General features: G+C 38.7%; 1 protein-coding gene across 1 annotated transcript; it reads left to right on the top strand.

The window, feature by feature from the left end:
• Positions 1-57,304: 57,304 nt before the first annotated feature.
• Positions 57,305-59,101, top strand: LOC104220776 (uncharacterized protein At5g48480-like). The gene is made up of 2 exons (XM_009771710.2): positions 57,305-57,700; positions 58,668-59,101. The coding sequence occupies exons 1-2, from the start codon at positions 57,411-57,413 to the stop codon at positions 58,876-58,878; spliced, it is 501 nt and encodes a 166-aa protein (XP_009770012.1). The 5' UTR covers positions 57,305-57,410; the 3' UTR covers positions 58,879-59,101.
• The last annotated feature ends 12,988 nt before the right edge of the window (positions 59,102-72,089 follow it).

Here is a 72,089-nt window from a genome sequence, read left to right as displayed (position 1 = left end):
AAGATCACAAGATTAAAATACTGTCAACACCTTACATCCTAGTGGAAACGGACAAGCAAAATCTATGAACAAGACCATACCTTAAAACCTGAAAAAGATGTTTATCGATGCCAAAGGCAAATGGAAGGAAATCTTGCCCGAAGTCCTATGGACATACCGTATGACCTTGAAGTCTAGTACCGGGGCCACCTTATTTTCATTGGTCTGCGATGCCGAAGCCTTTATCCCAGTCTAAGTGGGAGAACCGAGCCTCAACTTCCAATATGCAATAGAAGAGTCGAACAACAAGGCCATGATTATGAGCCTAGAACTATAGGCAGGAGGTCGCCCTTGTCCGGTTGGCCGCATAGAAACAACGGATAGAAAGATATTATAACCGAAGAGCCAACCTCGAACACTTCCAAAATGAGGACTTAGTGTTGAGAAAAGTAACATTACAGACCTAAAACCCGAACGAGGAAAAGCTGGGACCGAATTGGGAAGGACCAATTCGAGTTGGCGGAATTATCAGTAAAGGTTCGTACAAACTCGAATCAGGAAATAGTATGCAATTACCGAAGAACTTGAATGTGACACACTTAAAGCATTACTACTACTAAGGTTCAGACCCAATTATTCTTTAATCATATTATGAATCGGACTAAAATTTGCAAGTAAATGACCAAGAACGGATATGGATGTTAGGTCTAAAAGTACGTGTTGCACTCTTTTTACCTTGAACCATTTTTGTCCCAAAATGGGGGTTTTGGCAAGGTTTTTAATGTGGAAACAGTAAAACATGCTAAATTAGATTTGAAGGCTAGTCCCAAATCGGAGTCAATGGACGTTCACTTCGCATCCAAAGTATTTGAGCCCTCTCAAGCTCGATCTCAAATACTGGGGGCCATTACCCTCGGATTGAGGTTCTTAGAAAGGGATAATTTATCAAGGAAAAAAACCCTTGTATGTTAGAATCTAAGGCTCGGTGATTAAACCCAAAAAAAACCGCACCTCGCATCTTAGGAGCTCTGGTGATTGGCGAAAGAAGACGACACGAAGGTCTTGTGAAACCATTAATGACTTCTCCAGCCACTAGCCAGCCCCTTCTTGAGTCTAGTCAGTTGTCCCAACCATCCCCACAGCCCTTCCAAACATCTACGAGCCCAAAAATAATCCAAAACTATGCGCAATTAGTTAAACCTACTGTATTAAATGCGGCCATGCAAACTCCAACCCACGTAACCCTAAAACCAGTTGAATATCTTCATAGAGAGCCCATCATTAAATGGAAGAAGTAGGAAGTTCGATAATCCATTGCTCAACAAGGACTGCAGTTGGCAGTGCTAGGCAAATTTTTATATGGTAAGCCTGTTATTCAAAAGTTATGTAAGTCTATTCCTATACAGTATAAATTAAAGGACCCTTGCTCTATTGGATTGATTGAAGACAACCATGTCTTTATTAAGATTTCTTTAATGGAGGATTACATTCATTAATTATCAAAGCCCGGATTTTATTTAAAGATACAAGGTGAGATGTGGCAGATGCGATATACAATGTAGAATCCCTGGTGGAAACCTGATGAAGAAACGCCTGTTGCTAGAGCTTGGATTTTTTTTAGGAACTGCCACCTAGTTTTTTTGGTAAGGAATTTGCATTCTCGTTGGTAAGTGCTGTTGGGAGACATTTACATGTTCAATTAGCTACTCAGAATGGTACAAGACCTAGTTGTGCAAAGGTTAAAGTTGAGGTGAATTTGCTCTCATATTTCCCTCAAAGGATCAAAATTGTAGAAGATGAGGATGAATCTGGGCCAGAAGAGTATAAATGGATCAAGATTAGGTATGATTATATGCTTAAGTATTGCAAAACTTGCAAGAAACAAGGCCATAAGGAAGCTGAATGTTGGGTAATTATTCCTGAGCTTAGGAAATTTGAAGATCAAGGCAATCACAAAGTAAAGGAGAAAGAGCTTGTTAGAACTGCAACTGCTTCAACTAAAGTGCTTTTAAGTGGTAAAGTTTTGGGTAAACTAATTGCAAATCCTACTAGGCAGGAGTGGATGCAAGTAAGAAGGAGCAAGTATCAACGTGATAACAGAGGCCATATCATTGGCACTACAAAGGAGAAGGAGACTGATAATGGAAAGGGGAAGAACAAAGTTAAGGCAGTGTCAACAAGGAACAAATTTGATGCATTGAAAGTAGAGGAAATTGATCCACCAATGGTGAGGATTACTGATGGCAAGGGAGATAATAATAGCAAGGCACAACAGCAAAAGTAACAAGGAATTGATGCTAAGAAGGTTCAGGAGAAGGAGAAAGTGAAGACTAAGGAAAATACCATCTCCAATCCTAAAGATGTTGGGATTACTACAGCGGCTAAGGAAGGAACCATTAGTCCTAGTAATACAGGGATTAGGGTTGAGGAACATGGAAATCCGGTAGGTTCAAAAATCCCTAATCCTAAGCGTAATGGGATTGGAGATGCAGATAATAAGGAAAGGATTGTTAACTGGGTTCAAAGAATGTTTGGTCCTCTTAAGGAAGTTCTCAATGTCACCTTAAATCATTCCTACCAAGAGGTGCCTTCACAAACTTTTGTCGAACCACCTAAGTCAACTAGAGAAACTAGAGGTGATAGATCATTATTGAGTGATGAAATAGAAGGGTTAGCGGACAATTCAAAGGCAAATACAAGTACAAGAGTCGATGAATAAGAGGGCAATACACAACTGAAACAAGCAGTACATGTAGACAGCATGTCTATAGTAAACCCTACTTCGCAGGAAATTAGGGTTGAAATTTTGGAGAAGACCAATGAGCAGGAACCTCTGAAACCAATTGGAGGTACTACAGGAGCTCAGGAAGAACATGGAATAACTAATGGATCAACTGTAGAATCAGCTGGGAAGAAGAAATCCAATGGAACAGTAAACCCTAAGGGAACTGTTCAGGTTTTTCTAGTTCTAGTGGGGTTCCGGTGGAGATTTTGGAGGAGGAAAACATTGGCAATGTTAATGCTAGTGTCTTAGAGGATACAGTAAGGGAAAACCAAATGGCAACTGATGGAAAGACCTCTGATCATAATGAAACATTAAATCATGGGCAAGTTGCTATAGTGAATCCTAATATGGGCAATGTCTATGAACTTCAATTCAAGATGATACAAGAAGTTGTAAGCAACTTAGAGCATAATGCTAAGGTAACTGAGGAGTAGGCTATTGTACCAAGGACATCTGGAGATTTAGAGGCAATGCCAATGGCATGTGAATTAGGCACTGATCAAATTATGCAACTACAATTCAATGTTCCATTGAAGACACCCTAGCAGACATTACATGATCTAGTTACATATAATATGAAACCTATAGAGAGAGAGAGATAGAGAGATTTAATGGAGCAACAACAACTGTAGGAGGAAGGAGGTGATGAGTCAACTGTTGGGAAATTTAAACAAATGGCAAGTGATGCAGATTTATCACCTAGAACTAGTATAAAAGGAGGTAAGAAGACAAAGAAGCAGACCCAGAACAAAGAACCACTTCAACCTTTAAGAATCATGCCTAGGAGGGCAACCTCACAAACAAAATGATGATCAATACCTTAATTTGGAACATAAGGTATGTGAACACTCAACAAGCCTTCCCTAGGGTGATCAATATGCAAAAGGAGCATAATTTCTTTGTCATTGCATTAATGGAGCATTTTCAAAAAGGCATGGCATATACAAAGGTATAGAAGAAGACTAAACATGTAGTTTGCCTTTCCAAATTTGAATGGGAAGATATGGTTGTTCTTTGATGTTGTGGTGGAGTGGGATTGATTGTGGAGACTAATCAATAGGTGATTGTCAAAGTCTTTCACTATGACATTGGTCAGCATATCATGATGACTTTTGTGTATGTAAAGTGTTCATTTTTAGAGAGATTGGAATTGTGAAATAATCTATACTAGATGGCAAGTGATATGGAGCTTCCTTGGTTAGTAGGAAGACACATTAATGTGATGTTACATGAAGATGAGAAGATAGGGGGCTTACCAATTCATCCTCCTGAATATGAGGATTTTGCATTCTGTGTCAATTCTTGTGGGCTGTTTGATCAAGGCTATAAAGGAAGCCCATTTACTTGGAGGAATGGAAGACATAATGCTAATGTATATTTAAGAAATTGGATATGATTTTTGTGAATTTACCATTTCAGAATATGCTACCCTCAAATAAAGTGGAATATTTGATTAGAACTGGCTCAGATCATGCATCATTACTTATGACTTGTGGAGAGTAGACTACCCGTTTTGTCAAGCCTTTCAGATTATTGAACTTTTGGACAAAACATGCTACATTTAAGGAGGTGATGAGACAAAATTGGGATGCTGATTTCATGGGAGATCCATTTCTAATGTTCAAACACATGCTGAAGAAGGTTAAGGCAACACTATCTAAATGGAGGAAGGACATCTTTAAATAATTAGCAATTATGGAAGACATTGTTAAGGTTAAGGAGATGTTGTTTGAGGAGGAACCTACAATTGAGAATAGAATTGTTCTCCAAAAAGCTCAGGCAGAACTGAAGAAATACTTGAGTATACATGAGCAGTACTGGAAACAAAAGGCTGGGATGATATGGTTTGCTGAGGGAGATAGAAATACTAGCTTCTTTCACAATCATGTCAATGGCAAAAGGAAGAAGATGTAATTGAAACGGATTCATAATGGAGATGGTAATTGGTTAGAAGATCAAGAACAAATGGCCAATACTGCAGTTGAATTTTATCAAGAATAGTTCATTAAGGAAAGGGATCCTACAGATTTCTTTATGCTGGAGAATGTACCTACTATGGTTACTTTGGAGCAGAATTTGGAGTTGTGTAGATTTCCAACCTTAAAAGAGGTTAAGGCTGTAATTTTTGAGCTAAGTAAGGATAGTGCCAATGGTCTTGATGGATTACTTGATTATTTTATCAAGAATGTTGGGATATTATTTGCTATGACATACACAATATGGTGGTGCTGCATTGCCTAAGCCTATCACTCATGCAAACTTGGTATTGTTGCTAAAGAAACCAAGAGTGTGGACATTCTCAAACGTAAGACCAATAAGTTTGAGCAATTTCATCAATAAAGTGTTGTCTAGAATTCTACATGATAGATTGGAGAAGTTTCTACCTTCCCTAATCTCATCTAGTCAGTCTGGATTTGTGAAAAGGAGAAGTTTATTTGAGAATATTCTCCTAACTCAGAAAATTATCACTAATATATTGTTGAGAGGTAAGCCTGCCAATGTTGTCATTGAGCTTGATATGGCAAAGACTCATGACAGGGTTTCATGGAAGTACTTACTACATATTTTGAAGAGAATGAGATTTGCTGAATACTTTATTAACATGGTATGGAATCTATTATCTAACAATTGGTATTCAGTTTTTGGTGAATAGGAAGACCTTAGTTTTTTTCAAATCTGTAAGGGGAGTTAAGCAAGGTGATCCACTGTCTCCATCCTTATTTATATTGTCAGCTGAGGTGTTATCTAGATCTCCGAACAAGCTATTTGAAGACAAACCATTTGTTGAATTTGGTATGCCCAAGTGGTATGATCCCTTAAACCACTTGGCATATGTTGATGATACAATAATATTTGCCTCAGCACACCGTCCTTAAACCACTTGGCATGATCCCTTAAACCACTTGGCATATGTTCTTATTATATGCATGCCAATGCTGCACATGCTTTGTTCCAGGCAGTAGGTGACATAATAGGTTTTGCTATAGGAGAGTTCCCCTTTACATATTTAGGTTGTTTAATATTCTACACTAGAAGTATAAAGGATTACTATGATGACATTATGAAGAAAGTGAAGGCTAATTTGCATTCTTGGAAAGGAAAACTTCTGTCATTTAGAGGAAAGGAAACACTAATTACCAGTGTGTTACAAGGTATGCCAGTGCACCTATTATCAGTTTTGGATCCCCCTGATAACATTTTTGAGCACTTGCATAAGATCTTTGCACGTTTCTTTTGGAGCACCAAAGAGGAAGGTAGGAGCAGGCATTGGGCTCCTGGCAGAATCTATGTCTACCTAAAGAAGAAGGTAGTTTAGGGTTTAGGTCTCTCCATGATGTATCAAAGGCTTTGTTTGCTAAACTTTGGTGGAGGTTTAGAACTACTAAATTATTGTGGGCTAACTTCATGTGGAATAAGTACTGCAAAAAGGAACTACCAATAGTGGTGCAATTTAGAGAAGGCTCTAATGTTTGGAAAGAAATGTTGAATGCTAGGGAAGATGCGGAATATGAGTTTTGAGAAATGAAGAGTGGAACTACAAACATATGGCACGAAAATTGGACTGGATTAAGAGTATTATATCATGTGTTACCTCCAGATTTTCCAATTGATGAGGAATTACAGGAGGTGGCAGAATTGAGGCAAGAAGGAACATGGAATGAGAAGTTGATTGATCAAAATTTTCCAGAAGACATTGCTGAGCATATTAAATATAATGTTCAGTATAGATGCAGTAAAGAGTTCTAGGATAAGCCATACTGGATGCCAACATCATCCGGTAAGTTCACTATTGGAAGTACTCGGCAGATCCTTAGGCATAGAGCAAACCCTCATCAGGAGTTCAGAAACATGTGGATTAAGGGTTTACCATTCAAGATATCCTTCTTTTTGTGGAGGCTATGAAGGCACAAGTTTGCTACTAATGATTTATGGAAAAGGCAATGGTATATATTCATGTCCAGATATTGGTGTTGTCAGCATCCTCGGGAGGAGAAATTTGAGCACATATTCTTAACTAGTCCTACAACTAATAAGGTTTGGAAGACATTTTTGGGGGCAGTTGGGATTAATATATCATTGATACATGTGAAACAAGTGATAAGGGCACGGCGGCATGCTAAGTGTTGTCCAAAATTAAAATCACTCTTTCAGGCAACACCAGCTATAATTACATGAGAGTTGTGGAATAGAAGGAACACAAGTAGGAATGGAGGGACAGTGTCAACCAGTAGAGTGATCCATGAAGTTAAAAAACACTGCATTACTTGGTAAAGGTTATATATCCATGGCTATCAAACATGCCATTGCTTTGGCCAGATATGATAAGCTACCTAGAAGGATACAAGCCTATTCTTGTTACTAGAACAGTCACATGGCATGCCCCTTACACAGGATGGTTCAAATGAAACACGGATGGTGCCTCTTGGACCTAGTTCATTTGGGTTTTGTGTAAGAAATGATGCAGGAGACTTAGTGTATGCAAGGGATGTGGATTTGGGGATAACTAATAATGTAGTAGATGAGGCTAAGGCCATTATGCAAGGGTTGGAATATTGTATTGAGCAGGATCTTCATCCTCTAATATTTGAGACTGATTCATTGGTGTTGAAGAAGGTTATTGAAGGGGAATGGGATCCACATTGGAGAATAGTAGAAGAAGTGCAGAAAATGAAGGAGATGGGAGATCATTTTAATGTGATCTTCCAACACATGTTCAGAGAGGGCAACACAGTAGTAAATTTTATAGCTAACATTATTTTTCTTTTGTAGGTATAACTAAATTTTATTTCTTTTCTGAACTGCCTAGTGTAGGGAGGACACTAATCAATCTTGACAAGTCACATACTCCTAATCTTAGGGTTAGGATTGCCAAAAGAAGAGCTCTAGATTGATGATGTTACTAGATTTGTTATTATATCTGCTTGCTTGGTACATTGTTAAGATTAGAGTCTGTACATTGTTAGAGTACTTTCCAGTGGTGTTAGCATATTATCATGTTCCTTATGGAGGTGCTCTAACAGTGTATGGAGGTTTAGATATATGCAGGCTGTGGAAAGGTCAGTCTATATGGTTTCTGGATATTCTAATGTAAAAACTATAAGTCTCATTGCATTAGCTTATGGTTATTTGTCAATTACCATATGTTTGAAGATATACTTGATCAATGGTTCATGATATTCCAAACCTGGGTTCCAATGGTAGTAATAGAATTGATAGGTGCTTATATGTATATGTGTATTGCTAGGATATTAGCCAGCGGTATCGGTATGAATTCATGCCTAATCTGGCAATGTAATAGCAGTATGCATAGCTTCTTTGTATGGTCTATGTGTATTGGTTACTACTGGCATCTTTTGTTACATTACACAATCATACATTGGGAGATTGTATGCAGGATATGCTTTGCATATAGGAGCTTCATGTCTAATGATCCTAATAGCTCAGTACTACATGATCTTCTAAGGTTTATGTAATGTTATTAGAAGACATGATGTATCAGATTAGTATGCTTTGTAATGTCATGACATTATTCAGTGGTATTGACATGTATACATGTCTAATCTGGAGGTGTCACTCATGGCAGTGTAGGCATGTGGTTTATATTGCGGGATATGCCTCTATCACTACCTATCTTTGGCTATTATCATCTTATATAGGTGACTCTTGGACTACACTACATTCATCTTATGCAGGGAAGAAAGAAGTGATGCCTACATTGCTCATTGAGTTGTCACTCTACATGGATTCTTGGTCATCTCCAATTGGTGGTGTTGCTTGGATATTCACATTTGCCTTGTTCTTTGGGACGCAAAACTTAGCGCCTGGTGAGAGCGTTAGAGGTGCTAAATTGAGGTTTTTTACTTGGCTTATGGATAAACACACCATCATATGTTGGGAGTTGGCTGTGAGACTATTTGTAATAGCTAGCATTTCATATGTTATTATCTTTAGCTTTAGTTTAGCATATTTGAGATTTGGTTGGACAATTGGATCCTTGTTTTGGTTTGTTATATATACACTAGCCACTAGACAGACTGCCTAGTGCTATATTTGCTATTAAAAAAAAGGCTCGATGGTTAGCATTCATTGTAAGGGCCAAACAGTCATGTGAATTGTGTCCACATAGTCCACTTTATCCATGATACAAGCTTTTACGTGCTTTTGATCGTGTACTTTACACACTGAAATGAAAGAAAGTTCCACCTTGCTATTACGCACTTTCTTGTTCCTTCAATTTTGGATTCTAAAATCCCATGGGCTACCCCTACTAGAGGACTATCGAGTCCATGAACTAACCCTATTTGGGGACTGCTACCCCAAGAAAGTTCGGACAACCCGAGCTATCGAATCCTAGAGGCACCAAAACTATTAAGTGGTGCCTAAATATAAAGAGCTACAGCCACCCTAAAAGCGGCTCAGAGACGTCCAAAGCATGTAATCAGAAAGTAAGGCCTTTATAAAAACTCAAAACCTGGAAAAAGGTTACCCTCGACAAAAGTATCGTCTAAAATCACTTAAGCATCTTGAAAGATTTCGGTTACACCGAGATCTCAAAACTTGGAACAAATAAAGTTGTAATGATGTTGGGATCCGTTCGGACCCTCGGAAAATGAACGACCTATAACTACATTTGATTCTATGCTAAGGCATCAAAAATATCACATGAATAGAAATCATAAAAAGATGCTGGAAAAGTAAATACACAATATTGCCAGAAAGGGAAAATTTCATATATATATATATATATTTTTTTTTTTTTTGAAATATATTTACAAAGGCTCGACATAATGGCCTAAAAACAAATGTACATAACGAAAGACAAAAACTAGAAAGATGCTAAGCCATCTACGCCTGGTTTTCACCACAGGAATCATCAGAGTCCCCGGATCCTTCAAAGTCCTTGGTATACTCGGGCTCTTAGAGCTCCTTCGCCTCACCCTCGAATCTCTTCGCTTCCTCGATCTCGGCCGATAAGTCAAAGTCTCGGGCATGGACCTCTTCAAAGGTCTCCCTTCGGGACAGCCGCTTTATGTATTCGGCCTTTGTCCTTAGGCAAATCTCGGCTGCCTCCATGTAAGCCTTTTACTGGGCCACCATTTTTTTGACATCAGTAGAGGTTATGTCCAACTTGGTCTTCAGCGCCTCATATTCCCTACCGAGGGCATCCCGCTCTGCGATAGCTGAGCTCAACTGTGCTCGAAGACTATTATTCAGCTGAAACCATTTGTCTGCCTTGTCTTTCACCACCCAGAGTTGGTTCTCCACCGATACCAACTCCGCCTTGGCAGATTCCTTCTCCGAGGCTAGTCGGTGCATCCTGCCCTTTCACACTTCAATTTGGGCCTTGACCTCGTCATTCTCGATCCGTAGTTGGTCAATCAGATCCATATTCCATTGAACCTGCAAAGTCGTGTTGTTAGTCATCATGACTAGCTGCTCGTTCTTATTTTCAAAGACCTTTACCTTTTCAACCAGGTCAAAATGATTCTATTTTAGGTTCGAGGCTTCTTTTCGAGTTTTTTCTAGCTTGGCCTAGAGAATTGGGAGGTCCTTAAGGGCCTCGTCCTGTTCTTGATCAGAAGCCTATACATGTTTGTCTTATGGACCTGCTTCTTGATCTCGAACTCGATCTAGCTGGTTTCCAAGCGATACCGGAGGAATCTCTCATGGTGAAGCATTGAAGCATGTAAAGCAATGGAACTGAGTAAGAGACATCGAAGGAGAGCTTAAGTGGTTCATAAGGGAAGTTTAAAAGTGTTAGATCCGTACTCGGATTAATGCCTATTGTGCCTCGTTGAAGAGACTCGATGTGCCTACCTCATTCATCTTTGTCTGGTCCTTCTCAATCACCAAGAATTGGAGGTGGCTAGCTACGCCTACCGAAGCGGATAGGACCCGGTCATCCTCTGGGACTGTGAGAACAATCGTTCTCTTACGCTCGGGGTCCACACTTGACATGGGAAATTGCTTCACCAATCTCGGGCTCAAACTCGGCCCACCAACTCCCAAGGACACGTCCTTCTTCGGGACCTCCAAGTGACCAAGACTGAAGAAATCTCCTAGTGTGAACATATCCATGCCATCGAAGAAGGAGTGGAGATAGTCTTCTACACCTTATGCTCCTTCACTTAATTTTTCATTTTTTCTTTACCCTTTTGGGCCTCTTAGAGCATGGACTCGATATAGGAGGGCATCTCGATGATATCGATCACACCGGTTGCCTTCTTTAGGACGGTAATAGTTTCTTGGGAGGTCGCAGCCTCCACCTCCACTTCTGCCTCTCAAACCGGAAGGGGTCGACCTCGTGGACCCTCTCCCTGGTCATCACTTGTTGTACGACAAAGGTTGATATGTGGGCGACGAAGATGTCTCTGAGCTGGTAAAGGAAGCCAAGGTACGGTATGCTTGGCTTGGTATTCTTCTTGGACTTGCGAGCCCGAGCGGTCGCTCTCTTTTTTATCTTTATCTCGGGACCAGGGGAACCCGAGGACTTTCTCTTTTTCTTCTTTTCCTCCTTTGTGGTAGCCCCGGACTATCCAGCGATAGATGGATCGGCAAGCAAAGACAGATCTTCGTCCTCATTAAATGCTCTAAGTTCCTTGGTCTTAGGCAGACTTACAAGAAAAGGAAGAAGTTAACAATATGTAAGTTAAAAGTAGGATTATAAAATTTTTTGGTAGGAACCTCACCATGAGAATGTGCCTCCCAACTACCTTTTGAGAGATTGCGCCATGCGCACTCGGAGTAAGACATCTACTTAAAAATCCCCTCAATCCATTCCTTGAATCAAGGGATTGCATATGGAACTCGGGCAATGGTTGCACGACCACAAGCACAAACGATGAGAAAAAGGAAATAGAAGGGGAGGAATATATAAGGGAGACAATACTTAAGGGTTGCATTCCAATTCTATGGGAATGGTAGAAACTCGGGGGGAATTAGGTCTTAGGTCTTCACCTGAACAAACCGCCCCTGCCAACCTCAGTCTCTGTCCTCATCAATGCTCGAGAAAAGAGCCTTGCTTGCTTGGTGGGTAAGCTTGATCAGTCCCCCTTGGAAGACTCGAGGGGTTATATAAACGAAGTAGATGGTCGAGGGTGAACTGGAGAGACTCGGTGTTGTTCACAAAGTAACGCAAGATGATCACGATCCTCCACAAAAATGGGTAGATTTGCCTAAGACACACCTCGTATCTCTTGCAAAAACCAAGAACTACGGGATCCACAGGGGAGAGCATAAAGGGGTAAGTGTAAACACTCATATACCCTTTCACGTGAGTGGTTATATCGTCATCAGGCCCCGGGACAACCACGTATTTACCCTCGCACTTATAGTACGCTCGGACTATGGGTAAAGTTTCTTAGGTGGCAGAGCATATCAATCCCGATTCTCCTTCACCCTGATTTTGTTGGCTAGAGGCCTTCTCGACCTTGAAGTCATCCCTGATCGAACAACCTCTGGGTTTTTCATGGGTGGATCTGGGGCCACTTCGGGGGTAACCACCTTGGAATTTGTGGCCGGGTGGGAAGATAAAGGGGCCATTTGTTATGGTACAGACTTGGATGTTTGGCCGTCGTAAATCTAGGAAAAAGTATGAAGATTCGAAGAAAAAGTATGAAGATTTGAAGGAAAAGTATGAAGATTGGAAGGAACAAGTATGAAGGTTGAAGAAAAGAGTATGAAGGTTTGAAGGTAGGATGAAGATCTGGGTAAAAACCTAAGAACTCTTATGAAGATTTGAAGGTCAACGATGAAGATATAAAGATTTGAAAGAGTTGATAGCCGCTAAAGAATGTGAAGGTGGAAGCTAGGATTGGAAAGTAGAAGAGGTAACAAGGGTCGAAGCTTTTATAGGAGAAATGCAATCAATACGCGACGCTTAACATTCAGAGGTGACCAGCCGATGATCGACACGTGTCCGAAGTCAGAGCGACACGACTAATGGGACGTTTCAGCTTATTCATCAACTCGATTGTAATGTACGAAGAAAGGAATCAGGGTTCATTTATCGCTTCCTATCGTTTCGGTGAACCTACTCTTTGGGAAACAAGGAGACTATCTGTATACAGGTAAAACCGAGCTAACGAGCATCTCGATTTCCCGGTGGGTCAAAAGAAGCAAGGCATGACTACCTGGGGTCAGAATTGAAGCTGGAGGCCTCTCGTACTAAGGCTCGAACGGAGTGCTCGTCACCGGGCCTGATAAGACAACACTTCTCCAAACCCGGAATGAGCTTCGAAACCTCGGAAAGCACGACAACGGTTACACACGACTAACAGAGGGTCGTGATATCCGCACCCCAGCGGATATCATGGCGCGGATCTCGCCCGACATCTGCAGCGGATCAATAATTGACGAGAAAGAGGATTTTTTTTACCTTTTTAGAATTGTACTAGTGGTGAAACTCTCCTACTATATAAAGGGGTAGTTTTTCTTTGATATGACGAATGGTAACACGCATACCAAGGCAATACAAAATTATTTCTCTATTTTCTAGTTGCTGAAAAGTCTTTACTTTATTTTTATTCTTTGTTCTTGATTGGCTTCGAACCTAAGACCCAACCGAGGGCAGAAACTATTGCCCAATCCAAATTCAAGCTAGGCCATAACATTACGACTAGTTTGATTATTCATTATGTCTTTAACTCATTTATCTAATATTCTTGTTTAATTATGTTGAATTAATCCACATATCTTTAAAGCCGCGTATAAATTCAATTGTTCTTCATTTTAAGGGTAAATAATATCATATAGTATGCAATGGTTTATATTGATCCATTGTTCTTAATAATTGGGAGAAATTGTTTATCATCTAGAGGCAATGATTTACCACATGAACCAAATACATTGTACATCTATCTTCAAAATATATTTGTTTTGAAGAGAATGCTTTCCAAGTTACAATTAATTTTTAGTTTTCAGGCAGATGCCTATTTTAATCATCATAAAACTAGTAAATTATTTACTTGTTCTAATTAATAAAAAAGATTGCATTACTTCCTTGTATGGTAACATTATGAATGCAGTGAATCTCCTTTTCAAACTTTTAATCTTTTTATGTAAGTTCCTAAGTTTTTAATAGAACTTTCCAGAGTATTTTAAAACTTTTGATTTATACTTCTCAAATCTTCATTTTAGTAAATAAACATGATTCAAGATAGTGTATTGCAAATACATGGTCAACATCTTGTTAACTTGAAATAGCCTTTCACAATATAAATGATTCTGAAACTAAATACTTTAGGGATGGGAGCCTCGGCGTAACTGGTAAAATTATTGCCATGTGACCAGGAGGTCATGGGTTCGAACCGTGAAAATAACTTCTTACAGAAATGCAGGCCAAAGGTTGCGTACGATAGACCCTTAAGATCCAGCCCTTCCCCGGACCCCGCGCATAGCAAGAGCTTAGTGCACCGGGCTGTCCCCTAAATACTTTATGTCTTGTAAGAACACTGCAGTGGCGACATCAACTTGCATTCATATACTACGTGAAAGTGTTTGACCATCTTATCTAAAAGTTTAAACTATTATTGTTAGTTGCTCAAGATACTCACTCTTGTTATATACTTTTATATAAAAGACGGGTAGGGAAATGCATTTGTTCTTGAAACAAAATTGCTTTAGAAATCAACCCATTTCATAGTTCAAAAGCTCAAAGAGAAATAAGGATGCTACAGTTTTTTTAGTATCATTATTTTTCTCATTTTAACATTTGTCTTATAATGATTATTACGTTGTAACTTTATTACATTTCAAAAAACTTTGAATTGAGTAAGATTGTACTTGCATAAAGGACCTTATATGACCTTATTTTATATGGACTTTTACTTGATTATTCAGAGAGTAAAAAGTTATCATCCCTTCAAAAATTACACAGTTACAGTTTTATACGTTGAGTTTGTACAATTCACATAATCTAATGTTCCGAAAGTATAGAGCAATAAGGAAATTAAGTTTAATTACATTGCCGTATACAACATGTGAATGGTATTCCCCAAGGCATACAACATACATACTCAGAATTTTGTAAACATTTTTCCCTAAATATGGTAGTGTAATATTTTCAAAATGATTAGCGGGTAATAAAATGTAGTTGGACAATAATATTATTAGAAAATGTAATTGGACAATAATCTTATTAGAAAATGTAAGTATATCAAACTCTTAAGCTAAATATGCGAAATCGGGCTAGGACCATGAACCCATTGAGTTGGGCTTCTTTGATCTTTAAGATAATAAGATAGTTATAAGAATTTTTAGGGGCATTTGCATCTATACCCGTTTTTTGGGTCACGTTTTAATTTGTGCCTGCTTTGTAAAAAAAAATTGCAAGCATACCCACTTTTTCGCATAACTTCAGCATACGAGGCTGAAGTAGCAAAGACAATCACGCAAAACTTCATCATTCTAGTTGACGGGCCTGAAGTATCAAGTGTGCTGAACTAAGTGTGCTGAAGTTTTTGTTTGTAATTGCTGAACTTAAGCATAGTAGCTGAAGTTTTGTTCTCTATTTGCTGAAGTTTTTGTTTGTAATTGCTGGACTTAAGCATAGTAGCTGAAGTTTTGTTCTCTATTTGCTGAAGTTTTTGTTTGTAATTGCACTAAATAAGCTGAATTTTTTTTGTCCTGGATTCATTAGTTTTGTCATTAAGTTTTTTCAAAAACTTCAGCGGAAGATGCTGAAGTTATTTAGTTCTTTTATAAAAACTTCAACACTAAATAAGCTGAAGTTTTTTTGTCCAAGAAAAACTTTTTCAAAAACTTTAGCAGAAGATGCTGAAGTTATTTAGTTCAATTGTAAAAACTTCAGCACTAAAAGCTGAAGTTTTTTTGTCCTGGATTCATTAGTTTTATCATAAAGCTTTTTCAAAAATTTCAGCAGAAGATGCTGAAATTATTTAGTTCATTTGTAAAAATTTCAGCATTATATAAACTGAAATTTTTGAAAAAACTTTCTAACATACTAGATAAATAATCAGATTGCCAACAGTATCTAAATCATAAATTTTGGAAATAATAAACGTGAGAAGAACAGAATTATCATTGTCTACTAACTTATGTACGTGGAAATATTCACAAATTATTATCTACCAACTTACGTAATTATTTATAATCACTACTAGAATTCCTGTAAAAAGCGACCAAAAATTAGCGACCAAATTTGGTCTGTCAAGAAAAGCGACCAAAGTTGGTCACCAAACTGCCGAAAATAATTAAAAAAATATTTGAAATACTTTAGCGACCAAAGTTGGTCGCTATTTGGCCGCAAATTTAGTCAAATTGTTGACTGTACTGGTTAGACTTGCTTGGTCAAATATATACTGAGATTAGCGACCAATATTGATCGCTAAAGTGGGACCCATATTAAATTTGTTAATAATTTTATTATTATTTTATAAAACTTATAAAATATAAATATATATAATTTAAAACGTGCGACCAATGTTGGTCGTTAATTGAAGGATAAGTTGATAGCGACCAATATTGGTCGCTAACATGGGACCCAGTTATAAGATTTTAATAAATATATATTTATTTTTAAAAAAATTAAAATATAAATAAATATAATTCAAAAGCTAGCGATCAAAGTTGGTTGCTTAATGAAATAGAGACCAACGTTGGTCGCCAATGTGGGACCCAGTTCTAACGTTTAACAATTTTTATTATTAATTTAAATATTATATAAAATATAAATAAATCTGATTAAAATTTAGTGACCAAATTTGGTCGCTAAATTAAATTCATGTACTGTTAGTGACCAACTTTGGTCGCTAAATTAAATTCATTTACAGTTAGCGACCAAAGTTGGTCTCTATATGGTCAAAATTAAAAATCACTTTTGTATTTACTATGTAAATAATATAAATGTAAGTCGTTAACACTTTTGTAATACAATATATATAATATATATATACTTACGCTATATACTATGCACTAAGTATAAGTGTATTAGGTAATACTGTATCGAATATAGCTTATATATATAATATATGTACTTACGCTATACTATGCACTAAGTATAAGTGTATTAGGTAATACTGTATCGAATATAGCTTATATATATATAATATATGTACTTACGCTATACTATGCACTAAGTATAAGTGTATTAGGTAATACTGTATCGAATACAGCTTATATATATATATATATATATATATATATAATATGTACTTACGCTATACTATGCACTAAATATAAGTGTATTAGGTAATACTGTATCGAATATAGCTTTTATATATATATATATATATATATATATATATATATATATATATATATAATATGTACTTACGTTATACTATGCACTAAGTATAAGTGTATTAGGTAATACTGTATCAAATATAGCTTATATATATAATATATATACTTACGTTATACTATGCACTAAGTATAAGTGTATTAGGTAATACTATATCGAATACAACTTATATTTATATAATATATATACTTACGCTATACTATGCACTAAGTATAAGTGTATTAGGTAATACTATATCGAATACAACTTATATATATATAATATATGTATTTACGCTATACTATGCACTAAGTATAAGTGTATTAGGTAATACTGTATCGAATATAGCTTATATATATATATATAAATAATATGTACTTACGCTATACTATGCACTAAGTATAAGTGTATTAGGTAATACCGTATCGAATATAGCTTATATATATATAATATTATACTTACGCTATACTATGCACTAAGTATAGACTGTTTGACCAAAATAGCGACCAACGTTGGTCGCCATTTTTGACCGTTTGACCAAAAGGCGACCAAAGTTGGTCGCTTTTGTAGGATATAAATATATATATATATATATATATATATATATATATATATATATATATATATAAGAGGAAAATAATTATTTTATTTATTTATTTTCAAATATAGCGACCAAAGTTGGTCGCCATTTTGGTCAAACGGTCAAAAATGGCGACCAACGTTGGTCGCTATTTTGGTCAAACAGTCAAAAATAATTTGGCTACCAAAATAGCGACCAAGTTTGGTCGCTTTTTTTTAACAGGAGCCAAAACGGGTTTCAGGTCCATTTTTTCAAAATTATTCCCCAAATTAAAATCTTTCTCCTCTAACACTCAAAACCCCTTCCCCCCGCCGCGTCCGACTTCCAGCAGCAGCGACGCCCCCGCCACCGACGACCCCTGACGACAGCAACAAATTCCGGCGACCTCCACTCCCAAGGTTAGTTTCTCTCTCCTTTCTTTTATTTTTCTGAAAAACAGTGATTTTAGGGGTTCAATTCTAATATATTAGGGTTCAAAGTTATATATTATTTGTTCAACTATGTTTAGTTCAAAGTTAATTCCATGTTAGGGTTTAATTTCTCCATGTTAGGGTTCAATTTCTCCATGTTAAGGTTCAATTTGTAATTTTTAGGGTTCTTATTAATACTTTTAGGGTTCAAATAAATTAACTATTTAGGTAGACTAATTTATATATGGGGTTAAATTTTATTTTATGAAGCAACAATAATAGGATATGAATTAGACTTTTAGTTAATTAAAAAAAGATTAGGCTATGAATTAACTAATTTAATTTGTTCTTGCTTTATTTAAAAAGATGGAACATCGTTCTTGGATGTACAATAGGAATTATCCTAATCGGCGGGGATTGCGGGAGGATTTTGTAGAAGGGGTTGAGGACTTTATTAGACATGCAATGTCACTTCCGCCATACATAAAAGAAGGAGTAATTAGGTGCCCTTGTGTTAAGTGCGACTGTATGAAGTTTGGAAAACCGGAGGAAGTTAAGGTTCATCTTTATATGGTGGGGTTTATAGCGAATTACTTTGTGTGGACTAATCATGGAGAGATGGATGGTAGCCATGGGATATTTCATAACATGGTTGTTGGTGAAAGTAGTAGGTCGAGGGAGAATAGAAATAGTGATTCCAGAATTCATGATATGGTTGCGAATGCTTTTGGAATGCACTTTGGGGGTGAGCCCAACGAAAATGTTGAACAAACTCCTAATGATGAAGCAAGACATTTTTATGAACAGTTAGAGGAAGCTAGTCGTCCACTACGTGAAGGACGTCCGCACTCTGAGTTGTCTGTTGCAGTTAGATTACTAAGTATCAAATCTGATTGGAATATTTCTCAAGCAGCCATGGATTCTTTCATTGACCTTATGCGTGAACTAGTTGACGAGGAAATCGAATTACCTGGTGATTTCTATAAGGCAAAGAGATTAGTTTCTAAGTTAGGACTTTCGTCAATGAGAATTGATTGTTGTGAAGATGGTTGCATGTTATATTATAAAGATGATGCAAATTTAAGCAGTTGTAAATTTTGCGGAAAGTCTCGTTTCAAGAAGCTTTCCAGCGGGAAGATGGTCGCTATCAAGGCGATGCATTATTTACCTCTTATACCTAGGCTAAAGAGGTTATATGCGTCGATGAGTTCTGCTCCTCATATGAGATGGCACTTTGAAAATAGAAGACCACCTGGTGTTATGTGCCATCCTTCAGATGGAGAAGCTTGGAAGCACTTTGATAGGACATATCCAGATTTTGCTAGTGAACCAAGGAACATTCGGTTAGGTCTGTGTGCGGATGGCTTCAAGCCTTTTTCTGTATCTGCTACACCGTATTCATGTTGGCCTGTCTTTCTTACACCTTATAATCTACCACCCGAGTTGTGCATGACTAGTCCATATATATTCTTAAATTGTATTATCCCCGGTCCACATAATCCGAAAAGTTTGATAGATGTATATTTGCAACCTTTGATTGATAAGCTAAAACAATTGTGGTACGATGGTGTTGAAACATATGACATATCAACCAAGCAGAATTTCAATTTGCGTGCTAATTTAATGTGGACAATTAATGATTTTCCTGCGTATGGAATGTTGTCTGGGTGGATGACTGCTGGGAAGCTAGCTTGTCCTTACTGCATGGAAAATAGTAAAGCGTTCACTTTGAAACATGGCCGAAAACAATCATGGTTTGATTGTCATCATCAATTGTTGCCTGAGGGTCATGAGTTTAGAAGGATGAAAAATGCTTTCAAAAAGAATAAACTGGAATATGATTATCCACCTCCGATACTTTCAGGTGATGAAATTTGGGAGAGGGTCTAGAACTTCAGTAAAGTTACTGAAGTTCCACCGCATAAATTCCCCGGATACGGTGTTACTCATAATTGGACCAAACAGAGTATATTTTGGGAGTTGCCTTATTGGAAGGATAATCTTCTCCGTCACAACCTTGATGTCATGCATATTGAGAAGAATTATTTTGACAATTTGTTCAACACATTGATGGATGTTAAAGGTAAGACAAAGGATAACCCGAAGGCTAGAATGGACTTACAAGAATATTGCAAGCGGCCTGAATTACACTTGCAAACAACAAACAATGGTAAGTTATTCAAGCCCAAAGCAAGTTACACATTCACTTTGGAGGAAAGACGGCAGATTTGTGATTGGGTAACAAAATTGAAGATGCCTGAGGGTTATGCGTCGAATTTTGAGAAAAAAGTTGATATGGAGGTAGGGAAGTTGAGCCATTTGAAAAGTCATGACTGTCATGTTTTCATGGAGACCTTAGTGCCTATTGCGTTTTCTGGTTTGCCTGAAAGAATCTGGAAACCCATCACCGAGATTAGTTTGTTTTTCAAAGACTTGTGTTCTTCCACATTAAGGGAAGAAAACCTACGATGGATCAGAACATTCGTGTAACTTCGGGTAAGAAGGAAAAGATATTTCCATGTGAGCTTTTTGATGTAATGGAACACCTTCCAATCCACCTTGTACACGAGGCACGACTTGGAGGGCCTGTTCAATGCAGATGGATGTATCCCTTTGAGAGGTAATATTATAGTCCATATATAATTTTCTGTTTTATTTGAATGTTCTTGGCTAACCTGAAATTATGTAGGACAATTGGCAAATGCAAACAATTTGTTAAGCAGAGGAATAGAATTGAAGGATCTATATGCGAAGCTTATCTTGCAAAGGAAACTGCTCATTTTTGTTCTTATTATTTTGAGAGCAACGTGCCATGTGCTAGGAATAGGCCCAACAGGCACACGGTCGACCTTACGAATGATCCATTATATCCGCCTATGTCCATATTCAATCAACCAGGCCGATGTTCTAAGGATGGTAGAAAGAGAAATTTGAGTGATATGGAGTTCAAGTCAGCTACACTTCATGTGTTGCTAAATTGTCCCGAAGTAGTACCATTTCTCAAGTAAGTATTGATTTAATAGTTATCAAAATATAAAATTTACTGTGATTACATCTCAATGCAACTACTAAAAATATTTGATGTGTCACAGTCACTTCGTGGGTCAATTTGGCCAAGATGTTGTATATACGACATTTCATAGGTGGTTCAAACAATTTGTAAGTATATCCTTAAAATATTCTAACACTATGTAGGTAAACAATGTTTGGAAGTTATGCTAACTTATGAATTTTGTTAACAATATGTAGGTAAATGATCCAAATAATGGTGTAAATCAATTTTTGAAAGATATATCTTGGGGACCCGGGGTTGAGGTCACAACATATTCCAAGTACGTTGTGAATGGTTATAAGTTTCATACAGAGGGTTGCTCTACAAATAAAAAAAAGCAACAACAGTGGGGTGTGGGTTCAAGGTGGTGATGGCAACAAAGTTGGAGATATTGATTATTATGGTGTGATCAAAGAAATAATAGAACTAGAATATTCAGGTAGGCCATTTAAGAAAATTATTCTCTTTAGATGCAAGTGGTTTGACCCAAGTCCAACAAGAGGTACGAGAGTACACAATCAATACAACATAATTGAGGTTAATTATATGAGGGAGTATGATCGCTATGATCCTTTCATAATTGCACATAATGTTAGGCAAGTGTATTATACTCCTTATCCATTTCGGCGGAATAAGTCCGATTGGTGGGTTGTAATCAAAACTAAGCCTGTACGTAGGGTCGAAGTCGAGAATGTGTTGGATGTTGCATATCAAAACGATATCTCCAGTGTTCACCAAATAGTGGACGAACTTTTAGAAAATGATTTGGAACATCCTGAACACATATTGGAAGAAGTTGATATAAATAAAGTAAGAATTATAGAAAACGAGGAAGAAGAATCAACTGATGAAGCTTAAACTAGTGAGGAAGAAGAATTCTCTGACGAGGAAGAAGAATTCTCTGACGAGGAAGAATACGTCGATGAGCTTTAAAAAGTTGGTTTCTTCGATAACTCTCATTTATAGATAGTTTCCTTATATGTTTCAATCTAAATATGTATTATATTATGCAGATGACAGGAAATGGTCGAGGTAACAATGAGGTAGTGGTTCTCGGGGTAGAGAAAATGCTAGGTAGCAAAAAAGGAGGGTAGAAGATACTACTCATCAATCTTTTCCACCATCTTCTGATTTGACTATCACTATGCCACAGCCTCTACCCCATGGCTATACTGAGCTGCCACAGCATCACCAGCCCTACACCTTCGTCCAGACCCCGGGTGTTTCTTCGCAGGGCCATCAGACTGTGCGTTTGACATACAGTCCACCTGCCTCACTACCATGTGGATCCCACCCAACAGCATCACATGGATCGCATCGATCCATGTCAAAGCCACATGGATCACAGCCATCAGTGTCACAGCCAGTCGGGTCACAGCAGTCAGTATCACAGCCACTTGCGATCCGGGCAGCTATGTCGCAGTCACAGGGATCACATCTATCGTCATCAGCGACTCCACCTATTGGAGGCCTTCGCTTGCGGGATAGTAGCTCTGACCCCCTACTCCTTCCACACATGCCTCTGATACACATGTTTCGGACGCTGATGCTGATGCTGCTACTGCTGCTGACGAGGAGGTGCATTATGATCAGTATGGCAGGTTCATCATAGTCCCTGAGGGTGATGGGTAAGAGTTATTTGTTATTTTTATGTTTATTTTTTGTACAGTTTTTATTAAGATATTAATTTGTTTTATTTATTAAATTGCAGGTTCCTCCTGAGTAATATTACTATGAGGATAATCACCAAAGCAACCAAAAAGCTTTATGATGCCCCTTATGCGTCTTGGCGTGAATTCCCATTCTCACTGAATGAGGTAATTTTCAATGAATTTAAGGTATAAATGTTCTTTTAAGCAGTATAATTATTTATATTTATGATATTTTCATATAATATTTGACTTTTGAAATATAGAGCAAGTGTGTATGGGAGCACCAGTATAGCACGGACATGGCTACAAATTTTAATCTCAAAGCTCACAAGCGGTTGTCGCATTCTTTCTCCATAGCTAGACAGCTGAACCAGAAGCCTGGCTGGTTGCTTCAGGAGTTTAGGGATGATTTGCAAAGGCAATGGCTTACTGAAGAGTTTTTATAGAAGAGCGAAAAGGGAAAGAAAGCTCGCGTATCTGAGAAGGGAGGATCCTTGCACACTGGAGATGCGGTCAGCCAGGGGACGATAAAAAGAAGAATGGTACGTAATTGCTTAATTTATTTTAATTTTCAAAATATATATATTATATTTATTAATTAAAATTTATGAGTTTTCAGGAAAAGAAGTTGGGTCGTCCGATGAACCAAGATGAGCTATTCATGGATCTCTTCTTAGTGAGGACAACCGGATTGGGACGATCAGGTCGGTTGAGGGCAGCAGCACACCAATAGGTGGATTGCCATTCTTGTACTGTTTGGGTAAAGGGCAGGAGCGCTCTTTCCCTCTCACCAGTACTTACTATAAGGGGTGGGGCAACCGGTTAAAACCAAATATCCAACAGCCGCTTTCCTTAATGGCTACCCGCTTTCGAGTGAACTGAACTCTTGGACTGGCTGAAAGGGAAAGGGGAAACTGTACAAGGTATTTTTCACTCGTTTACGGGACCAGTGTCAAAGGAAAGGATTGTTGCACTCTCTTGCTTGAATGAATCGACATTTGTGGATGCTTGTTCATTCGGGATTCTTCTATCTATATTTAGAACTACTGGATCAACTACTCCGGCTTTTAGCCTTTGGAACCTGTGGAACCCTAAAGTCACTCGCCCGTTCAAACTCTTCTGTCCATCCCATCTAAAACCCTTGAATCAGTGAATCCGGGGACAGAGACCTAGCCCCTGCTTTATTTAAACAGCTAAGATAAGGTCTAAGACCGTCTCTTCTTTTCCACATCCTCATTCCTCCTTCTTTCCGGATACTTAAGCTTCTAATGCTACGGAACCAGCTTTCCCAATCAATCAATTAAAATTAATGTGTAGGAACCTGTTTGTTCGTCCCGTACGCCAATTGGTCGTTCCTCCCGTCCTCCCCGTGATCATTCTTCCCGTCATCAACAAGTAGACCGTTCTCAATACCGTGATGATGATGAAACTTCATCAGACGGTGATGATAATGATGTACCAAACAATGAATGAATTTTAGACAATTTGAACTAGACAAATACAATTTGTTTTCCATTGGGTTGTAATAAGAGTTAACTTAGTTTGGTAGTTCTATTGAAATTTACACTTTCTTGGTTTTAATGTAGCTTTTAATGTTGTTTTTGTGTTGTTGTTGTTGTTGGGTTGTTGTTTGGTATTGTTATTGGAATTGTTGTTTGAATTGTTGTTGTTGCTTGTTAGGGTTTTGGTATGATTGGCAGGTGGTGTAGCTACCAAAACAGGCAGTTTCTACCAAAATAATACACAGAAAAGCGACCAAAGTTGGTCTCTATTTGTTCGCTTGTCATGTTAAAAAAAAAATTTTCTGGAGAATAGCGACTAACGTTGGTCGCTATTTACCCAGATTTCTACAAAAAGCGACCAAACTTGGTCGCTATTTCATTAAAAAAATAAATTAAATTCATGTATTTAGGGACCAAAGTTGGTCGCTAGTTTAATAAAATAAATATATAATTGAATAAAAAAGCGACCAACATTGGTCTCTAGTTTCCAGATTTAAAAATATAATATTTAGATTAGAGACAAAAGTTGGTCGCTTTTTAATGATTAATAATAAATAAATAAATAAATAATGTATTTTATATATAGAGACCAACTTTGGTCGCCAAATTTATATTATTAAATTAATAAAGCGACCAAAGTTGGTCTCTATAGTTAATATCCAGAAAAATTGGTCCATTTAGCTTAGAGACCATCAATATAGCTACCAGGCCCTTTTGGTCGCTTTTTAGCCCAATAGCGACCAACTCTGGTCGCTTTTTGCGATCTCTGGTCGCTTTTTGCGATCTCTGGTCGCTTTTTGCGATCGTTTTTTTCCCGAATTTCTAGTAGTGAATTTATTTTTAAATAATCTGATAAATATATTTATGGCAATCATCCCATGAACTGAAGTTTCATAATAGGACCAACAACAGAAGAAGAAGAAGAAGAAGAAGAAGAAGAAGAAGAAGAAGAAGAAGAAGAAGAAGAAGAAGAAGAAGAAGAAGAAGGAGAAGGAGGAGGAAAAAGGGGGCTGAAATTGTTTAAAAAGTAGGTACAAATTAAAACTTTTAAAAAAATGGGTATAGGTTAAATGGGGGCGATCAAATAGAGAGCCCCGTACAATTTTTAAGAATTTTTAACTGAAATAGCAGCCCATATAAGATAAAAAATTTAAATAGCCGTATTTTACTTTTATTACTTTTTTAACCCTACTCACATTTCCCCGCTAAACATAATCGCTCCCCAAATCTCTCCTCTCTCTCTTAGCATCATCCCCCTCTTCTCCCTTCTTCACAATTTTGGCTAGCTTTTCTTCTTCTTCTTCTTCTTCTTCTTTTCTATCTCTTTCGTCTCTCTCTGCTCCTTCCTCAAATCCACCCATTTCTTCCCCTCATTTCTCTCACCTCAAACCCAATTGGGCAGTTTTTTCGGGTGGCAGATCTGGAATTTTTTCTCTCTTTTCTCGTCCTAATGGTGCTTGTGAGAAAGAATTTTTGTATAGCAATTGTTTATACATTGTATAACAGTAAAATAAATACTTTGTAACAGTGAAATTAACATTGTATAACGGTGACGTACTTATGTATGTACTTTGTATAATATGTGCATAACATATAATTAAAGTATATTCAGCGCATAATTTAGGAATATACACGAAGCATGCACTGAGCATACATTATTATTGTACTTTACATCTATTTCGTATTTCCTATATTGCTATTATTTTTATGACTCTATTAATGGTACTAACATATTGTCTCTGGCCGTCTTCTTGAGCCGAGGATATCCTGGAAACAGCCTCTCTGCCCTCGAGGTAGGGGTAAGGTTCGCGTACACATTACCCTCCCAAGACCCCACTAGTGGGATTACACTAAGTCGTTATTGTTGTTGTTGTTGTATGCACTGAACATACAATAATTATATAGTTTATACACTGGTGGCAAATGGGGGTGGCAAAGATAAAGAAGATAAGATAATGGTATTTAAGAATTGCAATTGGTATATTTGTTCTTCCTTCCTCCATCTGGTGATAATCTGTATTTTTTAATTTTGTTGGTCGTTGATGGAGATTTTTTTCCAGTAATTATTACCGAATTTAGATCGAAATATTTTTTGACGAGATTATCATAATTTTTTATGAATATTTGCAGAAGATAAGGCAACGTATAAAAGGAAATGTAATTTTATTTTTTATTTATTTTAGTTGATAGAAGGGGGCATCATCCGACTGAATATATTTTGTTGATGAAAGTTTACGGTTAGACAGGGAAAAGGGAGACATCTAGATGGATATTTATGTTTTCTTCCTAGGTCTAGCAAATCTTTGAGAAGCTATTACCAAAAAAAAAAATCTTTGAGAAGCTGCCCAAGTAAATCTCAAACCAAACTAGACCAGTTGTAAATTGCAATAACAAAAGAAAAAATTATGCGATACAACAACTATATATATATATATATATATATATATATATATATTGTATTTACCTATCTTTAGAAAATTATCATTCATAGTGTTGGCCCATTTGAGGTGTTGAGGCGAGTTGGGGAGGTTGCTTACGAGCTGGCTTTACCCCCCCCCCAGCTTATCGGGAGTTCATCTAGTTTTTCATGTATCGATGTTGCGGAAGTATCACGCCGACTTGTCCCATGTGTTAGACTTCAGTACTATTCAGCTAGATGAGAGTCTGGGTTATGATGAGAAGCCAGTTGCCATTATTGATAAGCAGGATCGCCAGTTGAGATCCAAGAGGATTTTCGCGGTAAAGGTCCAGTGGAGAGGCCAACCAATTGAGGAGGCGACCTGGGAGTCCGAGGAGGACATGCAGAGCAGATACCCCCATCTTTTTCCTAGCTCAGGTACTTTTCTATGTCCGTTCGAGGACGATCGTTTGTTTAAGAGGTGGAGAATGTAAAGACCCGACTGGTCATTTTGCTTTTTAGGACCCCGTTCCCCTAAATAAGACTTTTCACGCTTGCTTTAACTAATTTACGACCTGCAGAGATGGTTGGTTCGGAATTTGGAAGAGTTTGGGTTGAAATAGGCACACTTGACTTCCTAATATTTTCTTAATAGGCTAAGTTTGACTGTAGTCAACATTTCGAGTAAATGGACCCGGACTTGTGTTTTGACGATCCTGGAAGGTCCGTAGGAAAACAGAGACCTAGGCGTATGCCCGGAATCGAATTCCGAGTTCCCTAGTCCGAGTAACGAATTTTTGTTAGAAATTATTAAACTGAAATTCTAAGGATTTAATGAAATTGAATAATGCTTGATCATGTTGGTATCGGGACCGTATGTTAGTTTCAGAGCTCGGTACAGGTCTAATATAACGTTTAAGACTTGCCCGCAAAATTTGGTGTCAATCCGAGTAACATAAGTACGTTTCGACATGTTAGAAGCGAATTTAAGAACTTGAAGTTCATAAGTTTGATTCAATTGGTTTTAGGGGGTGATTCTTAGATTTAGCATTGTTTCAGGCGTTCCGAGGGTCCGTACGTAGCTACTACTATGTTAATTATCCGGGTAGTTGAGGACCCGTATCATGCCAGATTTGTAAATGTTTATATCCTTTCATGCTAATGAGATCACTTAAGACATGCTAGAGTCTTAGAAATGAACCTATGTGAACGTATGCACTTGTTTGAACACATGTATGAATTATTTGAATATAAATGCGCCTTTATGCACCTTCTTGATGATAATTAATATTTGTGGATCGGGCCGATCGCCTCGGTAGAAATAGATGCATCTATGGTTCGCGCCATTCGACCCTTTGGTAGTGCACAGTTTCTTTTCTGTTGGACCGGGCCGTACGACCTCGGCATAACGTGCGCATGATATTTATGTGAAATCTTATTCATGACTTACTTTGTTAAATGCTCTGAAATGTAAATATCTAACTGTGATACTATCTAGGAATGACTTATCACTTCTTGCTATAAACTGATATTATCTGTGACATCCATGCTTAGCATAAATCTTTAGTATATTATTTGATCCAAGTAAGTATTAAGTTGACCTCTCATCTCTACTTCTTCGAGATTAGACGAGATACTTACTGGGTACATATTGTTTATGTACTCATACTACGCTTTTGTACTTAATTGTACAAGATCTGAGGCAGGTACATCTGGCTATCAGTCTGATGCGCGTTCCTGATCATAGTCTGAGACTTCCACGGTGAGTTGCTCCCTTTCTATGCCGTTCAGCAGCTTGATGGAGTCTCTCTTTACTTTTGGCTGTCTACCCTATTTCAGACAGTAGGATAGATTTACTCTTTTGTACATTCTATTAGATGCCCACATACTTGTGACACCAGGTCTTGGCACACACATTAGTAGACTATTCTTTTGGGAATTGTATAATTATTTTTGGTACGTTACTAATTATCACTTGCTTTTAACTTCAAATTAAGAAATGGGTATACTTGTTTTGGTAAAGTAAAATGAGAACTTATTAATATTTTTGCGTTGGCTTGCCTGACAATGGTGTTGGACGCCATCACGACCTATAATGAAATTGGGTCGTGACAACATGGTATCAGAGCACTAGGTTCACGTAGGTCTCACAAGTCATGGGCAAACCTAATAGAGTTTTGCAGATTGGTATAGAGATGTCTGTACTTATCTTCGAGAGGCTATAAGGTGTTAGAAAACTAGAGGTGTTTAACGGACGGGCTGAACAAAAAAAAAAACCAACATGTTCGTTAACAGACCGGGTTGGTTAGCGGGCTGATAGCAGGTTAGGAATTTGTGGGTTTTTGTGGGCCCGTCCGGGTTCAGGCTTAACGGGCTCGGACGTGCTGTGCTAATTTTTTTAATTAAATTTTGTTAGCAACGATACACAAATTAAAAATAAATAAAAAAAAAAAATTTAACTCGTTAACGGGCTGAATCGGGCTGCAGCCCGCTAACGGGTTAGCGGGCTTAGCGGGTTTCGGTGCACTAGTATCCAAAATGTGTTCGTCTAAAACCCGCTCCCCGTCTAACCCGTCCCAGCCCGCCCTATATGCTACAGTGTCGGGCTGAAAACGGGTCAGCCCGGCCCGATTAACATGTTTATAGAAAACTACTCTTTATTCATTTCCTATCGTGCAGTGGTTAGTATACTAAATTTCCTCTTCTATTCTCTCATAGATGGTGAGTACACACACGGTAGATATTCCAAACTCAGGAGGGGCTGCTCCCCCCGTTGCTAGAGGCCGAGGCAGAGGCCGGGGGAGGGCACCGACCTGAGGTAGGGGACGAGGACATCCCAGAGCTATTCTAGCAGTACCACCGGCAGATCCTACGGGAGATCCTATCATTGAGGAGCAGGGCGAGGTGACCGCAGCTGAGCCTACCCCGGCGGACTTTATGATAGCACCGGATTTCCAGGAGGTCATGGGTCGTATATTGCGGTTCATGGACACCATGACTCAGGCTGGTTTATTTCCAACGGATCCAGCTATATCATAGGCAGAAGGGGGAGCACAGACCCCTACTGCTCAGGCTCCTGGTCATGCGGCTATAATGTATCAGACTTTGGGTGCACTACCCGCAGATGGGGCTCAGCCAATTGCTGTAGTGGTGCCCGAGCCCAGACCAGCTGTGGATGGTGACCCGCAGAAGTTGTTAGATAGATGGAATAGACTTCACCCTCCTGTCTTCGAGGGTGAGCGTCATGAGGATGCCCAAGATTTCATTGATAGGTGCAGGGACAGACTGCACAACATGAGGATATTGGAGTCGCATGGGGTTGACTTTGCTACTTTTCAGCTAGAGGGCAGGGTCTGTAGATGGTGGCAGTCATATGTTCTTGGCAGGCCAACAGGTTCTCCTCCCATTACTTGGGGCCAGTTCACTCAGTTATTCTTGGACAAATATTTTCCACCCTCTGAGAGGGAAGAGCTGCGGTATCAGTTTGAGCAGCTTGAGCAGGGTTAAATGTTCGTAATCGACTACGAGGCGAGGTTTTCTGAGTTATCCTGCCATGCATTGATGACACTTCCTACTGACGTAGAGAGGGTGCGGAGGTTCATTGCAGGGTTGCATTCTAGCATTAGAGCCAACATGGCCCGAGAGGTGGAGATGGGGACTTTTTATCAGCTAGTAGTAGAGATTGCTCAGAGGATTGAGGGCTACAGTCTGAGGGGTAGGGAGCCGATGCAGCAGGATAAGAGGGCTAAATTATCTGGAGATTTCAGAGGTGTCCCGGCTAGGGGTAGAGGTCAGTTTGGGAGGGGTCATCCCAATAGACCCCCATATTCAGCACCACCACTTGCTCGGGGTGCTTAAGCGCGCCCTTATTTTAGCGCCATTCCAGAGAGTTCTTATCGCCCGCCAGCTATTCAAGGTTCCTCCAGTGGGTATTCAAGTCCCTATGATTCTTTAGGTTCCTATTTCAGTGCTATGTCGGAGAGTTCATACCGTCCACCGGCTATCCAGGCTTCTTCCAGTGGGTCTATAGGCCATTGGGGTCAGCCATCAAGATAGCAGGTCGCTGTGCCACGGGGTTGTTTTGAGTGCGGAGAACTTGGTCATATGAAGAGATAGTGCCCCAGGCTTCGGGGCTAGGCAGTACAACAGGGCTAGCAACATATGATTTCAGCACCAGTTGCCCAGCTGTCTAGAGGTAGGGGAAGACTGGTAGAGGTCATCCTAGAAGTGGAGGCTAGATAGGGAGAGGTCAGCCAGCTACTGCTCAGTCGGTTAGAGGCTAGCCAGCAGGCGCGCTAGCCAGATCTATGCTCTTCTGGCCAGGCCAGATGCATTGGCCTTAGATGTCGTTATCACAGGTATTATTTCCGTCTGCGGTAGAGATGCTTCGATATTATTTGATCCAGGGTCTACCTATTCATATGTATCATCTCTGTTTGCTCGTTTCTTGGTTATTCCTTTGAAGCCTTTAGGCACTCTTGTTCATGTGTCCACTCTTGTAGGCGATTCTGTGGTTGTGGATCGGATCTACCGATTCTGTGTGGTCATATTTTATAGTTTCGAGACTAGAGCAGATCTCCTATTACTTGATATAATCGACTTTGAGGTCATACTGGGCATGGATTGGTTATCCCCATACCACGCCGTCCTTGATTGCCATGCCAAGACCGTTACATTAGCAATGCCAGGGTTGCCAGGGTTGGAGTGGAAGGGTTCTATAGTTGATACATCTAGTCGGGTTATCTCTTTTCTGAAGGCTCAGCATATGGTCTAGAATGGGTGCTTAGCTTATCTAGCCTATTTTCGGGACACCACAGTCGAGTCTCCGACGATTGATTCAGACCCTATAGTTCGGGAGTTCGCCGATGTGTTTCCTTCTAATCTTCCTGGCATGCCGCCGGATTGCGATATTGATTTTGTATTGATTTGGATCCAGGTACCCAGCCTATATCTATTCCGTCGTACCGTATGGCTAAAAAGAGTTAAAAGAGTTGAAGGATCAGCTTGAGGAGTTGTTAGCAAAGGGTTTTGTTAGGTCAAGTGTGTCACCTTGGGGTGTACCAATATTGTTTGTAAAGAAGAAGGATGGGACCATGCGGATGTGCATTGATTACTGCCAGTTGAACAAGGTTACCATCAAGAACAAGTACCCGTTGTCGCGCATTGATGATTTATTCTACCAGTTGCAGGGTGCTAGGGTGTTCTCTAAGATCGACTTAAGATCAGGGTACCATCAGTTGAGGATTCAGGACTCAGATGTTCCAAAGACTGCCTTCCTTACTAGATATAGTCATTATGAGTTTTTGGTGTTGTCCTTTGGCTTGACTAATGCCCCAGCAACATTTATGGACCTGATGAATAGGGTGTTCAGACCTTATATTGATTCCTTCGTCATCGTCTTCATTGACGACATCTTGATATACTCACGTAGCTTGGGAGAGAACGAGCAACATTTGAGAGTAGTGTTTCAGACCTAGTAGGAGCAGAAATTGTATGTTAAGTTCTCCAAGTGTGAGTTTTGGCTAGATTCAATGGCATTCTTGGGCCATATTATGTCAGGAGAGGGTATTAAGGTAGATCCCAAAAGGATTGAGGCAGTTCAGAGTTGGCCACGTCCTACTTCAGTGACCGAGATCAGGAGTTTCCTAGGGTTAGCAGGTTATTACAGACGATTCGTGCAGTGCTTTTCATCTATTGCGTCACCTCTGACTAGATTTACCGAGAAGGGTGCTCCTTTCCATTGGTTCGATGATTGTGAGGCGAGCTTTCAAAAGCTCAAGACAGCTTTGACTACAACACCAATTCTTGTGTTGCCTTCCGGTTCAGGGATGTATATGGTATATTGTGACGCTTCACGCATTGGCTTGGGTTGTGTATTGATGCAGGAGGGGAGAGTTATTGCATATGCTTCACGCCAGCTGAAGATTCATGAGAAGAATTATCCTGTGCACGATCTAGAGTTGGCGGCGATTGTTCATGCTCTTAAGATATGAAGACATTATCTATATGGGGTGTCATGTGAGGTTTACACTGATCATCGCAGCTTATAGCATTTGTTCAAGCAAAGGGATCTCAATTTGAGGTAGCGTAGATAGCTTGAGTTACTGAAGGATTATGACATCACCATTCTTTATCATCCGGGCAAGGCAAATGTGGTCGCAGATGCCTTAAGCCGGAAAGCAGAGACTATGGGTAGCCTTGGACATTCAGTCCTTGGCTAACAGACTTGTAAGGTTAGATATTTCAGAGCCCAGTCGAGTCCTTGCATGTGTTGTTGCTTAGTCTTCATTGGGCAGATCAAGGCCCGATAGTTCGATGATCCACACCTGGAGGTTCTCAGAGAGACAGTGCTACAGGGTAGTGCCAAGGAGGTTTCTATAGGCGACGATGTGTTCTACGACTCCAGAGTCGCCTATATGTTCCTAATATTGCTGGTCTGAGGTAGAGGATTCTAGAGAAGGCACATAGTTCGCGGTATTCCATTCATCCGGGTGCTATGAAGATGTATCGTGACTTGAGGCAACATTATTAGTGGCAGAGGATGAAGAAAGACATAGTGGAGTGTGTGTCTAGGTTCTTGAATTGCCAGCAGGTTAAATATGAACACCAGAGGCCAGGTGGCCTACTTCAGCAGATGCTTATACCTGAGTGGAAGTGGGAGCGCTTTACTATGGACTTTGTAGTTGGGTTGCCCCGGACCTTGTGGAAGTTTGATGCAATGTGGGTCATTGTTGATAGGTTGACCAAGTCGGCACACTTTATTCCGGTTGTGACTACTTACACTTCAGAGAGATTAGCTTAGATTTACATTCGGGAGATAGTCCGATTGCACGGTGTGCCTGTTTCCATTATATCAGATAAAGGCCCTCAGTTCACTTTCCATTTCTGGAGATCCGTTCAGAGTGAGTTGGGGACCCGTATGGAGCTTAGCACATCATTCCATCCTTAGACCGACGGGCAATCAGAGCGGACAGTTCAGATTTTGGAGGACATGCTCAAAGCATGTGTGATTTATTTTAGAGGACAATGGGATCACTTCTTGCCCTTGGAAGAGTTTGCTTACAACAACAGCTATCAATCCAGCATAGAGATGGCTCCATTTGAGGCTTTATATGGTCAGCGATGTCGTTCTCCTATCGGGAGATTTGAGCCTGGTGAGGCTAAGTTGTACGGTACAGACTTGGTGCAAGATTCCTTGGAAAAGGTAAAGTTGATTCAGGAGAAGCTTCGCACAGTTTAGTCCAGACAGAAGAGTTATGTGGATCAGAAGGCACGTGATGTATCATTCATGGTTGGTGAGATGGTCCTCTTGAAAGTCTTGCCAATGAAGGGTGTTATGAGATTCGGGAAGAAGGGCAAGTTGAGCCCTAGGTTTATTGGCCCATTTGAGGTGTTGATGCGAGTTGGGGAGGTTGATTACGAGCTGGCTTTACCCCCAGCTTATCGGGAGTTCATCCAGTTTCCATGTATCAATGCTGCGGAAGTATCATGCCGACTTGTCCCATGTGTTAGACTTCAGTACTATTCAGCTGGATGAGAGTCTGTATTATGAGGAGGAGCTAGTTGTCATTATTGATAGGCAGGATCGTCAGTTGAGATCCAAGAGTATTTCTGCGGTAAAGGTCCAGTGGAGGGGCCAACCAGTTAAGGAGGCGACCTGGGAGTCCGAGGAGGACATGCGGAGCAGATAGCCCCATATTTTTCCTAGCTCAGGTACTTTTCTATGTCTGTTCGAGGACGAACGTTTGTTTAAGAGGTAGAGAATGTAACGACCCGACTGGTCGTTTTGCGTTTTAGGACCCCGTTCCCCTAAATAAGACTTCCCGTGCTTGCTTTAACTAATTTACGACCTGCAGGGATGGTTGGTTCGGGATTTAGAAAAGTTTGGGTTGAAATAGGTACACATGATTTCCTAAGATTTTCTTAAAAGGCTAAGTTTGACTTTGGTCAACATTTCGAGTAAATGGACCCGGACTTGTGTTTTGACGGTCTCGGAGGTTCCGTAGGAAAATATGGGACCTGGGCATATGCCCGGAATCGAATTCCGAATTCCCTAGCCCGAGTAATGAATTTTCCTTAGAAATTGTTAAACTGAAATTCTAAGAATTTAATGAAATAGAATAATACTTGATCATGATGGTATCGGGTCCGTATGTTAATTCTAGAGCCTGGTACAAGTCCAATATAAAGTTTAAGACTTGCCCGCAAAATTTGGTGTCTATCCGAGTAGAATAAGTATGTTTCGGCGCATTAGAAGTGAATCTAAGAACTTAAAGTTCATAAGTTTGATTCAATTATTTAGCGTTGTTTCGGGCATTCCGAGGGTTTAAGCGAGTCCATTTTATGATTTCAAACTTGTCGGTATATTCGGATGGGTCCCGGGGGCCCCTGGCATTAATCGGACGTGGCTCGAGTGAAGCTGGAAAATATGGCTAGGAGCTGAATCTCCAGTTATCTGTCATAACCGCACTTGCGGGGTGTCAGCCGAAGGTGCGAGACCGCAGATGAGGTCAACAGATCACAAAAGCAGCCAAGGGAAGGAGCCGAGGAACCGCAGATGCGGCTCCTTCTCCGCAGAAGCAGCTTCGCAGGAGCGACTTCAATGCCGCAGAAGCGGTCCCAGCCCCCTGGCCCAATTCCGCAGATGCGGACCCCCTTTTGCAAAAGCGAGACAGCAGATGCGGTCCCCTAACTGCAGGTGCGGAAATCGCTGAAGGCAGTGCCTTCATTTAATACGCGAATGTATCATTTTTGACACATTTCCACCATTGTTTGGGCGATTTGGGAGCTTCCAAAGAGAGATATTCCACCTAGCATCTTAAGGTAAGTTCATCCCACTCATTTCTAGTTTATACTTGAGTCTTGGGGATTAACACAAAAAAATTAAGGAAAAATCACGGGGTTAGAGCAAAACTTAGGATTTTGATGAAAGTTAGATTTAACCACAAAATTTGTTATGAAATAAAGTAGAAATCATATGTTATTGATCCTTAGGTTATATAGAACAACTTTCTTAGAAAAATTTCGAAATCCGGATGCGTGGGCCTAGGGTCGGATTTTAGGAAACTTGTGTTTAGGGTTGGGAAATTTCTTTAATAGTTAGAATGCAAACTTGTGAGCTTATATTGACTAGTTCCTACCTCGTTTAATTAGTTTTGGATCGTTTGGCTCCAAATTGAGGGTTTAAGCATGTACTTGGTATTGGAAGTACGCCTCGAAGCGAGGTAAGTCTCCTTTTCTAACCTTGTAAGAGGAAATTGTCCCCATATGTGTAATAATTGAATTAATTGTCACTAAATACGGAGGCTACATACGCACTAGGTGACGAGAGTCCGTACGTACTTACTACTATGTTAATTGTCCGGGTAGTTGAGGACCCGTATCATGCCAAATTTGTAAATATTTATATCCTTTCATGCTAATGAGATCACTTAAGATATGCTAGAGACTTAGAAATGAACCTATGTGAATGTATGCACTTGTTTGAACACTTGTATGAATCATTTGAATATAAATGTGCCTTTATACACCTTCTTGATGATAATTGATATTTGTGGATCGGGCCGATTGCCTCGATAGAAATAGATGCATCTATGGTTCACGCCATTCGACCCTCTGGCAGTGCACAGTTTCTTTTCTTTTGGACCGGGCCGTACGACCTCGGCATAACGTGCGCATGATATTTATGTGAAATCTTATTCATGACTTACTTTGTTAAATGCTCTGAAATGTAAATGTCTAACTGTGATACTATCTAGGCATGACTTATCACTTCTTGCTATAAACTGATATTATCTGTGACACCCATGCTTAGCATAAAACTTTAGTATATTATTTGACCCTAGTAAGTATCAAGTCGACCTCTCGTCTCTACTTCTTCGAGATTAGACATGGTAATTACTGGGTACATATTGTTTATGTACTCATACTACGCTTATGTACTTAATTGTACCGGGATCTGAGGCTGGTACATCTGGCTATCAGTCTGGTGCGCGTTCCTGATCATAGTCCGAGACTTCCACGGTGAGCTTCTCCCTTCCTATGCCGTTCAGCAGCTTGATGGAGTCTCTCTTTAATTTTGGTTGTCTACCCTATTTTAGACAGTAGGATAGATTTACTCTTTTGTACATTCTACTAGATGCCCACATACTTGTGACACCAGGTCTTGGCACACACATTAGTAGACTATTCTTTTGAGAATTGTATAATTATTTTTGGTATGTTACTAATTATCACTTGCTTTTAACTTCAAATTAAGAAATGACTATACTTGTTTTGGTAAAGTAAAATGAACTTATTAATATTTCCGTGTTGGCTTGCTTGACAATGGTGTTGGGCGCCATCACAACCTATAATGATATTGGGTCGTGACAATGTATATGGTACTTCTTTTTGGGGTGCATCTATGGGTGTTAGGGGGTGGGCCGGGCCGAGCTAGTGGAAAATGAGATCGATCGATCTTGGTACCGGTCTGGCTAACAGTTTTAGAATACCGATCGTACCAGTAACAATCTTAGCCAATGGAAAAGTGAACCAGAACGGTACAGAGCCTAATGGGTCGGGCTGGTCAAATTTATTTATTTATTTATTTTAAATTTTGTATAACAATCGTAATTTATATTAAGATAAAGTAAAAATGTAAAATGCTAAAAACTAACTTATAAAAAGAAAATTTAAACAAAAACTTTAAAGGCTTTAAAAACCTTATTTTGAATATTTCATTAAGAATTTAAGATAATACAATGAACATGAAAAAAAAAACTTATAATTTTGAAGTTCATTTTTTATTTTAAACTTGTAAATTACAGTTTATATTTTGCAACAACTAAATTAAAGAAAAAAGATTAAATTCAAATTTGAATTATTAAATATAGTCTTTAAACTCCAATGGTTTTGCATTCCCCTAATAAGTTCTTAATAGACAATATGAACTTTTTGGCCATCTTCTAGGGTGTTGAATTCATATGGGTTACCGTTTATTAATATATTTTCAAGTTCCTCGTCTTCTGGTTTATTAACATCTTCACATCCTTGATTATTTTGCTCTGATCTAATCCGATCTCTAAAACATACTAGAACTTTCAAAGCATTACTTCCTAATTAGTGACGGGCGTCTCCTAGTTGTTGCCTTGCTTGACTAAATGCGCTCTCTGATATAACTGTTGAATCTGGCACATTTAGCACATCCCGAGCCATTGCCGAAAAAACAGGAAACTGCTTTTCATTTTTATGCCACCATGTCAACGGTGAAATTTCCTTTGTGCAAGGCTCTGTTTGCTTTTGCAAGTAGAATTGAAGTTCATCAATGTCCCTGCTACTGATTTGAGTGGAAGGAAATATAGACTTAATATTAAAACTACCAAAGCCATCATCTTCATTCATAGTAGCAGATGTTGAAGTAGAAGTAGTACAATGAAAAGTGGGATTAACATTTCCTACAACATTAGCAATATTGTCAACTAAATTTGCATAATAATTATATTATTATTGTAAATAACTATTTAGCTTGTTCATACAAGAATATATATATATATATATATATATATATATATATGGGGTTTCAGTTGATCCAATCTTCATATAAGTATATAAAGCATTGATTAATTGGTGACAATTAGACATCTTAATATAAAGATTTAAAATAACACCAATTAAGTAAATAAGAGAAATTGAAAGGAAATATTTTTTGAGTTTTGCTTGCAGTTTTTCAACAATATCCTTATATTTTTCTTTCTTCTTAAAATCAAAGAATACAAGAGAATTCCATCTATATGTACTAAAATCATAGTAGCAGTAGGGTAATAAGCTCCAAAACTCAACAGTAACTATATAAAATTTATGCAAATGTTTAACAACATCATTAATGATCTCTCAAGTATTAACTATTAACATACGGTTCGGAGTAGTACAATGCATTGAAGAAGCACCTCTTTTTCTATTTTTTCTCATTACACCGATTTGCAACCTTATTACAAACTTGTTTTGTAGCATTAGACATACTGTGAAAATTTAACTACTAAAAAAATTAAATAAGAGAAAGAATTGGAATGAGTGCACTGAATTTCACAATGAATTGAATGCTTGATGATTCTTGAATCTGAATTTCGCAACTCCGACATTACCACAAATAAACTTCAATTATTCAAATTTTAAATAACACCATGAATAAAATTCAAAAAATGAGAGCCAAATAATTGAAGCAATTTAGTTGAAGAATAACAAAATGACAATTGAGAATTTAGGTTTGAGAATTGAGAATTGAAAGATGAGTGAAGAAATGATGAGGTGTGGGGTAAGGTCTATTTATAGTTTAACAAAGGGTTAAATTAATAAATATTAAAAAAAATTAAAAAAAAAGCCCACAAAAGGGGCTATTACTGTGGTCTACGAATAAGGTCGTTGGGCAACATTCAAAATTGGAGCTGACCGTTGCCAACGGTCAAACATAATTTTTTTTAAAAAAAGAACTAGCCGTTGTACTGGAGAGGGCCAGTCCAGGTCGTGCAAGTCCACCGGTACCAATTTGACATGACAGTCCCTATTTTTACCGGTCTAGTTAACTAGTATCACGAAGACCACTGGCGCATGCCGGTTCCCTTGTAAGCCCACCCTTGTCGGCCCCCTTAATATCGGTCCGATACGGTTGAAACCGTTCCAGCCCGACCCGTTAGACTGGTGTGCATCTCAATTAATTTTAAGACATCTACCATCTCCAATCAGCATAAATATTGAGTAACTTGGTCCATCAAAATTTGAACATACGAAAAGAAAATACTAAGAGTTTTTTATCTTCGATGAGATTTGAACCTAAAATTTTAAGATTTTTCGTCTATTTTATTAGCCACTAGGTCACACTATTGTTATCATTTAAGTGTTAGAGTTCAAATTTCATCAAACTACCCATTCTTTCTCATTATTTACCGTCCATACTCATTCAAAAATAATAATAACTGCATATTTATGTCATGACGAAAGAAATACTTATCTCATGATGTGAGATAAAAATTAGGAATTAACTTAGGTAATAGAGTCGATCCACTAAAGTCTTGAGCAGCGGTATAGGATCAGATCCCAAAGATAGTAGTAAGTATTTTCTTTCTTATTATGAAAGAAAGTCTTTTTCAAAGATTCTATATAAATTTATCTATGAAACCGAGATAGTTACCTTTCATAAAATTCTAACAAAAATAAGAAAAAGCCTTGTAGTGTCTAGGATGATCTAGCATTAGCAGTGAGTATTAACAATTTCCGGGTAGGGGTGGGCATAATACCAATCGAACCAAAAAAATCGATCGAACCATAAAATTTAATTTATTCGGTTTTGGTTTTTCGGCTTATTCGACCGATTTGCAGTTTATATTTTTATAATTTCGGTATTCGGTTCGGTGCTCGATTTTACAACTTTGGTTTTCGGTTATACCGAAAAATCGAATTTTTCATGGAGGGTACGACTGCACTCATAACACACACAACAATAGATAGAATTATCAAGTACTTGTCAAAGGCAACCGGAATACATAATAATAACATATTTGTCCATGGCAAACAAGAATATCCCATATACAGCATTTTTATGCAGTCAAGGTTAAAGGACATAGTTTTCTCGAGCATGTCTGCTTTCAAATAATATAGTAATATTTCTATTCAGAAAAGGTCTACTAAGAACTTTAGATGAAAACTCATGCAGTATTCTTCATTGAATCATTGCACATTAGTATAAACTAAGTTGACATAGTTTACTTCAAAATATATGTTGTTATAAAATAACAGAAAGTTGCTAAACATTTATCGCTTCAATTTCCTAACGACAATCACAACTTACTTGTAACGATTCAATCGGTCGTTTTACTTTCTAGATCCACGTTCTCTTAAATAGGACTTTCCGTATGTGCTTTTACTATTTTATGACTTGCGATGATGGTCAGTTCGGGATTTGGAGGGGTTCGAGTTGAAATCGGAACACTTAATTCCTTAATATTGGCTTTAAAGGGTTAAGTTTGATTTGGGGTTAACATTTCTAGTAAACGACATCGGAACCGGAATTTGACGGTTCCAATAGGTTCGTATAATAATTTTGTACTTGGACGTATGTTCAGATTGGATTTTAGATGACCCTGGAGAATTTCGGTGCATAAAGTTGAAAGTTGGGGCATTGAAGTTTTTAAAGTTCTTTAAATTTGGTTTGGAGTAGATTTTGGTGTTATCGAGTTCCATTTGGATTTCAAGCCCAAGAATAGTTCCGTATGATGATTTAAGATTTGCACACAAAATTTGGTATCATTCCGAGTAGTTTAAATATGATTCGGCGCGTTCAGAACAAGTTGGAAGAACAGTTCATAAGTTGATTCGATTTGGTTTGGGGTGTGATTCTTAGTTTTGGTGTTATTTTTTGTGTTTCAAAAGGTCGAGCATGTCTGTTTTATGATTTCGAACTTGTAAGTACGTTTGGACGAGGCCTCGGGGGCCCCGTATGCCATTCGGACTTACTTCTGGTGCAATTGCACCTGTGAGAGGCTAGCCACAGGTGCGATCTCACAGAAGTGAGCCAATGACCGCAAAAGCGGCCAAGCGTGGGCTGCCCAGTGATAGCAGAAGCGAGGCAGGGACCGCACCTGTGGAGGCGCAGGTGCGAAGCAGGCGATCACAGAAGCGGGGAAGGTCGCAGGTGCGATGCGCATGCAGCAGAAGCGGGCTTGCAGAAGCGAGATGTTGGTCACAAATACGAAGGAGGCCGGCCTGGGTTTGGTCCGCATCTACGAGGCTTTGTCCGACAGAAGCGGAACCGCAGGTTCATTTAAGTTGGGACTTAGACCATTTTTGACTCATTTCTTAATTTCATCCATTGGGCGATTTTGGAGCTTTTGGAGAGGGATTGTTACCTAGCTATTGGAGGTAAGTAATTTCTGTTATATATAATTTAAATACATAGATTATGGTTATATCTTAACAAGAAAAATTATGGAAATTATGGGTTTAGTTGAAAAATCTAGGTTTTGATAAAAATGGTATTTAACCACGAAAATGATTATGGAATTGGGTAAAAATAATATATTTGAATTCGTAAGGTTATTGGTAACATTATTCTTTGAAAATTTCCGAAATTCTGGCACGTGAGCCCGAGTGTGAATTTTGAGAATCTTCCAATTTAGGTTGGGTAATCACTTTAATAGTTGAATTATGAATTTTAATATTTATTGATTAATTTATATAATATTTTACTAGTTTCGGATTGTTCGGCACGGAGTTGAGGCTTATAACGAATATTTGGGCCGAAAAGTAAGCTTGGAGACGAGGTAAGTCTCTTGCCTAACCTTGTAAGAGGGAACTCATCCCCTAGGTGTATTTTTTTATTTGAATTACTTGTGTGGGGAGTTACGTAGACACTAGGTGATGAGAGTCCATGTGTGACTATATTCCATGAGATGTCCGAGTAGTCTTAGGTTTACATCATGTTTTATTGTACTCTCATGTTTGTTATGTATATTAATTATCTCAAATAGAGCTGAGACTAGAGATTTTTAAAGTTAAAACATTTAAGTTAGATTTTTTATTTTCGGGAAAGAATTGAGGAATATTTAACAACTTTGAGAAATCCATGTCCTCTCGCATCGCAAGCACTTCCGCGAGCGAGGTAAATTCTCTATTCTCATGGGAGCAAGCCGTTCGGCTCGACAAGTTAATAGATGCATATATGGTTCGTGTCGTTCGACCCTCGACAGTGCACGCAATATATTATTGGGATCAGGCCGTACGACCTCGGCATAAATCGTGCGTGACAATACTCGGAACCTAAGTATGCTCGATATTATGTTATGGTTTGAAAGGTTATAATTATTTAATTACAAAAATTGACTTGGAATTTACTATTAGTTGAAGAATTATTTATTCACTACTTGTTATTGAGTTTTTATTATTGTTTACATAATTGACGCTTATTTAAAATTTCTGTATTTTATTTGTTGTCCCATAGTAAGTGTCGATGCCGACCCTTCGTCAGTACTTTTTCGAGGTTAGACTTGATACTTATTAGGTACATGTTGTTTATATACTCACGCTACACTGCTGCACTAATCGTGCAGGATCTGAGGCAGGTGCATCTGGCAGTCGTCTTGGTGGGCACCCTTGATACCTCGAGACTTAGCGGTGAGCTGCTTTTTGAGCCCGTTCTGCATCACCTGGAGTTTCTCTTTTATATTTATTTTCTGTCTATTCTATTCGAGGCAATAGTTGAGAGTTCTGTATATTCTACTAGTAGCTCATACACTTGTGACACTAGGTCTTGAAAAAATATGCTAGTAGACATTTGATGATTTTTGAGTATTTATTTCAGCACACTTGTTCTTAAAATTGTTTACACTTTATTTTATTAAATTTCTTACCTCTTACTTAACTAATAATTAAAAATCAACTATTTCTAAAATGTTAAAAAGAATAAATACATGACTAGTTTACCGTTGGTTTGCCTAACAGCTGACGCTGGGCGCCATCATATCCTACTAAGGAAAATTGGATCGTAACATTACCTCGCTATATCCTGTACAATGCTAACCCCATAAATACATGTCACGCCTAAGATTTTCCTTAAAAGAACACCAGAGTTAATACACCTTAACTTATAAGTGTGTCTTCATTCTACAACCTGTAATTCCAGAACATCATAATATGAAGGCTATTATAGTTGAATGCAACTTTCATGTTATATTGGCAAGCACTTGATGTAATTTATTCAAAACCTATCGAATTGAACCGAAAATCGACCGAATCGAATTAGCAAAAACCAAAGAAATAGAACTAATTTTGGTTCGATTATTGGTGCACCAAGTAGAAAATCGAAAACCAAACAAATCGAACCGATCTTCATAAAAACTGAACCGAACTGGCCGACCCTGTTACAACCCATATCCACATGTGTTAGTTCATGCCATATATTAGTTAACATAAATCCAAGAAGGAATTATCTTTGAGATGATAAGAAGTCAATCCTATTGGTCTTAAGTGATACAAGAGTGTATAAGGGTGATTAACCAGTATTAGAAGTTAAACGAATCAAGGATGTTGTAACTCGTATTTTCAGGTAATCTAGCGGTGCTTAATACACTCAAGAGGTCATTTATTAAGTTATTTTAATCATATAATATCCGTATCATAAGTCTTGAAGTCAAACGAGTTATGAAACAAAAGTCGACAAAAGTTGTCGCAACTTAGGTTCATAATTTTACTTAAACATTAGGTCAAATGTTTCTAATCTTTTCTCATAATTTACAAGGAATTACGGGGTGATCTACCAACAAAATTAAAGATCTATGAGTCTAGTTTCCAACGCATTAAACGGTTCATCGATACGATCTCGTAGTAGAGAGATATTCACGTTTTCGCGAGACCGCGCCAAACACCTCTCTATGGGGCCCACTAAGGCGGTTTAAGATATTTGGACCTATATAGGATGCCTCCAACCCGTTTTAAGTCATTTATTTTCACTATTTTCAGACCTTAGAACCCTAGGAACATCCTCTCAAGGTTCTCTCAAGATTCAAGACCCAAAAAAAGGGCAAACAACACAAATCAAGTGTCGGGAATTCCGTGGCGCTAGTAAGTCTCTTGTTCTTCTTGTTGTTGCTCATTTTTGTGTCGTTCCAGCTCATGTGGGAGGTTGTTTTTAAAGGGTTTATGTTCTGTAAATACTCCCTCATGTTCTTAATATCAATCCTAGGTGATTTCAAGCCTTCTAAAGTGATTCTAGTGCCGAAAAACACTAATTGATCGCTAGTTTCGCTTTTTTGTTGTTGTGGCAGCATTGGAGGGATATTTCATGGAAATTTAAGGTCAAATTGGAGTTGTTCTTTCTGTATAAAGGTAAGGAACCTCTTACTCTATATGTATTTAAGATTATCCAAGTTGCGGCTAAGCCATTGAAGCTAGAACTTGTGAGATATATATCGAAAGGCTTGGTAGTAATGTTATTGTTTTGTGGACTGTTTTGCGTTGTTGTTGGGCTGCGTATTTTACTACTATCTTGTGGAGTTTTGGAGGAGGAAGGGTGTGTAGAAACACCATATATATGTAGGGTTATGGGCTGATAGTTATTCGTAACATTTCCAGGTTGTTTGACACGACTACGGTGGTCGTCGTATGTATGGAGTGATTAGGCTGTGTGTGGACTATTTTGGGAGGCTCAATATGTTTATTATTGATGTTGTTTGGGCTGTTTGGTGACTGTTTTGAATGGTGTGAGGTCATATATATAGGGGAGGTGCTGTCCGTTTCATCGTAAAATAGGTTGTGGTCGATACATAATAGTTATGACGCTTAAATGATAACGATAGTATCGTTTCTCTTATTGTAGACTAAGGGGTTTTGACAATTGCATAGCTTGAGATTGGGGCAGTATATACAAGGTATGTGAGGCTATCCCTTTCCTTCTTTTTCACGACTCCGATTGTACATAATGTAATGAACGAGCTTCCAAGATACTCTACTCTTAGAAGCTAGCAGTACTTACATTGTTTTCCCTCTTATGGAACGATTGATGTTAATGTTGCTTCTCTTATTCTTATGTTATCAATGTTGTTGGTACTTCCTGATTCTTATAAGGTTCATAGTGAAGAGTTAGTCCTAATAACGTGTACAGAGGATACCGACCTTACGTCACTCCGAAAGGTTTAGAATGTGATTCCATGAGTCGAGCATGCATTATATATATGTATCTATTTTACTCTACCGAGCCACGCTATAGTTGGCCGGGTACGGCACCTATTGTGCAACCACTGATCAGTTGGGTTTTACCGAGCTCCACGTGGCCGGGTACGATTCTACCGAGCCTTATGATGGCCGGGTACATTTTTTTTACCGAGCCTATTATGGCCGGGTACGATATGATGATGATGATGCCCACAGAGGCGAATGCTTTAAAGGTTTATGTATTTATACATATGTATCATGCATTTCATGTAAGTAGCCCTCAGAGGTACTAAGATGTTACAGGTTGTATATTCTCTATCCTTGCTTACATTACTGATCGTATTTATGGTTCCTTGCCTTACATACTCAGTACTTTATTCGTACTGACGTCCTTTTATTTGTGGACGCTGCATGTCGTGCTGCAGGTCCTGATAGACAGGCAGGTGCAGCTCCCCCACCACAGTAGACTGTCCAGTTCAGCGGTGATTGGCGAGATCCCTTCTCCGGACTTGCCTTGGTCTTGGTATGCAATTTTTGTTATAGACATTATGGGTATGTCGGGGCCCTGTTCCGGCTATGTTGCAACACTTATGTTCTTTTAGAGGCTCATAGACAGGTGTCGGCTCATGTATAGTTTGGTATGCCTTGTCGGCTAGTTTTTGTTGTATAGTCTTTCATAGTAGCGTGGTAGCTCATACCTTATATGTAGTTTCTTGATTGTCTGGTCATCCCCTGCTATGTATGTTCATGCCATCATATTTTATTGCTGGTTGTCCATGATCTAGGTCTACCATTTATATTGATCTCGTCAGCCCTAAAAGATAATAATGAAGGTTAGATGAAATGTACGTTGGTGCTCGGCAAGTGTGGTCGGGTGCTAGTCATGGCCCTTCAGTTTGGGTCGTGACAAACTTGGTATCAGAGCAAGTCTGTCCTAGGGGTTGTCTATGAGCCGTGTCTAGTAGAGTCTTGATTATGGATGTGTAGCGCGCCACATTTATAATCAGGAGGCTACATGACATCTAGGGTTGTTACCTTCTTCCTGAATCTAGATCGTGCGTAGAGTTGAGTCGTAAGTGTTCGTCTCTAATATTCACCTTGTTTTTTTCCAGTGATGCCTTCGACTAGGAAGCAAACGATTAGTAGACGGCTTGATACAGCAGCGGGAGAGGGTACCAGTCAGGTGCCCCAAGTCAGAGCAGGACAAAGTGAGGCTCAAAGTGAGATGCCCTCTCATACCTCATCTACTCCATCTCCTCCAGAGGATATTAGAAGGCACCCAGCGCCTCCAGTTCCTCCGTCTGGCACTCCAGACCAGGATATGCGGAGTGCTTTGCAGTTATTGACTAGCTTGGTAGCTGCTCAGGCTCAGAGGCAGAATACAGGTGCTGCTGAGAAACCAGTTAGTACAAGAGTTCGTGATTTTATTAATTTAGACCCTCCAGTGTTTACCGGATCAGACCCCAAGGAGGACCCACAGACTTTTATTGACCAGGTTCATCGTACACTTCGGGTTATGCATGTTAGTGATACAGAGGCAGTAGAGTTGGCTTCTTATCGGCTACGGGATTTAGCGGTTCTCTGGTATGATAGTTGGGAGAGATCCAGGGGTCTGAACCCTCCTCCAGCTGTGTGGAAGGAATTTTCTGAGGCCTTTCTTCGTCACTACTTGCCAGTTGAGATACGACGAGCTAGAGCTGATAAGTTCTTGAACCTTAGACAAGGTAATATGAGTGTGCGAGAGTACAGTATGCAGTTTGATTCTTTGGCAAGGTATGCTCCCCATATGGTGGCCGAGATGAGTGATAGGGTGCATATGTTCGTGAATGGGTTGGGACCACATCTGATAAATGAGGTGTACGACAGCCTCCTTGGTGGAGGGCATGGATATTTCTCGTATTCAAGCTTATGCCCAGACCCTAGAGGATCGTAAGCGCCAGCAGAGGGCAGTTAGGGAGCAGGATAGAGGCCAGCATAAGAGGGCGAGATTTGCAGGGTATTCTGATGACTTCAGAGGCCGCATCAGGCCACAGTTTTCGAGGAGTTCGGCGCCACCTGTAGCTAGTGCTCCTCCACAGTTTCAGAGGCCTCGATATGATCGATCCTATTCTGGTCCAGGTCAGAGTTCGCGGGCATCTGGCTCGCAACATCACAGGGATACTAGTCAGATGAGACCCCCAACACCACATTGTGATCAGTGCGGCAAGGCCCACTTTGGACTGTGTCGTCGAGGTTCTGATGCATGCTATTCGTGCGGGCAGCCTGGCCATATGATGCGGGATTGTCCTAATAGAGGAGGTGATGGTATGGCTCAGCCGACTGGATCTGTGTCTGGTTCTTCCTCATCAGTTCGACCTCCAGCACGGGGTTTTCAGCAGTCGACAGGTCGTGGTAGGGGTAGAGGTGCAGTGCCGAGTTCGAGTGGTGCTCAAAATCGAACCTATGCTCTAGTAGGTCGACAGGATCTCGAGTCGTCTCCAGATGTTGTTACAGGTATTATATCTGTGTTTTCTTATGATGTATATGCGCTGATTGATCCGGGATCTACATTATCATATGTTACACCCTTTGTGGCTAATAAGTTTGGCATTGAACCTGAATTGATAAGTAAACCCCTCGCGGTATCTACTCCGATAGGAGATTCTGTGATTGCTAGAAGGGTATATAGAGGTTGCACTGTGATGATTTGTAGTCGTCAAACCTCGGCAAATTTATTTGAGTTAGAAATGGTTGATTTTGATGTGATAATGGGAATGGACTGGTTGGCCTCATGCTATGCAAATGTTGACTGTCGTACGAAGATGGTTAGGTTCCAATTTCCGGGTGAACCCGTCATTGAATGGAAAGGGAACATTGCTACACCGAAAGGTAGGTTTATTTCCTATCTTAAGGCAAGGAAAATGATCTCAAAAGGTTACATTTATCATCTCGTTCGCGTTAGGGATGCGGAGGCGAAACCGCCTACTTTACAATCAATCCCTGTGGTCAACGAATTCCCAGATGTTTTCCCAGATGAACTCCCAGGCCTTCCTCCTGAAAGGGAGATTGAGTTTAGCATTGATGTGTTGCCTGACACTCAACCGATCTCTATTCCTCCATACAGAATGGCCCCGGCAGAGTTGCGAGAGTTGAAGGTGCAGTTGAAGGACTTGCTGGATAAGGGCTTTATTAGGCCTAGCACTTCACCTTGGGGTGCACCAGTCCTATTCGTGCGGAAGAAAGACGGGTCGTTACGGATGTGTATCGACTATCGACAGTTGAATAAGTCTACTATAAAGAACAAGTATCCACTTCCAAGAATTGATGACCTGTTTGACCAACTCCAGGGTGCCAAGTATTTCTCTAAGATTGATTTACGTTCAGGGTATCATCAGGTGAGGGTTAGGGAGAAGGATATTCCAAAGACGGCCTTCCGGACAAGATATGGGCACTTTGAGTTCTTGGTGATGTCGTTCGGGCTAACAAATGCCCCAGCAGCTTTTATGGATCTCATGAATACTATATTCAGGCCCTATCTTGATGTGTTCGTGATTGTATTCATTGATGACATTCTAGTGTATTCTCGTTCGGAGGCGGAACATGCGGGCCACTTGCGGATAGTATTACAGACGCTTCAGGATCGTAAGTTATATGCTAAGCTCTCCAAATGTGAATTCTGGCTGAACTCAGTAGCATTCCTTGGCCATGTGATATCTGATGAGGGTATTAGTGTCGACACTCAGAAGATCGATGCAGTAAAGAATTGGCCGAGACCTACAACACCATCAGAAGTCCGCAGCTTCCTAGGGCTAGCAGGATATTATAGGCGGTTTGTAGAAGGATTTTCCTCTATATCATCACCATTGACTAAGTTAACACAAAAAGCTACCAAATTCCAGTGGTCTGACACTTGTGAACGTAGTTTTCAGGAGCTGAAGAATCGATTGACATCTGCACCAGTGCTCACTCTTCCTGAAGGAACAGAAGGTTATGTGGTATATTGTGATGCCTCAGGTATAGGTTTGGGGTGCGTATTGATGCAGCGTGGGAATGTGATTGCTTATGCATCAAGACAATTGAAGAAGCATGAAAAGAATTATCCAACCCATGATTTGGAATTGGCTGCAGTAATATATGCTTTGAAGATATGGCGGCACTACTTATACGGCGTCCATGTTGACATCTACACAGATCACAAGAGTTTACAATACATCTTCAAGCAGAAAGAGTTGAATTTGAGGCAGCGTAGGTGGCTTGAATTATTGAAAGACTACGACGTCGAGATATTGTATCATCCCGGTAAAGCCAATGTTGTGGCAGACGCTCTCAGCCGTAAATCAATGGGAAGCTTAGTACATATTGAGGCAGGTAGATGGGGGTTGATTAAAGAGCTTCATCAGCTAGCCAATATGAGAATCAGATTGTTAGACTCTGATGACGGAGGTGTTACTGTACAGAATACATCAGAATCATCTTTGGTAGCCGAGGTAAAAGCACGACAATATGAAGATCCTATCTTAGTACGATTAAGAGAAAGCATTCAACAGTGTAAAAGTATGGCTTTTGGGATCGGAAAAAGACGGGGCACTGAGATACCAGAGCCGATTGTGTGTGCCTAATGTGGCAGGGTTGCGAGAGAAGATTATGAATGAGATTCATCAATCCCGATATTCCATCCATCCCGGCTCGACAAAGATGTATCATGATGTCAAGGAGCAGTATTGGTGGGATAATATGAAGAAGTCTATTGTAGAATTTGTAGCCCAGTGTCCCAATTGTCAACAAGTAAAGATAGAACATCAGAAACCCGGTGGATTGCTTCAAAATATAGAGATTCCGACCTGGAAGTGGGAGGTGATTAATATGGACTTCATTATTGGATTACCTCGCTCTTATCATAAGTTTGACTCCATCTGGGTGATAATTGATCGACTTACAAAATGTGCCCATTTTCTGCCAGTGAAGACAACTTACACGGCTGAAGATTATGCAAAGTTGTATATCAAGGAGATTGTTAGGCTTCATGGTGTGCCCATATCTATTATATCAGACCGAGGAGCTCAATTTACGGCTAACTTTTGGAGGTCTTTCCAGAAGGGTTTAGGCACACAGGTAAATCTCAGCACTGCATTTCATCCGCAGACTGACGGACAGGCTGAACGTACCATTCAGACACTGGAAGATATGCTACGAGCATGTGTTCTAGATTTTAAGGGGAATTGGGATGATCATCTTCCACTCATAGAATTCGCCTATAACAATAGCTACCATTCCAGTATTAAAATGGCCCCATACGAGGCACTATACGGGAGGAGATGTAGATCACCAGTTGGATGGTTCGAAGTCGGTGAAACAGAATTATATGGGCCAGATTTGATTCACCAAGCTATTGAGAAGGTGAAAGTGATACATGAGCGATTGAGGACGGCACAAAGCAGGCAAAAATCTTATTCTGATGTCCGACGTCGTGATCTAGAGTTTGAGGTTGGTGATTGGGTTTTCCTGAGGATCTCACCAATGAAGGGTATTATGCATTTTGGGAAGAAAGGTAAGCTGAGTCCAAGGTATATCGGGCCGTATAAAATTCTTCGACGGATTGGACAGGTTGCTTATGAGTTAGAATTGCCATCCGAATTGGAATTTGTCCACCCGGTATTCCATGTATCTATGTTGAGAAAATGTATTGGAGACCCTTCTCGAGTCGTCCCTATCAAAGATGTACAAGTTACAGAGGACCTATCATATGAAGAAGTGCCAGTGGCGATATTAGATCGGCAAGTCCGCAAGCTGAGAACAAAAGATGTAGCTTCCGTCAAAGTATTGTGGAGGAACAAAAATATGGAAGAAATGACATGGGAAGCAGAAGAGGAGATGAAGTCTAAATACCCTTACTTATTCCAGAATGAAGATAACAAGGATGCTGGTGGAAGACAGGATACATTGGAAGGTGAAACGGCTCTATGAGGTAAGTAATAATTTGAGAATACTCCTCCTTAATACAAAATGGTGATATGTAGATAATGTAAATCGGAAATTTCCATTGGAATCCACGATGATTTAAACTCCCCATAAACCCTTACATTCGAGGACGAATGTTCCTAAGGGGGGAGGGTGTTACAACCCATATCCACATGTGTTAGTTCATGCCATATATTAGTTAACATAAATCCAAGAAGGAATTATCTTTGAGATGATAAGAAGTCAATCCTATTGGTCTTAAGTGATACAAGAGTGTATAAGGGTGATTAACCAATATTAGAAGTTAAACGAATCAAGGATGTTGTAACTCGTATTTTCAGGTAATCTAGCGGTGCTTAATACACTCAAGAGGTCATTTATTAAGGTATTTTAATCATATAATATCCGTATCATAAGTCTTGAAGTCAAACGAGTTATGAAACAAAAGTCGACAAAAGTTGTCGCAACTTAGGTTCATAATTTTACTTAAACATTAGGTCAAATGTTTCTAATCTTTTCTCATAATTTACAAGGAATTACGGGGTGATCTACCAACCAAATTAAAGATCTATGAGTCTAGTTTCCAACGCATTAAACCGTTCATCGATACAATCTCGAAGTAGAGAGATATTCACGTTTTCGCGAGACCGCGCCAAGCACCTCTCTATGGGGCCCACTAAGGCGGTTTAAGATATTTGGACCTATATAGGATGCCTCCAACCCGTTTTAAGTCATTTCTTCTCACTATTTTTAGACCTTAGAACCCTAGGAACATCCTCTCAAGGTTCTCTCAAGATTCAAGACCCAAAAAAGGGCAAACAACACAAATCAAGTGTCGGGAATTCCGTGGCGCTAGTAAGTCTCTTGTTCTTCTTGTTGTTGCTCATTTTTGTGTCGTTCCAGCTCGTGTGGGAGGTTGTTTTAAAGGGTTTATGTTCTGTAAATACTCCCTCATGTTCTTAATATCAATCCTAGGTGATTTCAAGCCTTCTAAAGTGATTCTAGTGCCGAAAAACACTAATTGATCGCTAGTTTCGCTTTTTTGTTGTTGTGGCAGCATTGGAGGGATATTTCATGGAAATTTAAGGTCAAATTGGAGTTGTTCTTTCTGTATAAAGGTAAGGAACCTCTTACTCTATATGTATTTAAGATTATCCAAGTTGCGGCTAAGCCATTGAAGCTAGAACTTGTGAGATATATATCGAAAGGCTTGGTAGTAATGTTATTGTTTTGTGGACTGTTTTGCGTTGTTGTTGGGCTGCGTATTTTACTACTATCTTGTGGAGTTTTGGAGGAGGAAGGGTGTGGAGAAACACCATATATATGTAGGGTTATGGGCTGATAGTTATTCGTAACATTTCCAGGTTGTTTGACACGACTACGGTGGTCGTCGTATGTATGGAGTGATTAGGCTGTGTGTGGACTATTTTGGGAGGCTCAATATGTTTATTATTGATGTTGTTTGGGATGTTTGGTGACTGTTTTGAATGGTGTGAGGTCATATATATAGGGGAGGTGCTGTCCGTTTCATCGTAAAATAGGTTGTGGTCGATACATAATAGTTATGACGCTTAAATGATAACGATAGTATCGTTTCTCTTATTGTAGACTAAGGAGTTTTGACAATTGCATAGCTTGAGATTGGGGCAGTATATACAAGGTATGTGAGGCTATCCCTTTCCTTCTTTTGCACGACTCCGATTGTACATAATGTAATGAACGAGCTTCCAAGATACTCTACTCTTAGAAGCTAGCAGTACTTACATTGTTTTCCCTCTTATGGAACGATTGATGTTAATGTTGCTTCTCTTATTCTTATGTTATCAATGTTGTTGGTACTTCCTGATTCTTATAAGGTTCATAGTGAAGAGTTAGTCCTAATAACGTGTACAGAGGATACCGACCTTACGTCACTCCGAAAGGTTTAGAATGTGATTCCATGAGTCGAGCATGCATTATATATATGTATCTATTTTACTCTACCGAGCCACGCTATAGTTGGCCGGGTACGACACCTATTGTGCAACCACTGATCAGTTGGGTTTTACCGAGCTCCATGTGGCCGGGTACGATTCTACCGAGCCTTATGATGGCCGGGTACATTTTTTTACCGAGCCTATTATGGCCGGGTACGATATGATGATGATGATGCCCACAGAGGCGAATGCTTTAAAGGTTTATGTATTTATACATATGTATCATGCATTTCATGTAAGTAGCCCTCAGAGGTACTAAGATGTTACAGGTTGTATATTCTCTATCCTTGCTTACATTACTAATCGTATTTATGGTTCCTTGCCTTACATACTCAGTACTTTATTCGTACTGACGTCCTTTTATTTGTGGACGCTGCATGTCGTGCTGCAGGTCCTGATAGACAGGCAGGTGCAGCTCCCCCACCACAGTAGACTGTCCAGTTCAGCGGTGATTGGCGAGATCCCTTCTCCGGACTTGCCTTGGTCTTGGTATGCAATTTTTGTTATAGACATTATGGGTATGTCGGGGCCCTGTTCCGGCTATGTTGCAACACTTATGTTCTTTTAGAGGCTCATAGACAGGTGTCGGCTCATGTATAGTTTGGTATGCCTTGTCGGCTAGTTTTTGTTGTATAGTCTTTCATAGTAGCGTGGTAGCTCATACCTTATATGTAGTTTCTTGATTGTCTGGTCATCCCCTGCTATGTATGTTCATGCCATCATATTTTATTGCTGGTTGTCCATGATCTAGGTCTACCATTTATATTGATCTCGTCAGCCCTAAAAGATAATAATGAAGGTTAGATGAAATGTACGTTGGTGCTCGGCAAGTGTGGTCGGGTGCTAGTCATGGCCCTTCAGTTTGGGTCGTGACAGACCCCCACCCCTAATTTCGGGCGAGCCTAAGGGCATTCACTGTTCGGACTTGGTTCAATGTTTGTTTAAAAGGAAATCACATATATTTGTTTCTTAAATTTTAACAAAAGTATGTCAAACATAAGTTGAGGGTTCGAATCACGCTAGAGGACACGTGCGAGCAGTTTTTATCCGCCCGATGGGGTGGGATGGTGTGGAAAAAAATCAAATATAACAAATTTATCGATGGTTTTATTCAAATCTTTTGTTTAATTTTATATAAATATGTTCTTAAAAGCAAGTGTATTAACCTTAACCTCAAGGATCGTTACATAAGCAAAAAAGTACAACAATAATAACAAATTCAATATAATTCCACAAGTGGGGTGTGAGGAGGGTAATGTATACGCAGACCTCACCCTTACCTTATGAAGGTAGAGAGTTTGTTTTCGATAGACTCTCGACTCAAGGAATAGTGAAAATATAGCAACAACAAAGTAATAAGGTAATAGAAACGTATTGCACAACGTGTAATAATAAAGAACTAGGAATAAGAAAACACAAGAATAATACTACTGGTAAGCCTAGGAGAAACTCACGACTACTTGTCAACCTTTAACCCTAATTCCTGATCTCCACACCTTTCTATCAAGGGTCATGTCCTTGGTAAACTAAAATAGTGACATGTCCTGCCTAATCACCTCACCCGAGTACTTTTTTGGCCTACCCCTAGACTTCCTCAGATCATATATAGTCAACCTCTGACACCTCCTAACCAGAGCATCTATGTCTCTCATCTTCACTTGCCCGAACCATGTCAACCTCGATTTTCGCAATTTGTCCTCCACAGAGACCACTCCCACCATGTCCCTAATAACTCCCTTCATAATCTTGTCTTTCCTAGTATGCCAGCACATCCATCTCAACAATCTCATTTCAACTATTTTCATCTTCTGAATATGAGACTTCTTGGGGGACTAACACTCAACCCCGTACAATATAGTCGGTTTACCCACCACTATGTAGAACTTGCCCTTAAATCTTGGTGGCATATTCTTATTACACAAAACTCCAAAAGCAAGCCTCCATTTCATCGATCCCCCTCCAATATGACGAGTAATTTCAACTCTAAAAAGTCGTTTTTCAAAATTCTCACTCAGATCACTCATAAAACTTAAAATGCAATCCAAAATTATATTCATGTCCAAACACAACTCTAATTTTTAAATACTATTTTCACTTGAAAAAAATTATTTTTTTTTTGAAATTTTACAATTCTTATATCCAAACACCTACTAAGTCACGGCTATACCCCTTCCCGATAGTGAACTTTGACCGTGATATAGCTATGATTTTAGGAGAGGAAGAATGGGGAAAACCTAGGAGAGTGATAGAGATGGAGCTAAATTTTAACTCTATAGGTTTTGAATTATAGAATAAAAACTTTATACTAATAAATTAATATGTGTACATATTAATAAACTTTTAACACAATACACTATTTTACCAAAAGCCACTGGTTTGGCAGACCGAACACGTATAAAATGTAAAGGAAGCATTAAAAAGTTTTAACGTGTAATATAACAACAACAACAACAATAACCAGTAAGGTTTGGGGAGGGTAATGTGTACGCAGACCTTACCTCTACCATGGGTAGAGAGGCTGTTTCCAAATAGACCCTCGGCATCCTTCCAAGAACTCCCCACCTTACTCTTGGGGTGACTCGAACTCACAACCTCTTGGTTGGAAGTGGATTAGCAACCCCTCTTATCTACTAACGTGTAATACTAAGTTTATTATTATTTTTACTAGATTATCAACTACAACATTTATGTAAAGATTTATTTATAATTACCTAATAAATATTCTGATTCTGCAAAGAAGAAAAATGCTACTCCTATTTGATTTATCCAATTGATTTTGTTTTATTTTCCATTTAAATTGAAAATTTTGATTTTCTTCCCATCTTTTGCAAATAAATGTGCAGAGGCAATAACAATGCACGCTGATTTTCTGTTAACTGTCACGTGATATCTTTTGTACGTAGCAAATCAGCTAAAGGCCCAATCCCAAAAGGGAGACAAAGCAAATCCCGTCCCGAAAAAAGACAAAAAAAAAAAACAGTAAATTACTGACTGATACTTAAATATCCCCATTTAATTCTCTTCACGCAAAAATGCAACAGAGAGTGGCAGTTTCGCAAATTTAGTTATAATCTGAGGGTTAACTTGATGTTTCTGGTACTCGCTTTAGGATATATCTGTAAAGCACAAAACGTTTCAATGGAAAAAGATGAGAAACTCTTGCTTTTAGTCCCTCAGTTATTCATAAATTTCGATTAGGGTCCTTTGATATCTAATTTAAGTATATTAAGACTTTAATTATTTTAAATGTCCACTTTTGACTTCGTGCTTTTGAATTCATGCATATTTAAACTACTAATTAAACAATTACCTTGTGTTATGTTAAATTTTACTATCTACTTCGAGTGTCATAACTCCTAATAACCAATTCAATTCATATGATATTTCTTTTATGTTGAGATGTTAAAACAAAAATATCTACACTTTAAAAAAAATTAAGTTCGTTAACTATTCAAATTCTTAAATTCGACTTGATATTTGTTTTATAAAACTATCGATTCTATCATTATTTTATCTCACTTTGAGAACACTATACTTACTTCATGGGAAGGGGAGGTTTAGTCTTTTGCCAAAAATGACGGGTAAGGTTGCATACAATAGATTATTATGATCTAGATTATACCCGGGCTCCGCCCATAGCGAGAGCTTAGTGTACTAGATTATCTTTTTTATACTTACTTCATGTGTTTCAATGTATCTCTTTCCATGTTGAAATGTTAAAAAATATTCACATCATTTTTAAATTTCATAAGTTTTCAAATTTCACATTATATAATACATAATCAAATTAATAACTTAGATTTCATATCAAATCAATTACCTTCTCATCAAAATGAGGTGGAGGTACTATAAAAACAGATCTAATATAGCATATATTTTTTCTTATATAAAGGGATTAATATAGCATATTTTTTTATATACAGGGATCAAATACATATTTTAAGTAAGTTAACATGCTGAATATGTTCAGTGAAGTATTATTGCAAAGAACAAAACAAAGATTTATCAAATAACCAAAGGACTAAAACTGCAATTATCCAAAGAACACACAAAACGTTTCCGATTTTCCACTTCCTATAAATACCCCAACAACCCAGCGGTGTCACTCCCACTTTTATCCAATTCATTTTGCATTCCTGCTTTCTCTCTCTAGCTCTTCTTCTTCTCCATTTCTCCTTCTTCTGTACGTCTCCTTTTCTCTCTCCTAGGGTTTGTAACAATGGCGCTAGAAGAAGCACAGAACGGAGGAGCTGATCAGAAGGAAGCAACTAAGACCGCCGTTGCAGCGGTCACTTTCACGGCGGTGAAGCCACAGCTGTTCGTGGAGGCACCGAAGGCGAACGACGCCGTACAGTTCTACAAAAATGCTTTCGGTGCTGAGGAAGTGACACGTGTCAACCAGAAGAGGAAGGCGGAGCAGGAGATACCTCTCCTCTCCTCCGTTGAGCTAAAGCTTGGTTCCTCTTCCTTCCTTGTCTCTGACCTTACTGATGATGTCTCTTCTGCTCCGTACGTATTTCTAATTTTTTATTTATTTTTTGCGTATTTTTGCATGTTATCGACTTGGTTTCTCATGTTTGTTTTTAAAAACCTTCCGATCTGTTGAGTTTCTTAAACAACAGTTGGAAAAAAATTTATAAAATTAAATTATGTTGTAGATATTTTGAAGAACAATAGGTGTGTTGAAATTTTTTTGAGTGGTTTCCGGAAAGTATGTTTGACAAAAAGTTGTACTGTAACTAGTTTTTCTCTTGAAATTTTTATAAATGTTCTCACAAGTAAAACGCCACTTCAATGTTCTGTTGACTATTTGTATGAGTCATTATTAGGTGTATTTGTTCTGTGTTTTGCGTTTTGTACCTGCTTTTATTATTTGAGAAGTAGCTAATGTGAGATACTTTTGTATGGTTTTGAATGTGAGTAGTTTTTCTAAGTTTAAATATTTTGAAGAAACACAAGGTTAATGTAAAAATATTTTAATAAATTTTTTGGAAAAAGTAATTGAAAATTTTATATTCCTAATAGTTTCTCTTAAATAAAATGTCAACAAGTATTAAGATACAAACGCCATGTTAGCCATTCTATCAACTTGTGTTTTTCTCATGTAGAGGTATATTTGCTGCGTGTTTTACGTTTTTAAGCTACGTTTGTTTATTGGGAATGATATGTTGTATGCTTTTGGATACGAAAATTATACTTTGCTGTAGATATTTTTGAAGAACCTTCAACATTCGTGGTAATTATTTTGAAAAAACTTTGGAAATAGTGTTTTGAGGAAAAAACGTTTAACAAATTTTTACAAAAATTGTCTTACGATCTGTCTACTTGTGTATTTACTGACCGATATTCAGGTGTATTTGCTCTTTGTATAATATTTTATATGTTTAGAAACTACATAAAATTACTTTTAAATTAAGTCGCCATTTTATATAATATTGATTTTTTTCAAGCAATTTTCCATTTGCTGTCTGGTCAGTGTCAAGGCTGCTACTACTGGATGTGTTTTCTGCTTGGAGACCGAGGATGTGGAAGCTGCTGTAGCCAAGGCTGTCTCTGCTGGCGCTGTTTCTGAGGGCGAAATAGCCGAAGGTGATGGTGTTGCTTATTGCGGTGGGCGTGTGGGAAAGCTGAAGGATCCTTATGGCAATATCTGGATGATTTGCTCTCCTGTTAATAAATCCGAGTAAATGAAATGCCCCAAAGTGTCGTCTCTTTTTTGCTGCTTGCTCTTGTTCAGTACTACTTTTGCTTTATGACACTAATGAAATCCGGTTTTCTAATACCGAAGAAACTTTGATATAACTCTAGTTAGGTGTTAATGGAGGGGTTCAGTTTGACAGTTTGGTATATTGTTGATTTTGAACAGTGAAAACTTTTATCTGTAGTTAATCTGACATCTTCCTTCTAGTAGATGATTTCTGCTTGTTACTGATTAATTACAGTATTAATTATTGTTGGGTGCTTGCTTTGTTTTTTCTATTGTCCTGTTGCCTCGTTAGCCAAAAATTAGGTCTCTTGAAACTTGAGAAAGCTAAGCGGTACGTGCTGTGTCATTAAAGGCTATGTACGTAGGTTTTGGGGCTTGGTTGATTTCTCGATTAATGATAATTTATCTTACTTTTGATAACTTTTTTATGTGTTTGTTTCTTCTTGCTGTAGCGTTGTTTTAAAGAACCCGCATGGATTGAAAATATTTTAGTATGATTTTAACATATTTTAGTTTTTACTTATAAATTTCGTAGCTTTTTGTTCAAGTGGAAATTATGTACAAACGCATTTCGAAGACATTCTTCACATTTTCAACGAAATATTTTTATGCACATTGTTTTGCTTATACTATTGAAAACTTAGCTAGCTTTTGGACATAGATTTCAAAATTTGTTTTCAAAAATTTGTTTTGAGTCAAGTTTGATTGAAGAGAAAATGTGTTTGGACGTCAATTTTCAAGACATATTTCTCAAATTTATTTTGTAAAGTCATGAAACGTGATTTATACTCACAAATTTTAAAAACTATCACAAATATCCACCAGTACCATTATCAATAACATTCATTATATTAGTTCAAACCATAGTTCAACACAAATAAATTTGGTACAAAATCATCATTTTTATAATGATTTATATGATACACTTTCAAATTGATTTATATGATACACTATCAGATGACCGAGAAAACGAAGTAATATTGTTATAAAATAATAAATGATGAACTCTTTTATAAAACACAAAAGTTTGGGCAATTTTTAAAAAATGTAATAGTAATATTTTGGCTCAATTAGCTAGTTTTGGGATTTAAGATTTGAGATTTTGTCAAAATATAGCCAAAATCTATGATCAAACATGTATTTGCTAAATAAAAGCCAAATTTATTATCACAAAATTTATGACCAAACGAGTCCTTAATCAATCAGAGACTCCGAACGAATGAGAGAGCATCTTGGGAAGTGTGTTATTGGTAAAGTGAAAAAGGGTTTATGGTTGAAGGTAGTTCAACAACGTTAAATTGCACTCTTCAGGGAGAAGAGTGAGTGAGAATAGATTCTTTAATTTTTCGATTGGGACACTGCTATATCGACACGTGTCCATAATAGTACGAATAAAATGCCTTTTTCACAGACTTTACGGGGATAGTTATGGGTCAAAATATATAAATTCGGAGTAAACAAAAGGAAAGAAATACGTAAGAATTTGGAGGCGATCAATTTCTGGTTCAATTTCGTGTGTATCTAAAGTGTTTTTTGGGGATTCGTTATAAAACCAAAATTTATTTGTAATTTGTCCACAACTAATTGACACGCCTAAAGCTATGCACCTTTAGGTCGACTTAACTTTCTACATAAAAATATTTTACACTATAAAGTCAATTTATATGTTAAATTGACAAGTTCTTTCTTGCCATATGTTAAACTGTATTGATTGTGTGAAGTTTATTAGTGAGTATAAAATAAATTGTTTTAGGTCGCCGTGGTGTTTGAGTCACCAAATTCAGGCGTCATTTATGTAGACACTCGAAATGAACATTCTGGGCTGGACGATTATATTTCGTAAAAATAGCACATGCTAGCCAGTTTTCGAACTGATCATTCAAAAATAGCCAGCGTTTATTAAGTTATTGAAAAATAGTCACTATTTTGTAGCAATAGAGACCGGTCCAGCATAATGTACTGGAGTTCTGTGCATATGTGTATGAACTTCCAGCATATTATGCTGGAACTCCAACACGCAGAAAGTTCCAGCATAATATACTGGAGATTCGAGCACCTGTTTATGAACTTCCAGCTTATTATACTGGACCGGTATTATATTATACTGGAGCTCTAGTATATTATACTGGAACTCCATCATATTATGCTTGAGTTCCAGTATACTTATGCTGGAATTTCAGTATAATATACTGGAGTATTTTTTGGATTTTGAACAATGTATTCGTTCAAATTTATCTTTACATGAAAGTGACTAAATTTCGATTACTTTTGAAAGTGTGCCTAATTTTGTATGACCACTTGTAAATCTGGCAATTTTTGAATTTCTCCCTTATATTTCTAAGTAAAGTAAGTGGAAATTCGTGTTTATATTAATTCAATAAATAAAAAATATTTTTCTATTCACATTTATAATTTAATTATAATTAGATTATAAATATTTTTAATTAAATCATTATTAGTTGATAAATATGTTTACATTAGATTGTACTGGCTAGCAATGCAACCTCGACTTAACGATGCACGCAATTGGAAGCTCGCCTTTCCCGAGGAAAACTCCGAGAACTTTTAGCGAGTCCAGCGATGGGGAAGATTCTGAGGGCGAAAACACTTTTACCGATAAGGACCGTGCTGCTCAGGTTTCCTGCTCTTAGTAATTTTTTGCTTTTGGGGTTGATCGGCCCTTGCGAGGAACTCTTGATCGTGACATATAGCTCTTGTAAAAAAGTTTATACAAAGCCTTTTTCCTTCTATGACTTCTGAATCTGTTACCCTTTTGTATGGGTCAAAGCACCTTAACATAAAATTCCTTTTAAACGTCCAAAGTTTGAGATGGTAATGACTGACAATAAGTTTTGCCCTCGAACATTTTTGAACAATGGTCCCCGAATGACCATTCAAACTTGAGTTTCTCAACAGTTGATGAGGTAAGGTAGCCCTTGGGCTTGATAGTTGAGTGAGTGTACGCTCGAACTTGAATTGAAAATAGCCCTTAAACCTTATGGCCAAGTGAAGACATGCTCGAACTTGAGATGAGGTGGCCCTTGGGCCCGAAAGATAGTGCCCGAGTGAGAATTTTCTCGAACTCGGGTAGCCCTTGGGCTTAGTAATCAAGCGAGTGTTTGCTCGAACTCGAAATGAAAATAGACCTTAGACTTTATAGTCGTGTGAGGATTTGCTCGAACTCGAAGTAAAGTTAGCCCATAGGCTTCATGGATAGTCCCCGAGTGAGAGTTTGCTCGAACTCGGGTTAAGATAGCCCTCGAGCTTTTATGATCGAATGAGGACTTGCTCGAACTCAAAATAGAGTTATCCCTTAGGCTTCATAGATAGTTACCGAGTGAGAATTTTCTCGAACTAGGGTAGCCCTCGGGCTTAGTAGTCGAGTAAGTACTTGCTCTAACTCAAAACGAAAAAGCCCTTAGGCTTTATAGTCGAGTGAGGATTTGCTCGAACTCGAAGTAAAGTTAGCTCTTAGGCTTTTTTATATGGGCCTTTAGGCTCTTCTGGATCGGCCCTTAGGCTCTTTAAGTTGGGTCAATTCGGCCTCTAAGACGGCTATAATTTTTCCCTCTTTTCGGCTAAAAAATTTAGTGAAAATTTCTTTATGCCTTAGCATGTATTTTTTGTACCCGTTGGGTTTTTCGAGGGTTCAATCGATCAGAACTTGTTCATTTTAATACCTCTTAAGGCTTTATCAAAGGCTGATATTATCGAAGACTTTAAATTATTCGAAGGCTGATTTTATCGAAGCCATTTTTGCTTTTGCCGAGGGTAGCTGAGTTTAACCGGTTTTTCAATGTATTTGATGGTTTTTAATTTATTGCGAAAGTCGGACGTCTTCGAGCTGTATTATTTCGGTCGTAGCCTTTTACATGACCGTAATCTTTAATGTGACCATAATCTTTAATATTTCCGTAGCCTTTAATATGACCGTAGCCTTTAATATGGTCGTAGCCTTCGGATATGTCTCTTGGACTTGTTTCTCGATAACCTTTCGAACTTGTCCGAAAGGTTAGTCTCCGAGTATGATGTCTTTCGCCTTTGCGTCGAGGGATGCCTCTTTGAGGTCTTATAAATTCGATTTTAGATACTCGAATATGTTGACTGTCGAAGACAGTCCCCGAGTATTCGAGGTGTATTTGGCCCTTGAGCCATTTCTCGTGGAATCACAAGTACGATGTTCGTATAGTAGCAAGTTTCTTTGATACACAAAGTAAATTTATATAGAAAGAATGCTTCTTTGGATAAGTGATACATGCGTACATGTTTCGCCATAGGGGCTCGACTATTCTATACGGACACGGTTCATCTGACCGTTTGGCCCATTACAAAGTTCTCCTATCGAGACCCAATGTCCTGAAGTGATTTCCTTGCAACAAAGTAGACATTCGAGGGCAATGCCCTTCAGTACTCGAGGCTTATTGTAGGGAACCTCAGATACCGTTGAATTGCTCTAAGTTAACACGACAATGGTTGCCTCGTTAAAACCTCGCCGAAAAAATTCATTTGCGACAAAAATTGGTCTACGAGAAAAAAGAGTGCAACATGCTTTAAGATCCAAAGCTTCATGCCGATCCTTGTTGGAAACCTGCAAGTGTTAGTTGATAAAATAAAAAGGATTAGACTGGGGTCGTACCTTTATTCGGATGTTGAATATTTAACGTGATCTTCCTCGGCATCAAGCCCCTGTGAGTTTTGACCTCGATAATTTCTCCTCTCATTTCGTGCAAAGCTTTGTCCAAATCCGCCGTTTCTACGGTCTGCGTTATATGGTTGATATCGATCTCTATTCGACATCGACTCCCGATCGACGTCCCTTTTGATCCTACCCATGGGCCTACTAGGATAAACGAATCCCGAAGGAGTCCCTAGTTGATCATCCTCGACTCTAACCTTCGACTGGAACCAATTATGTACGTCGGCCCAAGTGACAGCCGGGTACTCGAGTAAACTTTGCTTTAACTGCTGTGAAACTATGGAACTCCGAGTGTTGAGATCTTGAGTGAAATCTTGAATAACCCAGTTATCGGTGACCCGAGGCAAATTCATTCTCACCGCTTAGAACTGAGATACGAATTCCCTGAGAATCTCGTTATCTTTCTGCCCTACCTTGAAAAGGTTCGACTTTCTCGTTGCAATTTTAATGGCTCCGGCATGTGCTTTTACAAAAGAATCTACAAGCATAGCAAACGAATCAATAGAATTAGGGGGTAAGTTTTGATACCATATTAAAGCACTCTTGGATAGATTTTCCCCGAACTTCTTCAGCAATGCAAAGTCAATTTTGTCATCTTCCAAGTCATTTCCTTTGATGGCGCACATATACGAGGTGACGTATTTATTCGGATCGGTCGTCCTGTTATACTTGGGAATCTCGGGCATACGGAACTTCTTGGGGATTAGCTTCGGAGCTGTACTAAGGGGAAGGGTCTTTGCACGAACTTTTTAGAATCTAGCCCTTCCAATATCGGTGATGCCCCTAGTATTTGGTCGACCTGGGAGTTGTATGTTTTCACTTTTTTTTGTCGTTATCCTCAATATTTTTATCCCCGGACTCGATCCTCTGGGTGAGTTCCTTGAGCATCTTCATAATTGTGGGGTCAGTCCCCGAGCCATTACCGTTTGATCTCTCTGGCACCGGCTCAATACGTCGAGTGTTTTCTGGTTCGACTATACTTGGAGTTCTATTCTGACTTTGAAGTTGAGAGATGGCAACCTGTTCAGCTTGTAGCATCTCGAATATTACTTGGAGGCTAACTCCCCCATCTCCTATACTCTGTGTTCCTTGGCCCTCAGATCGGGCTTCCCTGCGCGTTCCACCGGGGTCTGCGCCTAGATCCACATTCAAAGCAATGTGTGAACTAACAACAAGTGGTTCCACATTTGGCACTTCCCCAGGGTTTATCGGTGGTACACCGACCCCTACATTGTTGTTTTCCTCATGAAATCCAAAACCATCGTTGTCGTGTACATGTGCGTTTTGCGAGTCTGACATGTTTTAACTTGAGAACAAAAAATTCTTGACAATAACAAGTGTAAAAATAAATTGTGTTATGAGAATCAGTATTGAAATAATCACTGTTATCTTTATCCCCACGGTGGACGCCAAACTGTTTACCTAAAAAATACGAGTAACAAATAAATTTGATTTGTGGTTTAAAAGATATATGATTTAGTTCAATATCAATTAATAATCAAGAAGTATAATGGATAAATGAAAGAATGAGTAAACCAAACCAGTGTTACAAGGCAGAATCGACCTTGAGCTCAGTGACCTCGAGATGGGTTAAGAACAATAAGCCAAGAACAATAAAGCAAGAACAGTAAAGTTAAAGAACAATTCTGATGAACAATGAGCGAGAAAAGTAGGATAGTATATTCTTTGCCAATGATTAAATCATCTTTACAAATGATTGGTGTCCCCTTTATATAATGGAAGAACCCTAAATAAGGTACATTTCAATTTACAGTAATGAATCTTATTGGGACAGTTGTATAACCGCCTAGTATGGATTTGTACTAATTCGTACAAATCTATTCCAAAATTTATGCCATGATCTTGGGAACGTGGCGGGAATCTTGCCCATTCTGTTACAAACTCGTAACGACATTATCTCGAGGCCGGTCACGTTCGGCCTCGATGTTCATCGGACACTTTGATCTTCGAAGCATCCCATCAGGCTCGCTCCCGGTCTATTTCGATCTCGCTCTCGAAGTGACCCTTGAGCTCACGAAATCGGGTAGCCCTGATTCCTACCGTATGCCAACATTTTGAGACAATTTTTATTCTTCAAATTCAATAATTCATGTTTACTTTGTATAACTTGTAAACGGGTCACGTAATATAGATACATATGATCATTTGAATAAAAAAATTGGTTTAGCAATTTGTCTTTTCTGGTGTACACGTGGGTTCTTCTTTTCTCCCAATCCTTTTTTTCACTTGCAGAAATGTAAAAGTAAAAAGAAAAAAGTAACTCCTATAAACTGATTTGGGTAAAATACTAAACTATTATTACACGTAATTTTTCATAATAAGTAGAATTAATAAGGATAAAATACAATTGGTTGGTCAATCGAAACTTATTGTATATTATATGTATGTAATATACTTGTATACAAAATGTATATATTTTATCGATTATTATTTTTTGGAGCATATTTCTCAATTAATAATTCAGAAAGTCAAGCAATTTACACATTACAAGAATTAATATTTACTGTTAGAGTCTGTTTGGAAAGCTACCTAGGAATTTAATTTTGGTGTAATTATATAGTTTGACATATTTGTGTGGCCAAGTAATTACTTGGTTAACATGGAATTGGGCGTAGTTGGAGAGGTGTAATTACACTCTCCAATTCTCAAGAGGGAAGTGAGAATTGGTGATAATTACACTGTGTAATTACAATGTTACTTTATAATTTCTTTTCTTTTTGTTTTTATTTTAATTTATTTTCTTTAACATTTTATTTCGATTATTTTTATTTCTTTTTACTTTTTATTTTTAAAAAAATTAAAATATATTTTTCGTTGTACATCATTTATCTTTTATTTCTCTACCATTACTTCTTGTGATTCCATGTAATTGCTCGTATATTTTATTTCTTATTAGTTTTATTTTCTTCATTTTGCATAACATCATTATTATTCTAGTTTTTGAAACAATATTTGTTATAAATCTATCTATTATTAAAAGCAAAGAAGTCAGCCATGAGTTTTGCCAAGTGTCGAATGAAGAGGATGCCATGTGCCAATTTTAAGACAGTATTAGTTAAATTAGGTAAATTTAGTTTATTTTTGAATTTGAATTTCAAAATAATAAAAGACATTCTGAAATTAAAATTATATTATGAAACCCACCCCTAATAGGCTAATATAACTCCTCCCCTCCTTGCGCTTTGACCTAAAAAGTAAAGATTCCGACATATTTGGTTCCCACGATCTCGATTTCTAACTCCTATCCCACCAACTCTTCAACGGGAATTTTCAGTAACATGATTTCACAGTCTTTTGAAATCATTTTCCTACTTTTACAATAAGTAACTCTTTCTCCCTTGTGCACATCAAGCAGAAATTCTGGATAAAAGCTATTAAGTCTTTTCCATTATAAGTTCACTGCACCATATTTTCGTAAATGATTTGATGCATTATAGGTGTAGTATTGCTCTCCTACTAATTGATACTGCTTTGTTTGATATGCGTTTATGAAGGTATGTTTGCTTTATCGTCCACGCAGCCATAACTCAATAGCTTCTATAATTTTTCATTTAAACACAATTCCTAATTAGTAGCAGATTTGGGTCTATCTATTGTGGGATGTTACAGTAGTGGAGAAACAAGTAATTCTTTGGCTAACGACCCCAATCTGCTTCACAATTTTCCACTTTTCATTCTTTCCGCTTCTTTCTTTTATGTTCTAAATTGTATTTTGCGTTAATTTGAGTTACAAGAGGCTTTGTTGTACTTTGTCGAAACATATTTTAAGGTCTTGGTTGAAACTTTATAAATTCTTGAAAATATACCAACATACAGGAAATATAATCAATTACGATATTTCTTCAGTTGGAATGATTATATGATAAAAGTTCTAAAATGATTATCTATAGAAACTATAGAACAATGCATATGAGTGTGCTGACACTGTTGACTCTTTTTTATTCCCGATACTTTGTTTAAGATATATTTTATATTTTGATTCATACTGCAGTAATGTAAATCACCTTACTCTGCATAAGTGTCTTTATTTTGATTCACACTTCTACTCAATTAACAGAGGAGTTAATGGCTGTCACGATCCGAATTTTCCACCCTCGGGAGTCGTGATGGCGTCTACTAACGGGAGCTAGGCAAGTCAAACCTTAACTACTTGCTGCACTTTCATTTTTGCTTCTTTTAACAAACACAAGTCGATAATATGATAAAAGTGAAATTTTAAATAAATAAGCGGAAGTCAACAACTATATATCTTAAGGCTACGTCTATTACAACTTTTAAAATCTCAAATACCCCAAAACCTGGTGTCACCATGTCACAGACTGTCTAAGAGTTACTACATACAAGGTCTGAAGAAATACAATACACTGTTTCCGAACAAAAGGAAATGAAACAGGAAATAGAGATAGAGGGAGATGCCAGGACCTGCGGACGCCTGCAAATCTACCTTGGGTCTCCGAGTGGACTAAAGGAAGCCCTCCAACTACTGTCCGAAAGCTGCTCCTGGGTCTGCACACAGTGAAGAGTGTAGTATCAGCACAACCGACCCCATGTGCTGGTAAGTGTCTAGCCTAACCTTGGCGAAGTAGTGACGAGGCTAGGACCAGACTACCAAATAAACCTGTGCAGTTCAAATATATATATACAGCGGAAAAGAAATACAAAAAATAACCAGTCAATGTGGAAGGGGGAAACATGCTGTGGGGAAACGTCGAATAGTAATAGAAGAGCAACAAATAAATATGAGGATCGCCACAGTTCAATTGAAAATAGGAGGAGGAAATCATACCGCGGGGTACAACCAGTATCAACAAGAAATCAACAATTCAATGTAGAGAAACCGTAACACAGTTATCAATAAAAAGTAGGAAATCAAAGACAAGTGCACGACATCACCCTTCGTGTTTTTACTCTCTCTCACCAAGACAATACACAACATCACCATTCGTGCTTTAGCACTCTCTCACCAAGCAACAAGCACAAGGCAAATAGGGTAAGGGAATCTATAACATCAAATTAAAAATCAAGTAACAATAAAGAATCAGTAAATAAACGTAAAGAACAACATAACTCAATTATCAGTAAGAATCAGGTAAGTCAAAAACAAGTGCACGACATCACCCTTCGTGCTTTTACTCTCGTCCTCACCATAAGAATCAAGATAAGTTGCACGACATCACCCTTCATGCTTTTACTCTCATCCTCACCATGAAATCAATATAATAGGCACGTAATGGTACATCGTGCGGCACGACATCACCCTCCCTTTGTGCTTTACACTTTTCCTTCACGATAACAAACAATGCACGATATCACCCTTCGTGATTTAACTCTCTTCCTCACCCAAACAATAATCACAAAAAATAGGGTAAGGAAATAAAGGAAATTTTGCAATAAGAATCCCGGCAAGGAAACAACAAGTCACCAATTAAATCTCGGCAAGAGAACAATAATCAAACAATTAAATCCCGGTAAGGGAATAACAAATAAGTCAACCATAGCCCGGCAAGGGTGACAACATAAGGATCTCTTCTCTTTCTCAATTTTACTTCACAAATCGAGCCAATGCTCTAGAGGTTCAATTATCGCTTATACTTTCACAACTCATTTCACAACTCGAGCCAAAGATCTAAAGGTTCAATTGTCACTTATACTTTCACAATTTCGCTATACACACTGAGCCAACGCTCCTCAATGTTCATAGGTCACAATTCCTTCCACAAACATTATGCAACAATTAGAAATCTTCACCAAGGCATGAATAATACAACGAAATCATGAAAATCACAATATAAGACCCACAATCATGCTTGACACCAACGTATAGATACTCGTCACCATGCCTATATGTTGTACTCGACAAAAAGCAAATAGCAAAAGGACACAACTCCTAATCCTTCAAGCTACGGTTAGACCAAACACTTACCTCGATGCCAGGAACATAACTCAAGGTTCAATTATAGCTTTACCCCTTGATTCCACTACTAATTCGCTCATATCTAGCCACAAGTTAGTTAATTACATCAATAAATGCTAAATGAATCAATTTGAATGCATGAAAATGAGTTTTCCAAAGTTTTTACCCAAAAGTCAAAAATCAACCCCGGGTCCGCTTGGTCCAAACCCTAAATTCAGACCAAAATCCGATTACCCATTCCCCCACGAACTCAAATATATAATTTGTTTTGAAATCGGACCTCAAATCGAGGTCCAAATCCCCAATGTTTGAGAAACCTAGGTTCTACCCAAAATACTCAATTTCCCCCATGAAAATCATTGATTTTAAGTTGAAATCATGTTAAAAGATGTTAATGATTGAAGAAAACTAGTTAAAAATGACTTACAATTGATTTGGAGAAAAAAAGGTTATTTGAAAAATCGCCTCTTATGTTTTTGGGGTTTTGAAAAATGAAAAATAACTGAAAAGTCCGTTTAGATATACTCCCCTCAGACCCTCTCTGCGGACCGCATAAAAAGGACTGCAGCCGCGGAGCTCCACCGCGGACCACAAGAAATCGAGCGCAGCCGCGGAGGTTTGTCCTTGCTCACCGCGGACCGCACAAATTCCACTGCGGTCGCGGAGTCCCCACTGCGGTCGCGGAGTCCCCACCGCGGTCACGAAGTTTCCACCGCGAATCGCGATACCTGGCTTCAGAGACCTGCAATTCCTATGAATCTGCAACTTTTTCCTAAGTTCAAAACTTGCCGAAACACATCGGAAACACACTCGAGCCCTCGAGGCTCCTAACCAAACACACGTACCAACTCAATAACATCATACGAACTTATTCGTGCGATCAAATCGCCAAGATAACCTGAATAACAATGAATCAAACCTCAAAATCAAGAACTTTTTCTCCAACTTCATCAAGTATCAAATTTAGCAATTTAGATCCGAATCACATCAAACGACGTCCGTTTTCAACCAAACTTTACAGAAATAACACAAACCATATATAAGACTTGTACCGGGCGCCGGAACCAAAATACGGGTCCGATACCATTTCTTTCCAATCAAACTTCATTTCAAATTTCCTTAACAATTTCACTTAAAAATTCATTTCTCGGGCTTGGGACCTCAGAATTCGATTCCGGGCATACGCCCAAGTCCCATATTTTTCTACGGACCATCATGGACCGTCAAATCACGGATCCGGGTTCATTTACCCAAATGTCGACCAAAGTCAAACTAACTCATTTTATAACCAAATTTTATCATTTTCACAGAATTTCATATTTAAGCTTTCCGGCTATGCGCCCGAACTGCGCACGTAAATCAAGGTGATGATAAGTGAGGATTTTAGGGCCTCAGAGCAGAAAATTTTGTTTTAAAACAAGTGATGACCTTTTGGGTCATCACATTCTCTACCTCTAAAACAACCGTTCGTCCTCGAACGGACAGAAGAAGGAAGTACCTGAGTCGGGAAAAAGATGGGGATAACGGCTTCACATATCGGACTCGGACTCCCAGGTCGATGCCTCAGGAGGCTGACCTCTCCACTGAACACGAACAGAAGGAAAACTCTTCGATCTCAACTGACGGACCTGCCGGTCTAGAATAGCTACTGGCTCCTCTTCATAAGAGAAGTCCTTGTCCAACTGGATAGTGCTGAAATCTAACACGTGGGATGGATCGCCGTGATATTTTTGAAGTATGGACACATGAAACACTGTATGCATGGCCGATAAGCTAGGCCGCAATGCAAGTCTATAAGCCACCTGTCCCACTCGATCAAGAATCTCAAATGGGCCAATGAACCTAGGGCTAAGCTTGCCCTTCTTCCCGAATTTCATCACGCCCTTCATAGGCGACACTCGGAGCAATACCCGCTCTCCAACCATAAAAGCCACATCTTGAACCTTGCGGTCTGCATAACTTTTTTGCCTGGACTGAGCTGTACGAATATCCTGAATAAACCTTACCTTGTCCAAGGCCTCTTGAACAAGATCTGTACCCAACAATCGAGCCTCTTCCGGCTCGAACCATCCAACCGGAGACCGACACCGCCTACCATATAAAGCCTCATAAGGAGCCATCTGGATACTCGACTGGTAGCTGTTGTTGTAGGCAAACTCTGCTAGAGGCAAAAACTGATCCCATTAACCTCCAAAGTCAATGACACAAGTTCGGAGCATATCCTCCAAAATCTGAACAGTCCGCTCGGACTGCCCATCCGTCTGAGGATGAAATGCTGTACTCAAATCCACCTGAGTGCCCAATTCTCGCTAAACTGCTCTCCAAAAATGCAAGGTAAACTGTGTACCTCGGTCCGAAATGATAGATACAGGCACACCATGAAGATGAACAATCTCCCGGATATAGATCTCAGCTAACCTCTCGGATGAATAGGAAACTGCGACAGGAATGAAATACGCTGACTTGGTCAGCCTATCAACAATGACCCATACTGCATCAAACTTCCTCCGAGTCTGCGGGAGTCCAACAACGAAATCCATAGTGATCCGCTCCCACTTCC

Source organism: Nicotiana sylvestris, chromosome 2 (genome assembly GCF_000393655.2).
Source record: "Nicotiana sylvestris chromosome 2, ASM39365v2, whole genome shotgun sequence".
Lineage (NCBI taxonomy): Eukaryota > Viridiplantae > Streptophyta > Magnoliopsida > Solanales > Solanaceae > Nicotiana > Nicotiana sylvestris.
This window is presented reverse-complemented; position numbering and strand designations above follow the sequence as displayed.

Bases quoted from the DNA above. Each gene is read 5' to 3' on its own strand.
- LOC104220776 (XM_009771710.2), top strand. From the start codon at position 57,411: ATGGCGCTAGAAGAAGCACAGAACGGAGGAGCTGATCAGAAGGAAGCA. The intron at 57,701-58,667 runs GTACGTATTTCT...CTGTCTGGTCAG, and splicing joins GATGATGTCTCTTCTGCTCC to TGTCAAGGCTGCTACTACTG.